Raw genomic sequence first — 72,089 nt, forward strand, 5'->3', positions numbered from 1 at the left:
CAACTTCCGTTTTTAAATTTACCTTTATTTAAGGTTTTAATTTGTTTGTAATTGTATCCATTTGTTTTTATGCCTGAGGAAAAGACCATCGGTCTAGAAACGCGTAGCAAATCTTGTATGGATTAAAGCTTTTAACTTTATTATACGGAAGTTGTCCCATACTTTCATTTATCTAACCTGGAGAGGTTTTTTATTCTAATACCCACCGGAATCTGCAGTATAAGTGCTGCACAGCCGTGGAGTCACTTCAATCAAGCAACGCTGAAATCAAGCAATGCTGAGATCCACCTGCCTGCATTACACCTGAGGCCACCCAGTGTGCTAACCACTGAGAGTGTTAGTCTGCCTGATAGCACCGGTCACAGAACGGTGCAGAGCTTTTCGGTAAGCCTTTCTGAATACTTTGTCTCTTTGAGCCTGTAACAACAGTATCACGCTATGTGGCGCCCTCTTTTTTCCTAATTTTCAGAAATCTTCACTCCAAGAACCAGAGGAGCTTAGCCGCTTACACCGCTTGGTTTCACAATTTTGCCAAAATTTGGCCGACTTCATAGGAGCCATTTAGCCCGACTTTACAGGAGCCATATGGTTTGTGGTCAATTTCGTTAAGTTCGTTAGTTTGATCCACTTAGCGCACCCCGCTCTCAGGTTCCCCTCGGGGTTCCTGGTTTGACAAAAAGAAAGCAGCTTGATCCTCCTTTTCCTACAGAGCACAACAATTATGGAACGACCTCCCGCACACTTTCAAACCTTCCCCAAGCCTAATATCCTTTAAGAGATCCCTATCTACATATCTCAAAACAAAATGCACCTGTCATGGTTGATTATATATTTTCTACCTGTTCTATGTTAAATTTTGCATATATTGTGTATTATTATTTTTTTTAGTATTTTATTGTACCCTATTGTATCAATGCAATGTTTTGTGGACCCAGGACATACTTGAAAACAAGAGAAATATCAATTTATCCTTCCTGATAAAATATTTTATAAATAAGGTGGATTATCAGTTTTGCATCAACAATCATGATAGGTACTGTAAATCATTATTTGCAATAGTAACCAAGTTGAATGAGTGCTAAAGCACCTTAAGGGAACACAACAGTGCAGGCTACTCCATAAAACAATATATTCATTTGAAAAAAAAAAAAGTTTTCTTTGCAAAATTATTCTTATATATGAAGGTTTATAATCTTGTACTTTAGAATTTGTGTTTAGTGTCCCTTTAACTTGGTATAAAAAATATCAACTCAAATTATGCTGAGCTGTCTTGGCTGCTGGCAGCCTAGCTTTCATCAATATAACAATGTATGAAATATTCTGGAACACATATGAGAATAGGTTTTACAGGCAGGACTATGGGTTACCAATATCAATAAAGTGAAACATTCAGCAGCATTCAGAATTGTCTCCTTTAAACCATAGCTATTAGTAATAAGTATGCCACAATAGGGGAGCAAAAAGAAAAGTATGCAAAATCTCTTACATTTATCTATATGCTTAATCTAATATAAATAAGTTGCATTCTAAATTCTTATTGTAATGTACAGTAAATTACAGAGTCACGTTTAACTGGTAGTGACTAACCTAATAAAACATGTATATACCTGGTGCTCCAGTATGATTATGAGAGAAGGGATTATGTCTATAGACTAAAACAATGGAAGTAAAGTCGTTGGCTCTTTTCGTGTGTCTCTCTTCCCATAGGAATATCGTCTAGTTCTTTATTAGCGTCACACCTAAGCTCTTACATGCTAGAAGATGTACCACCATTAGGATAGAATAAGGACATTTGAGTAGGGAAACAAAAAAGATGTTTGTTCTAAACAGGCAATCAGGATCACTGACAATGAAAATAATGAAATAGACACCAGCCCAAACTTGCTATAAGAATTTTAAAATTGTCTAGCAAATTTTAAAGGGATATGAAACCCACATTTTTTCTTTCATGACTCAGAGCACTAAATAAATTCTTAATGTAATGATACATTCAAAGCTGAGATCAGCCTGACAATAATATGCAGACATATTTGTTAAACTATATTAGTTGTTTACATATTAAATGGATATGAAACCCGAATATTTTCTTTCATGATTCAGATAGTGCATGCAATTTTAAGCAACTTTCTAATGTATTCCTATTATAAATTTGTATTCCTTCTCTTGGTATCTTTATTTGAAAATCAGGAATGTAAGCTTAGGAGCCGGCCATTTTTGGTTCAGAACCCTGGGTAATGCTTGCTGACTGCTGGTTAGATTTATCCAAGTGCTGGAACAAAAATGGGCCAATTCCTGAGCTTATATTCCTGCTTTTCAAATAAAGATACCAAGAGAATTTTTTTTAAAAAGGAGTAAATTTGAAAGTTTGTAAATTTGTAAATTTAGTTTTCTAAATCATGAAAGAAAAAATGTGGCTTTCATATCCCTTTACGCCAACACTCTTCGGTGCAACTATAAGTGGACAAAATAAAGTTTAAACATACAGTCTGTGCACCCCACTTTAAATGGGAGGACAGCGGTAGCCTCCCAACGTCCATGGTCTTGCCTATTAGTCATCCGATGCCAGTTTTCCTATGCTCCAGGTTAAAGGGACAGTCTAGTCAAAATTAAACTTTCATGATTCAGATAAGGCATGCAATTTTAAATAACTTTCCAATATACTTTTATAATTAAATTTGCTTTGTTCTCTTGGTATTCTTTGTTTAAAGCTAAACCTAGGTAGGCTTATATGCTAATTACTAAGCCCTTGAAAACCGCCTTTTATATCAGTGCATTTTGACAGTTTTTCACAGCTATATGGGCCATAAAGATAACATTGTGGTCACTCCCGTGGAGTTATTTATTAGTCAGCATTGATTGGCTAAAATGCAAGTCTCTCAAAAGAACTAAAATAAGGGGGCAGTCTGCAGAGGCTTAGATACAAGGTAATTACAAAGGTAAAAAGGTATATTAATATAACCGTGTTGTTTATGCAAAACTGGGGAATGGGTAATAAAGGTATTATCTATCTTTTTAAACAATAAATATTCTGGAGTAGACTGTCCCTTTAAACTATGGTAAGGTAAACAGGAATTAGTCAGCAAACAGTTGTAACTGAGGACTCCCTCCACAGCCCATATCCACCTTTTCATCCACGGGGGAGATCAAATTTGATTTGGATCACAGACAAAATATGCATAACAAATGTCCCACTGAACTCCAGGAATTAGCTGTATTAAATCTGATCTCTCCTGTATATTCTCCGCTCCCAGAACAAATAAGTCCATTATCTTCCGCTGTAGATTTTTTTGTGTTCTGAGACTGTATATGGTCTGTTCTCTCAGATGTAGGGCAATATCCGACAGAGCCTGTGAACTTTTCAGCAACACTAGATGACAATAGTGCAATGTGCAGAGAATCTTCTCTGGTTCTTTCCTCTCTGGTCCTCACTGGTCAGAAGGTAAGGTGGTTTCACAACTTTTTCCTCCACTACAATATGTGTACATTTAGCTTCAGATGAGATCTCAGTGTCAGCAGCCATCAGTCTAGATGTAGAGGGTTTGGTCACCATCTTCCCTTGTAGAGGGTTCTAAGACCACCCCAAAGCAAGTATCAAAGAGACAATGTAGCTGTATGAAATATTCTTCTAATAGTGTCTGCACTATCTCTCCAAATTCTTGGACACTGAGGGCCATTTCAATTATAGCTAATGTAGCAGCCTAGAGCTGACTGTTGCTTTGTGTAGAACCTTACACAAGTCCGTCACCAGAGCCCCCAACAGTCCATAACAGTTTACAAGAGGCAGAAGCAGCTCTCCAGAGCACAAATAATGTAAGTATTGTAGCTACAGGTGAACTTTTCAACTTTAACTCTGAAACATTTACATTCGGTTTAACGAAAATGAATGTAAATGTTTAATGAAAATTCAGTATTCGTTTAATTTTAAACTAAACGAATACCGAATAGTTCTGCCACCAAATATTTGGGAGAAACGAATTTCCCTGAATATTTCTTGATTTTACTATACTAGTTGATGCCAGTAGGTGGCAATGTTACTTAAGAAAACCAGCAGTATAACGTGAAGAAGATTTCTAAAGGAGGGAAAGCTTTTACAATATTTGGAAGGAGCCCTGCTGGTTTAATTCATAATTTTTTTTATTGGTGGCAACTGGCAGTGTTAAAATAATTTTTTTAAACGTTCCCATATTTTTTCGAAAGCGTGCTCACTATGTAACACATTGTGAGCATGCTGTATTATAAAGTTCTTTCATTTTAAAGGGACACTAAACCCAATTTTTTTCTTTCATGATTCAGATAGAGCATGCAATTTTAAGCAACTTTCTAATTTACTCCTATCAATTTTTCTTCGTTCTTTCCTTTAAGTATTTTGTGCGCACGCAACAGTCACTAAGTTGTGCGCACTAAATTCTTAGTTACACAGTTTAACTACTGCGTGCGCAACAATGTAACTATAAGAAACATGGCTGCATTCTTCTTCCTGGCGTTAAGCTCACGTGACCAACTGTGTCACGTGAATCTCTTGGTCATCTAATCACGTGCCAAACGCACACATGACCCAGCCACCAACGTCTATCTCAGAAAAAAGGAGGAGGCCATATCTTTACGCTAAACAGGTCACGTGAGCTTAATATCAGGAAGACTAATGCGGCAATGTTTCTTATAGCTACATTGTGCGCACAATTTAACTACTACGTGTGCACGATGTAACAAATTGTTTTGTGCGTACTCCTTAGTGTAACATGTAAATACGGAGCCCTGTAGTTTTCATTCATTTTTTTTTTTTTATTGGTGGCAGTAACACATTTTTTTTTTTTAAATGTTTCCACGTTTTTTTCTAAAGTGTGCTTATGTTTAGCCATGAATCAGCAAGTGCTACCCAGATGCTGAACCAAAAATGAACCGGCTCCTAAGCTTACATTACTGCTTTTCAACTAAAGATACCAAGAGAATGAAGAAAGATTGATAATAGGAGTACATTAGAAAGTTGCTTAAAATTGCATGCGCTATCTGAATCATGAAAGAAAAAAAAATTGTGTTTTACATCCCTTTAAGGGAAGAGATAAGGGCAGGCTTCCCTAGTCTCTCTCAACTACACATGTGCAAACAGAGTTTGTGCTGTATCTGAATATTATAACAAATTACACCCTAAAGTGTAAATATTGGCTCTAACCACAAACAATTAGTGCAAGTCAACTGTATTATTATATTATACTACATTCCCAATATACTATATCTGTGCAGATACAATGTATCTAAAAAATGATGCTTATATACACAAAATAAATGTGATACTAGCGTGTGTGAACTGCAAAATTATTCTCAGATCTGAAGGTTCAAAATCATGTAATTTACTATTTGTGTTTAGTGATCCTTTAAGTTGCAAGAGTATCACAATACCAGTGCCACCCTAGACAAAAGATATAGGCAGATCAGCCAATCGGTGGCAGAAGTGTTAAAAATAAAAAAGTCAAATGGATGGGTGGTCCAGAGTAGCTACATAATGACCTAGAAAAGCAATAAATATAAACATGTGATTGTCTACTAAGACAATTAACATACACTGTTGTTTATAATTATAATAAGTTATCAATTGTTTAAATCTAAAAAATATAGAATGGTTAAATACATAGTCAAAGTTGTGCTCTTGTGCCACTCCAGATGAAGATAAAGCTGGCGAGCTGTTAAACAATACAATGCTCTAACACAAAATATCAATTTAATTTCCCACCCTAGAATGAGATTGTCCCTTTAAATGTAATAGTCTTTGCTCTGACAGATGATTACTGATGTGGTCTATGTTAGACACAACTAAAATGTGTTAACAAAAAGCTACGGCGGGTGGAAATAATCTCCCATGCATTTTTATTTATAGTAAGAAAGAAAAACTAAATTTTATATAAATGTATATACGAGAACTGTGCAGTGTTTATACTGATATTAATTATAAACCAAATGCTGTATTCTTTCCCCCGTAGATTCTTGCTATACTAAAAAAAGTAAAATGTTCTAACTGTAATGAATATCTTCTTTGCACACACTCAATCACGGCGCTTCCCAAGAATTTATATGTAAATATAGTATGTAAATATATTTACCCTGTGTAGTGTTAGACACTTGATAACCAGAGACCTTTGTTACCAATTAAAGGGGAAAGGTAAAATCACAAGGATGAATTGAAAAACACAAAGTAAAACTGAAATAGATTTTATAAAAGTCTTTGTAGTGGATGACAACCCTAACTATTCATTATAATAGTACGCTCTGCGTTCGTGTGACGTAATTTCAAAGCGACCGCAATAGAGCTGCTACGCGCATGGCTGCAGGGAAATAACTCGTTGCTATGGAGACAGATAAACTGAGAGAAGCTCAAGCCACCTTGTTCTCAGGCAGGGTAAGTGTTTCTACGTCATTTGTCATATAAGCATAATATCAGTCCTCGTAGATATTATGTCGTGGAACATAATTAAGGTTTATTTGTAGGGATAAACAGAGGTTTTATATCTATATATCAATTTACTAATATCGTATGTATGCTGAAAAAGTTCAGTTATGTTGTACAAAGTGCAGGGAGAGTTTTTAATTACTATGACTTTAAAATGCTAATAAAGTTTCCTACACGTTTAAAAAGTAATTGGATATGCAGGTGTAGATAGGTAATCATTCAGAATTTTTCACTTGCATTGATGTATTTATATATAGATGGACATATACATGATATACACACACTTCAACTATTCACATTACTTTATATTAAAGGGACATTCCAGTCAAAATTTAAATGCACATAGATGAATTACATCTTTGAATAGAAACATATTTGCAATATACATGCATTGGCAAAAATGCTTCTAGTCAAAGTTATTACTGTTTAAATGTTAAATTTTTTATCTGCACGTGCATGTGAAGCATAGCTATATACTCTCGTTACACCAGGATTTTAAATACTGCAGCTGCTCAGATAATCAGTGGGGCTTGTATCATGTTAGCCATTAACAAATTGCATCATTAATAGATGATACAAGCACCGTAGGCACTCTCAGCAAGTGCTGTGTTTAAAATGCTGGTGAACGTTGCATACATAAATACACATTTGAAGCAGCTATAGCTTTTGTTAGAAGCATTTTTGCAAATACACGTATATTACAAAAAAGCTTCTATTCAAAAATTAAATGCATCCATGTTGATTTCAATTTTGGCTGGAATGTCCCTTTAAAGTTTTCCATAGAAGCATTTTTGAGGTAAAAAGGTGTGTTAGCAAAAATACTTCCAGTAAAAGCTTTTACTGTGCAGTGGCACTGAGAGCATATCTAGATATGTTCTATACACCAGCATTTTAAACAGTGTGTCTGGCTGTGGCTTGTGTCATTGCCTATGCTATGCTTGGAACTGCTGGTGTCCTGTCGGATTTTGCTACCCCATCAGAATTTGATACCTCTCAGTGCGCAAGCTCAGTATTACGTAATCGCACTCCACCTATGTTAAAAAGGAATGTGTGGAAAGAGATTATGTTTTTTGCTACTTCTCAGCGCGCATGCTCAGTATTACGTAATCGCACTGCACATATGTTAAAAAGGAATGTGTGAAATGTGATTATGTAATGAGTAGCATGCACACTGCAAGTTACGACAAGGAAATGGGAACTGTCCCATCAGTTATTCACTGAACGTTTCTGTTTGTGTTGTGGAAGAGAAACGTTACATGACACTTTTCAAATAGATTCACGCAGTTCAATCTACACTTGACATGGTAATGAGGAAAAACACAATTGTGACTGGCGCTTAAAAAATATATATATATACAGGACTTGCTTTCATCGTCGCCAATCTATCTATAGCATTGTCGCCAATCTATAGCAAGGGTCTGGACCCATTAAGTGACAGTCACAATTGTCTTTTTCCTCATCACTGTGACAAGTGTAGATTGAACTGCGCATGCACGCATGTCCGTGGCCGTATCAAAACCCGACAGAACAATTTCCTCGTTGGAATTTGCTACTTCTCAGTGTGCATGCTACTCATTACATAATCACATTCCTTTTTAACTTTTGTGGAGTGCGATTATGTAATACTGAGCTAGCAAATTCCAACAGGGTAGCGAAATCCGACAGCACTCCGGCTCACTGAGCAGACCTGCTGTTTAAAAATGCTGATGCATGGAACATATCTAGATATGCTTCACTTGCCGGTGCACAATATTATGTCACTTAAACACTGAAAGCTTTTACTAATACATGTGTATTAAAAATGCTTCTATCCCAGACTGAATTGTTTTAACTGGAATGCCCCTTTAATGCTTTTATTGTGCGAGGTTTCATGGAGGCAGTCATCAATTTATTAATATGCACACCACCTTCCTTCATATGTGTGTCATTCAATCTAATTCTATCCAGGTAAATGTTTAAAATAAGACTGAAACATTCATTGATAAGTTTCCAATAAATATTATATATGTGATAATTTGTAAACAAGATGCCGTAAAGTGTGCTTTCTTGTAAAAATGTTAACTTTTTTGGGGGGTTTGGGGTTGTAGTAGCAAAAAGATTTTTAATGTATGCAAAAAGATGCTACAATTATTGTATATTTTATATATAATTTATTTAGTAAATAGAAGAAGAAATAAAACAAACAATGTGAGCCAAAGGTTCTGGCAAAAAATAGATTCACAGAATGTAACTAATATTTTTATTTTAATTAAACCACTCTCACAGGACCTTTTCATTTAGTTTTATGAATACTATAGTAAAGCCATTGTCACTAAAGGTCTCCATGTATTAAACAGCATAAGCTACTTTTGAGCCCTTAAGGAGCAGGCTGCTGCCTGCAATGTAAGAAGCAGTGGTCATCCGACCGCTACTCCTTACCCTCTCCGCCACCTAAGGTGGCAGATTAAAATCAACCCAAACATGCTTGCTCTGGGTGATTGACAGGCTCTTCTCCCGGGAGAGAGAAGGGGATTGCATTACACTCTCAAGTGACATCTGAGCATTGGACAGACAAGAATGAAGAACAATAAAGAGGATATCCAAATATGCCAAAATGTGTTTAATGTAATGTATCAGAACATCACAGAGTATAAAAAAACACGACATTTTGGGGCTTACCCCTTAATCATGATTAACACATGATTAAGGGGTAAGCCCTGAAACATCGTGTTTTTTTATACTCTGTGATGTTCTGATACATTACATTAAACACATTTTGGCATATTTGGATATCATATTTATTGTTCTTCATTCAAGTTTTGTTGGGAGTTTTGGTAATGACTCCAGGAGGACTTACCAATTGGACTGTTGTGCTTGGTTCAATCTGTTGTTTATTCATTGGACAGACAAGGTCAGCTGCCTGTTCGATGCAAAGCCATGCAGACTGGTTATTAAATTGAGAACCTTGTCTGCACTGCCTTTAGTACATGGGGCCCATAATTTTAATAAGACGATTGAATAACCTCTTGAATATTTAAGTACAGAAGTAATGGAATGTGTTATTAATAAATGTTTTTTTTATTATTATATAGGTGTATTATATGTGCAATGTCTGGCTTGGTAGCATTTGATAGTGACTCCCAGCCTCGTCACCCTTGGTAAGTCAATTAAAAATGACAAATAAAGTAACAGAAGGGACAGCTGAATAAGGAGGGGATTTGTGTGTTTCAACTGTGAAAACTCATAAGGTTTCATAAAACCTCAGGGCACATGTATAATATATCATTTGTTTACCGGTCTTTGAAGGTATTAACCCTTTTTTACTAACTGTTAGTTCATTTTCTTATGAATACCTCGGTATATGATATTCTGGTATTCATAGTACTATGGATTCATAGGTATTTACAGACTTACTGCAAAGTCACAAATCCATCATTAAAAAGCCATCAAGAAATACATATCTAGTCGAACTAAATAACGATGAAAACAGAAATATATTTTATTTTAAATAAATGTTCACATGTCTTGTACTAGTTTGTGGTTTTATAGTTTTGTATTATCTTAATAGCTATAGTGTAAAACAGTGAGATATGTGTTTAGCCTGGAATTAATCACATTCTTATTAGTTAATTTAGAGTAAGTTGACTTGTATGTATTTGGAGTTAAAGACTGACTGTCAAATTAAAGGGACAGTCTACACGGGTATATTAATATACTTTTTTTACCTCTATGATTACCTTGTATCTAAACCTCTGCAGACTTCCCCCTTATCCCAGTTCTTTTGACAGACATGCATTTTAGCCATTCTGTGTTGACTCATATCTCTACTGGAGTGAGCACAATGTTATCTGTAGGGCACACATGAGCTAGCTCTGTCTAGCTGTGAGAAAACTGTCAAAATGCGATGAGATATGAGGTGGCCTTCAAGGGCTTAGACATTAGTATAGGAACCTACCTAGGTTTAGCCTTCAACAAAGAATACCAAGAGAACAAATCAAATTTGATGATAAAAGTAAATTGGAAGGTTGTTTAAAATTGCATGCCCTATCTGAATCATGAAAGTTTAATTTTGACTAGATTGTCCCTTTAATCAGACTATGGTTATTTAATAAGTAACAGTGTGAACATTTTTAAACTTTTGATAGCAAAGTCTGCTTCAGATAGAAAAGTAATGTATTACATTGTTTGATAAATGTGAATAATTATAATTGCGCTGTGTATTTGTTTTGTTTTTTCTAGGTACAAGGAGAGGTTATGTAAAAGATATCTCAAGGATTCCAACCCTAAAATAAACTTTTCTGGTGCCCTCAGTAGTCGACGTTGGACCTTCTTGCCTAAAGGAGTGGATGATTTCCGAGATGGTTATCCTTTGTCCTCCAATGCCACTTTCATTCCATCTAACAAAGGACCTTCTCCTGTGTTGAAGAATGTAACAGATGAAACCGAGAGAAAGCCAATAAAAAGATTCACCAGAGAGCAAGCTTGTTTCTCAAAGCTTCTCCCTTTACAGCAGGCACGCAGAGAATACATTGAAGAAATAGAATATGGTCTCACACAACATCCACTTGCTCTTTATCCACATCTAGAAGAAGGGGTTCCACCAGAAGTAAGAACTGAAAAATAATTTTATCTTTAGTATTTTGAAACTATGCTATGAAAAACATTATATATACATTGTCTGCACAAGCTAGTTTATGTATAAGGCTGGATGAATTAACAATAGAGAGATATTTATATTCCCTGTGAAATCCATATTATTTAGAAGAATAGTCTACACCTTAGGCATCTTAACGTTTTATCTTAGATTAACCTGCAAATAGTCTCCTGCACCCTTTCTATATCATGCAGCAGGAATGCTAAAAAAAAGTATATAAATTAATATTGTTTCTGGGCACTTTGAAATGGCGACTAAGCTCCGCCCACAGATGACATCACAATCTGGGCTGCATATGGCATCTAATTACAAAATACTCACTAGTTGGATTCAACAGACTGTTAATGCTATTCAGCAGAGTGCATAGATGTAGCCTTGATCGTGATGTCATCAGTGGATAGAGCTTGGCAGCCATTGCAAAGTGACCAGAATCAATATTCATTTTAACCCCTTATTGACCAAGGACGTGCTATGTATGTCCTCAAAAAAAGGCAGTTAAGGTCCAAGGACATACATAGCACGTCCTCAGTGAAACTGAGCGCTGGAAGCGATCGCGATCGCTTCCAGCTGCTCTCAGGGTATTGCAGCAATGCCTCGATATTGAGGCATCGTTTAATACCCTTTAGGCAACTTCCGATGCAGAGAGGGCCATTTTGTGGCCCTCTCTGCATCGGCCATCTATGGTGCCTATCATTGGTGGCGTGGGAGGGCTTGGAGGGAGGTGAGTAAGCGGGCCATTGCTGTAGGAGGGCGGGAGGAGATTTGTGAAGGAGGGCGGGAGCGGGTGGGACCGCTACCCCACGCTACATCCTGTCAGTGAGTGGGAAGGAGGGAGGTGGAGGAAGGAGGGAGAGGGGGGATCCTATGTGAGATCCGTTTCTGGAAAGCAGTCTGGGTGGGGGGCCACTACACTATGGAAAAAATGTTTTTTTTTTATTTAAAAAACAAAACAAAACGTTAATAATTTAGAGCAGTACCTAAGATGGCGGCCAATAGGTCACGGGGGAGGCTTATAGAGCTGTTTGGGGGGATCACGGAGGTTGGGGGGTAATGGGGGATCCTACACTTCAGAAAAAAATATAAACATGTTTAAAAAAAAAAAAAAACACCTTTATTTTTATACTGGGAGAATTTCTTCCAGTACTTAATATGGGGGTAACGTTTGGGGGGTGGGGGATGGAAGAGAGCTGTTTGAGAGGGGTCAGGGGGTGAGATGTGTCAGGTGGAGGCTGATCTCTACACTAAAGCTAAAATTAACCCTTCAAGCTACCTAATTAACCCCTTCACTGCTGGGCATAATACAAGTGTGGTGAGCAGCGACATTTAGCGGCCTTCTAATTACCAAAAAGCAATGCCAAAGCCATATATGTTTGCTATTTCTGAACAAAGAGGATCCCACAGAAGCATTTACAACCATTTGTTCCATAATTGCACAAGCCGTTTGTAAATAATTTCAGTGAGAAACCTAAAGTTAGTGAAAAAGTGAAGAATTTTTTTAATTTGATCGCATTTGGCGGTGAAATGGTTGCATGAAATATACCAAAATGGCCCTAGATCAATACTTTGGGTTGTCGACTAAAAAAATATATATACATGTAAAGGGTTATTTAGGGATTCCTGACAGATATCAGTGTTAAAATGTAACATTACGCAAATTTAAAAAAAAAAAAATGGTTTGGAAATAGCAAAGTGCTACTTGTACTTATTGCCCTATAATTTGCAACAAAAGCAAAGAAAACTCATGACAAAATTTAGAAACTTTTTAGCATGGGTGTTTTTTGGTGGTTGTAGATGTGTAAGAGATTTTGGGGGTCAAAGTTAGAAAAAGTTTTTTTTTTTAAATTTTTTCATCATATTTTATAAAAAAAATTATAGTAAATTATATGATATGATGAAAATTATGGTATCTTTGGAAAGTCCATTTAATGGCGAGAAAAACGCTATATAATATGTGTGGGTACAGTAAATGAGTAAGAGGAATATTACAGCTAAACACAAACAGAAATGTAAACATAGCTCTGGTCTTTAACGGTAAGAAAATTGAAAAATGGTCACTAAGGGGTTAAAATAACTTATTTTTAATGTTCCTGCTACATTATATAGAAAGGGTGCAGGAGGCTATTTGCAACTTAATCTAAGGTAATACTTTTAGATAACTAAGGTGTAGATTGTCCATTTTAAGATGTCTAAAGAACTATTGTACTTGATTTGATCATGTTTTTTAATCTGGAGAAGTCTGAAAATATATATTATCCATTTATATAACTGTAATGACACAAAACAAAGGAAGAGCCTCATAATGTTTTATATCCATCAAATTCACACAAGTAGGGAAAAAAGTCACTCACATTTTGAGCTGCACCAAAGATGAAGGCCGGGTCCTCTGAGTCAGTGTTTCTCAACCGCAGTCCTCAAGTATCCCCGACAGGCCAGGTTTTCATTGTAGCTGAACTTGCGCACATTAGAAATAATCAGCTGATGGGTGAGAGCAGGTTAGTAACCATGGTTACTGATAAGCTGATTATTGCACCTGTGCACTAGTTCAGCTACAATGAAAACCGGGCCTGTTGGGGGTACTTGAGGACCGCGGTTGAGAAACACCGCTCTGATTCACCCATTATGACACGACTCCAGCCACGGCATGCACAGGAATGCTGTAGGTTACAGATCACTGGCTCCCCAGAGAGAAGAGAAAAGCAGGAGACACCATTGCTGTCTGTAAGTGAGCGGTGAGCATAAACTGCTCGTTAGCACCGCACCCCAGTTAACGCAAAACTCGTAATCTAGGCGCATGTTTGGTGCTCCACCTTGTAATAACAGAGCCCTTATTCTTTGCAGATATTAATGGAAACTGCAGATAGCACACCACAAATAAAAAGCTATGTCAAAGTATTATTTTCCCCCTAGCAACTTTATATAGTGATTAAAGGGACACTGCTGTAAAATGTGTTTCTATTATTACCTTAGCGTGTTCCAGATGACTTGTTATACCTGCTGCATACTATTAATGGGAAATTGTTCCGTCACATTTATTTGTGTATAGCTGGTTTTGCACATTCAAGTGATTAAACAGGGTTAAGTGCCTCTTTAAATGGGCATAAGTGCAACAAAAAAAAATATACTCAAGTGTTAGAGCACTTAAAGGGATTTGAAACCCCTCAAATATTTTGTGATTCAGAAAGTGCATAAAATTTTAAAAAAAGTTTCCAATTTGCTTTGATTATCAAATCTGCTTTGTTCCCATGGTATTCTTTGTTGAGGAGATACATAGATAAATGTCTGGAGCACTACATGGTGGGAAATAGTGCTTCCATCTAGTGCTCTTGGCAAATGGATAACATTCTTGCAAAACAGCTGTCATATAGTGCTCCAGACACGTGATAATAGAAGTAAATTAGAAAGATTTTTAAAATGTTATGCTCTGTCTGAATCACAAAATAAAAATGTGGGGTGTAATATCCCTTTAATTATTGCACTATTGCTTGAATACTAGGAGTTGAATAATATCACTAAACTTTACGAGTTAAAGGTTAATAGTCCAGAGGAAAAAAGTTGCTAGTCCATTCAATGTTAAACATAGGAAAAAGTCAGATTTTGTAATTTCTTACTTGTTTAGAACTAGTGGATATTTCAAACCCTGCATGTAACAATAGGTTAACCCTGCAAAGGTGTCAGACACATAGTTAAAAGTTAGTTCCACAGAAGCACTGTACTTCTCTGACCTAGCTAAAAACATTTGGTGAGCCAATGAACGAAAAATATGTGCAAATCCACCAATCACCAGCTAGCACCCAGTAGTTCATTGCCACTCCTGAGTGTACCTAGGTATGCTTTTCAACAAAGGATACCAAGAGAAGTACATTTGATAGAAGTACATTTTTTTATTTTGTTTGTAATTGTTTTGAGTCCTGACACAAGAAATTGTATTTTTGTTTTTTTGTAATTGTAATTTTCTTCTTGAAAAATGTTTAATAAAAATCAAAATACTATAAAAAGAAGTAAATCGAAAATGATATGCTCTATCTGAACCATGAAAGTTTAACTTTAATATTCATGTTCCTTAAAGTGAATGTAAATTTTGATGCTTAAGTGCCCGGTTTTTAAAACTTTGATTAAAAACAGGGGTACTTTAATTCATCAAAATTTACATTTCACTCCTGTTGTGACAAAAAACTTACCTTTTAAACTTCACAGCAGCTCCTGCTTCCTCCGGTCTCACAAGCCATTTCTGATGTCAGAAATGATTGATAGGTCATCCTCCAATCACAGCTCCCCCCCCCCCCCCCCGGGGGATTCAGTGTCTGATTCACTGCTATGATTGGAGGAAGCCAGATACCTCATTTTAGACCCAGGAAGAGGCTTGAAATGGGTGGAGGAAGCTGGAGCTGCTGTGAACATTAAAAGGTAAGTTTATTTTCACAACAGGAGTGAAATGAAAATTTTGATGAATTAAAGTGCCCCTGTTTTTAATCAAAGTTTTAAAAACTGGGCACTTTAGCATCAAAATTTACATTCACTTTAAAGTTTATAATCTACATTTTATTCTATTATTTTTAAGCTCTTTGAAGAAATAGTGGATGTCCTAGATCCTGAGATGCGTTTGAGAAGTGCGTCTGGTTCATATATAGCTGTGAATGAAGAGGAGGAGGAGGAAGAGCTTGATACACCACAAAAGGAGCTATCAGATATCAAGAGTGTGAAGTCCAGGGATGCAAGCACTAGACAGTCAGCATTGTAAGTAATATGCACTTTATTTTTTGGGGGGTTGGGGAAGGTTGTTGGTTTCTAAACACTTTTCCCCTATGGTCATCATGTACCAGATGCAAAATGCAACTAAAGTTAAAAAATGGAATCTTCATAGTATAGGAAACAGTACCAAAGTATATTGTAATTAAAACAATGCATATTATTCTCAACATGAATTTCTGTTTTTAAAGAGATTTCTGCAGTTCAGTCATAGCTTTTTGACATATTTTTATGTAAATTGTATTACTGGTTTTTGATTTTGGAAAACAAAATGATGTTCCTATGCTAAATAAAATTCATTTTATAATTATGTGTGTTCGTCTGTCCCTCAGAAGGGCTGTAAGGAGTTTCCTTAATAGCTAATCTACTACATGGAATGAGTTGTGCACAAACATACACTTCCTGGGATTTAGTATTTATTTAACAACTTTTAACATTTTTTTTATGCTAAAATATTTTCATGTATCTTTTTAGTGAAATTATTTCAAATATAAAGTACATACCATCCGGTTAGGACATATGAAACAGTACAGACTGTCAGAATGGGGTCTAAAGTTTAACACAGCAAAGTGTAAAATAATGCATTTAGGGAAGAAAAATCCAAATGTTAATTACAGACTCAATGACACTTTACTGACTGTTACAGACGAGGAACAGGACTTGGGAATTATTATTTCAGATGATTTAAAACTTAGTAAACAATGTAGTAATGCAGCGAGTAAGGCTAGCAGAATGCTTGGATGTATTGGTAGAGGTATTTGCAGCAGAAATAGTAAGGTTCTTATGCCACTTTATAGATCATTAGTTAGGCCTCATCTTGAGTATTGTGTGCAGTTCTGGAGACCATATCTTCAGAAGGATATTAACAAACTTGAATCTGTGCAAAGGAGGGCTACCAAAATGGTACATGGTCTAAAAAATAAAACTTACCAGGATAGGCTCAATGACCTAAATATGTATAGCTTAGAGGAGAGAAGGGAAAGAGGTGATATGATAGCAACTTTCAAGTACATTAAAGGGTTTAGTAAAACTGAGGCTGTGGGTATTTTACATAAAATGGAAAATTCAAGAACAAGGGGTCATGAGCTCAAGCTAAAGGGTAGTAGATTCAGAAGTAATTTGAGGAAGCACTTCTTTACAGAAAGAGTGATTGATTTATGGAATAAACTTCCTCAAGAGGTAGTAGCAACAAACACTGTGGGGGACTTTAAAAATGCATGGGACAAGCATAGGGCTATCCTACGAACTAGATAAGTTTATACTGTTAGGTAAGGTCGGGCAGACTTGCTGGGCCTATGGCTCTTATCTGCCGTCAATATCTATGTTTCTATGTTTCTAGAATGTAAATAGTATTTTGACATTCAGCATCACCGTAACATAGTACACGTAGACCTCAATTTGCACGTTTTACAATAGCGCCTATTCCTAGTGATCATGTGTCCACTATTGAGGAAGTTGTTCCACAGGCTTCTTAGCTGAAAACTAAAGATTTGCAGAACAGTTTTTGCCACCTGCATTTACAGTACAGATTTGTAATACTGTGTACAGCACGTGGGAGTAGTTTGCCATTTGTTTGTTTTCTTAAAGGGCCATACTGTGACCCAGTGACGTGCGGTGAGGTCAGAGGCTGGTGAGGCACTGGCTATGATACGCCCGAGAAGCCCATATATGAACCCAATAGATGTAGCTTAAATTTACTATTAAATTAGCAGGATGTACAAGGGGAATTAGCATTATTGACAAAACAAGCATACAGGTAAGAAACTAATTAAATTCTAATTATATAGGCAAATGCATTTCTACTATTTATACTCATTGAAGACAAATGAAAAAACAGAGAGAAGTTCACCAACAGGTACCCTATCATTGGGCTAAGTATACATATAAGTATCATTGAGTCTGGGCACATTTATTTAAAATTAAAAATATACATTTAGAGCAGTTGTTCACCACCAAGTACCCTAACATTGGGCTAAGTATACATAATTATCAGTGAGTCTGGGCACAGTTATTTAAAATACAAAATATACATTCAGAGCAGTTGTTCACCATCAGGTACCCTAACATTGGGCTAAGTATACATAATTATCAGTGAGTCTGGGCACAGTTATTTAAAATACAAAATATACATTCAGAGCAGTTGTTCACCATCAGGTACCCTAACATTGGGCTAAGTATACATAATTATCAGTGAGTCTGGGGGACAGTTATTTAAAATAAAAAATATACATTTATATTTCTGCTCCGTTCTTGCTTATAGGAACATTCTTATCTTGAGGAACTATAAGTCTGTCCCCAGACTCACTGATAATTATGTATACTTAGCCCAATGTTCGGGTACCTGGTGGTGACTGCTGCTCTGAATATATCCACCTCATCTAGTCAGAAGCCAAATGGAGCTCCATTGTTCACTGTTTGAGGGAAAGCAGTGTGCTGGGCTTACACAGACATCATGTTGATGCTACATGCTCAAAAAAAATAGCGCTTTGCTAATATAGCCTACTCGACACCGTGACCCCTGACCACACCTGGGGTATTTCCAGAAAACTCAAAGTGGCAACGCTTGTGTACTAATTCTAGTACTGAAGGAGGCAGTAAAACCTAGAGACCAACTAGTAAACTGACTCACTGTGACCTGACACTGCTAGGCAAAGTAGTCAGCGCTCCTCTAGCACACTCAACAGGGTTGTAAGTTGCAGAGGAACATAGGACAATGCGTGTGATTCTCAAAATGTACTTCCTGCAGCCTGCCCGAAACATAAATGTTTTTTTTTTTTGTTTTTTTTTAATTTAGAGGTATGTCTCTTGTTATAGGCTCATTTCCCTAAAAAGAATTAAGAAATAGGAAAATTTAATAAATCATTTAATGTTTTTGGGAAATTTTTGAATTTAGAGGTATGTCTCTTGTCATGGGCTCATTCCCCTAAAAAGAATTAAGAAATAAGAAAATATGTTGATATGAGACATTTTCTCACTATTATTGCTAACCTAACTTTTCCTTTATGAGAGAGAAAATAGATTGCTATACATACACTTATTTTGATGGTTTTTTTTTTTTTTGGGGGGGGGGGGCTCTTGTCATAGGCTCATCTATTGCATATTTGATTTCATACTGTTTAAATTAAGGATTTTTATATTAGAGTGGTTTAAACAAATTCCCAATAGAAACCTGGCTCTGATTATATTTAACACTGAAGATAATAACTCATAGAGCAATGTATATGCTTCTTTCTACAAAAGTAATGATTTAATAATAGTGTATAATAGATTGTTTTCACAAAACATAGTCACACCTTAACCAACATGAATCAACCTGCAAATTTATATAACAACATTTTATGTATAAGAAAAGGAAAAAATAAATAAATGTTTCTTGTCATAGGCTCCTTTACAAAATGGCAAAGTACAGGTTAATGAAATTTTGTGATATCACTTTAAGAATTTTGGTATAAATGGAGCTCTGAACAGGTGCATCAATTAGCAGTGACCAAGTGCATGGAGCACGAAACGTTTGCTGTTTTTTGCACCTGTTCTACAACCTGTTTTTGCACTATTGTGCTTACCACTTTTTAATCTATCTTGTATGATTTTAACAAGTTTGGAATAAAATTGAACTTTTATATATCTGTGGGCTTGGAGCGCTTATTTTTCCCTACATTGGATGGACCGAAACATCAATGCATAAATGAAACATAAAGGCAGACTGCAGGAAGTACATTTTGAGAATCACACACATTGTCCAATGTGCCTCTGCAACTTACAGCCCTGTTGAGTGTGTTACAGGAGCGCTGACTACTTCGATAGTAGTGTCAGAGAAGGCATAGGAGGACTTCAATTTTGTGCTGACCGTGAACCACACAACTGCCCTAGCCCTACAAAGTAACTCATGCAGCTCTGCTATACCCATCTCTTTCGGAGCCGCCTTGTGCGCTCACTGACACCCAGATATCCCAGATCCTAGCTGTCAGACAGTCAACTAACTTAGGGGGCTGGAGTTTAATGCTGCTAATTCTAACATGCTGACAGTCAGTGCCACCCATGTGCCTGCTTGTCTGCCGGGTTATCTAAAAAAATTCACACAAGACGCAGCCCTGCTTAATGCTCAATCTATCATTTGGAATTAGAGGAGCAGATGAGAGTAGGTTACAAGTTCCAGTCCAGTGTAATAAATAGCATGCACAATCGGAAAAATATTTTACACTGGACTGGAACTTGTTACTTACTCTTACCTGCTCCTCTAATTCTAAATGATAGATTGAGCATTAAGCATTTTTTTCTCCCATTTTGCAGCTGGATGGAACTTGTAAAACCTACCCATCTGCTCCTCTATTCCAACTGATAGATTGCGCATTAAGTATTTTATTTTTGTTTAAAAAAAAAAAAACATACGTAATGCGCAATCAGTCGGAATAGAGGAGCAGATGAGTAGGTTAAAGTTTTACAACACAAGCTGAAGCTGCAAAGCACATAAGTGACTGTCAAATATTTTCTTCTATCAGTTACTTACCTCTATGTAGAACGTAACTGTAGGCAGTGTAGGATTAGGGCTCAAGTGTATCAGGCAGGGCAGGACAGCCAGGTAGCAGTCAGATGATGATTGCAAGATCCGAGCTCAGGAAGCAGATGTAGACACACTTCTCGCCAGGCAAATCCTCGCTGTTTCTTTCTGGTGCTCCCTTGCGCATACGCAGGGAGCCTTTCAGCGCCAGTCTTGTTCTCCTGGTGCTGTGCTGTCAATCACCAGGAGAACATGACCGTCTCTGATTGGCTCGAGGCAGCATGAGGGATGCCTCCTATTGGTCAGTATTTTGCTGCAGGTAGTTTTAAGGTTGTTTTACAACCAGTGGGTGGCGCTGCTGCTATCGAAGAAATGTATCCATGTTTCGCTATGGTGAGTTGCAGTCCTGTATGATGCCTCTCCATAGTGTTAAAAAAAGTTTTTGTTTTTTATTAAAATTTATTTAATTCAACTTTGGCCCCATATGACAGGGGAGGCCCTGCCTCCTATGACTGCACGTCCCTGCACTGACCTGTAAATAAATTGCTATAATGCATATAAAAGAGCTGTAACATATTAAAAAAATTATTTTTCTATGCTGGCTTTTTTGATATTGAAGCTAACAGGAAGTACATGTTAAAAACATGTTTTTTCTATGCAGCAAATAAATAAAATGACTGCTCACTAGCTGATAAAAAAACAGAACTCCCAACTCTCTTATTGATGCATTATTTTCAGGGCTTTAAATATAATATTATATAACACATTTAATATATATTAAGTTATAATATAATATTATATTTCTAATGCAAGTTAGAAATGTAATAACCTAACTCATCTACTTCCTATTGACTTACATTATATAACTGGTTTCATGTTACACCAATTTCTTTTTTCAACTGGACCTAATACAAGATAATTCACTCAAAGCTAAAGTCAACCATTTATTTGATGTATTCCTTTGTTTTAGGAGCGAAGAGTCCAAGCACAAAAATCCATACACATGGCTCTCTAAGAAGGAAGAGTCTGCCAGGGAAGCCAATAAATCCAAAAAGAAGAGTAACTCTACTCCTGTTGTAGATGAAAACGTTAAACAAGTGACTAAGGAGTTCTGTGGTTGGGTGGCTTCTTTGGTAAGTTTACATAAGACCATCAGCAATGTATATCAAGAATGTTTAATCTGTTTAGGCTCATGCACAAAGCTCTGAGACAGAGACGATTTAAGTGGTCTTACACTGTGAAAAGACCAGCTGCAAATATTTTTATTTCTCTTTTCTTTCCTGTGAAACTCTCCCTGCAGCCAAAGCATCAAATAATAAGCAGCTCAATATTTGTAATTCCCTATATGTTAAATGTTCATAGAAGTCCCGGTATACTTCTTGAAGACACCTTGCATTTACCTACTTTAACTTTTTTTTTAACACCAAGACCATCACCAGATGCAAACACTGGGTATCTGTCTTGGAGTTTGTCCAATGATAATAATCAGAATTATCCTGGAAGCAAACCTTAAAAGGACAGTATACACCATTGTTCATATAACTGCATGTAATAGACACTACTATAACAAGGAATATGCACAGATACTGATCTAACAATTCATTATATTATCCTTTTAAAAGCATACTTAGAAGCTCCCAGTTTAGCACTGTTGATGAGGTTAGGCTGGGACACCCAGTGAAAGGGGCTGAAAAAGCAGACCCTCTCATGCATAGGAAAAGACCTGTTACACAAACAGCAGCAAGCAGGAATCTGTAGACTTCAGTCTACATCTGATACATTGGGGCTTAGTTAGGGTCTGAAAATCTGCAACATGTTATAAAAAAAATAAGCAAAACTATACATTGTTACAAAAACATTGTGTACAATGTCCCTTTAATATTTAAGGTTCTTTTACTCAAAACTATAGGGATCCTACCAGATACAGCTTTTTACAGAAAAAACTATAACAAACTATATTTGTTTTTGGTTTATATTAAAGGGACAGACTACACCATAAATAGACTTACTTTATGTGAGTCCTTGCCCCCTGATTAGCCAGTAGTACAACTTTGCCCACCCTTTCATAATGGGAGCTCTAGCTGTGTTCACAATTAACCAATCACCTTCTAAATCATGCCTGTAGGTAAATAGCATACACCTGCTACTAATAAAAGTGATTCTGATTAAACCCAGATTATAGTTAGCTATTGCTGTAGGATTTGCTTGAATGTTTGAAGTTGCATCCTATCTGGAGAGCTATGGTCCACAAAGAGTTGCCAAAAAAACTGTAAGAGCTAATTGTTGAAAAGATATAAAAGACTATCGAAGGCACCATCAATAAGTGGAGAAAATGTGGCACCACTGAAACATTGCAAAGATCAGGATGACCCTCCAAATCTGATGAGAGAAAGAGGAGTGTGTGTGTGTATGTATATGTGTGTATATATATATATATATATATATATATATAAGAAAAAGATGGGTGTGCAACTGGCGCAACTAAAGAAACCTACACTTTAAAATTTGAAAAATAGTAATGTGAGAAAATTAATTAAATAAATTTAAATGCTGCCCCAATCTATCTACCCTGGAGAGAGAGTCCCTAAACCCTCTAACCAAGGTAAGTAAGAGAAAATGAAAAGGAAGAAACTGATAGAGAAAATAGGGCGCAAATAAATATAGAAAAGAATTATAAAAAAAGGAAATCAATATATTTAATTATAATAATAATATATTATCAGTGAACTAATAATGTATAAAATTCATATGTAAATAGAATTCATATGTAAATAGATAAAATAGTTCTGATAAAAAAATATATATATAAATCAATTGGTTGAGCGCTTGATGGGCTAGATGTACATTAAACACAAGAAAATGAATTGTCTAACATACAGTATAGTGTAAAAAACTCTTGTATAACACATATAAAAGTTAATCAAATATGCAATAAAAGATCATCTGAGTAGGTAAAAAATATATATATAAAATAGTATATAAGACTGCCTTCATGTAAGAGGCAGATTTCTCAAAGGGTGTCTACTTACACTCCTTTACCTCAATCAATATGAGGTAAGTGCCGCGCAGTGTCTGTAGAGAACTCCCTTGGATCACCAGCTGTTCACAGAAATAGGATATCCACTCACAGGACTTCGGTTGAAGTACTTGTCTTTGTCTTTGTGGGAGTAGTATAACCCCCTTCACCGGATGGCCACGAGCATGTAAAACAAATGAGAACAGTAATAGTGCAACCCCGTATTTAAATTGTGAAAATTGCTTTATTCCATACAGTGCACTCACATTTAAAACCCTCAAGTATGTATGAGGTATATTTTGACAGTATAAAAACAGAGACCAATTGTTCCTGCAAGCGATATTTAACAGATACTGTTCCCAAGTATTTAAGCTAAGTTTTAGAGTATTAAAGTCCAAAAAATGAAACCAATAAATAGCAGTCCTGGTGAGTCCTATTTCATATCAACCACTTATTCCTTACGCGTTTCAAAGGCATTAGTATTTGACAGCCTTCTTCGTCAGAGGATTTTACAGACAGCTGGTAAACGAGTTGTATTTCAAGCGGAGCGGCGGCACACTCCCCCCAAAAACAGAAGTCTCATTGGTACAAAAAGAAATCACATGACCGGCCATCCGCCTATGATAGTTTCGAGTCATGGATTGGCTGCTGCTCAAAGTTAGTTCAAAGTCTCTTATTTGATAACACGGCAATTGTGCAAATAAAAAGCAACACCATATGTATACCTTAAATACTGTTAATATCCTGAATTTTTTAGTGTGATACTTGCGGTACACTAAGATACGCTAGTCCATATATTTACAAGCGTGTCTCAATAATGGCAATTTATATATAGCTGATATTTAAAACAAACAATATATATACAGATAATAATACAATAAAATTATATTATGTTTAAATATACTTAATAGAAAAAACCAATATGCAAATAAGTGATAAAAAATATATACACGTAAATATGTATAAATGTTATTAAAAACCCATTTGATAAGAAAGTAGAAGAGAAGTTTGATAATATGAATTATAGCTTTAAAACAAATTTATGAATAGATAATAAGAACAGGGGATAGTACAACCTTAGTGTTTGTGACATAGGAGATATGTATTAACCGATATATATTAACAATTTATTCATATCAGATGTAGGATATTTATAAAGAGTGTATATGTATACATTTATCAATATTATTCTAACTACTAGAGCTCCTCGCGAAATAATATATAGAAGTAACTTGAGTTATTTTAATGTGTATTCAACAAGAATTGTTTTTAAGTTTAAAGATAGTAGCATACTTATCTAAAGTGAATTAGCTCAAATGATCTGTCTTTCTAAAGGAATTTTTAATTAGGTCAGAATCTAACTGGTTACATAAAACAGTAAAATTAAATATAAATCAGTATATTAGGATCTTAAAAAGTTAAAAAGTTAAAAAAAAAATTTTAAAAAATGGGCCTATTTAGAATTTAAATCTAAAATTGTCCCCAAAGCATATATATTCGTTGTTACAAAAGTTATAATTAAAAAATAAACCCATCCCAAAATGTCCCCAAAAAGAAAAGAGAGCATTGAGTAGTCTCATAACTTTATAGAAAAACGACATGGTATATTTTAAAAGGCTACTTATACAAAGAAACTTATTTTAAAATAACTTGATAGTAAGCCTATTTCGCGATTGGGACTATGTATACCTGGTTTTTACCCTATAGATGAGACTAAAAGCCTAATGGACCAAAAATCAAGGATAGTGGAATAGTTCTAGAAATAAGGGATAGAAGATTTCCTTTAAGTTAAAAATGCCGCCAAATCAATGTCTTTATTATGGCCTTGTGGGATTAGGGTTCCTAATGTGTAGATCCAATATGTCTCTCTTTTTCTGAGTTTTAGTTCTCTGTCACCTCCTCTCCTATGGTTTTGTACACACTCTATAATTGTCCCCCTTAGACATGAGGGATCTTTATTGTGTTTTTCCTTGTAATGTGCAGAGAGGTTGTGGGTTTTTTCTCCAGTTTCTATATTATTGATATGCTCTAGCAACCTTTTTTTAAAAGGCCTTGTGGTTCGTCCAATATACTGAAGGCCACACCCACATTGTAGGAGGTACACAACAAAATCTGTACGGCAGTTACATAAACTTTCAATCTTATATTTTTTATTCGTTGTTGTTGAAGTAATTTCTTTCGTTGATTTATTCTTATAAAAATGATGTGTGCAGGCTACACAATTTTTACGATTACATTTAAAAAACCCTATTGTGGTCTTATTAAGCCAATTAGTGTCTTTTGTGTCAACATTTTTCAATTCACTGGGTGCCAAAATGTTTTTGAAATTTCTATTTTTTCTGAAAATTATTTTTGGGTCTTTAGTTGTTACTTCATTCAGGAGGGTGTCCTTCTTGAGGATATGCCAGTGTTTTGTTAGAATATATATATATATTTCTCTCTCTCATTCTCCATATGATATAAACAAAACATGACACCTTTATTATTAGAAAAATTTACATTTTCTCGTTTTCATTGTAACAGGGAGGGGAGCAGTACAGTATTCAGGAAGAGACTATATTCAGTCTTTTTAACAGTGGACATGATACTAAGCCTACCCTCAGCGTCCCCATCCATGTGGTGGAATTGAATAACGTGCCTGCCGAGCTACGGATGTTGGTTGGAGCCTCCCCTCAACAAACATCTTGGAGCAGTTATCATGTCATGGATCACAAGACCCAATCCAAGGCAAGTGTCCTTTTTATTTTTAACTGCTACCTTTTTTATATGTAATTACATGTTTAATAAAAATTTATTTTTCTTGCACTTTTTGCAAACATGGAAACTGACTTGTTAATTTATCCATTTTGTTAAGGAGCCTGCTTACTGTCCTAGCTGGGTGAAAACTACCTATGGAGCTTGGTACCTTGATCCAAAAACCTGGATGAAAAGGAGAAGTAATGAACAACTTAAAGATCCAAAATTCAATGAGAATGATAATGGAAAGGATTCAAATAGATTAAACACAAAGGTAAGTTGTTAACACTTTGTTTTACAATTGCTAATGCAGAGCTCTGTATTAGTTAGTATGAGAGTTCTGTCTTACTGATCCTCCTGCGCAGCTTTAATTTCTTGTGAAATCAGGGACATATAAACTTTGGCCAGCCAGGCTTAAACATCTCTCCTAACACCTCGCTTAGGAAGACCAGGCACACCTATGGATCTGCATAAATAAAAAGAGAGAAGCGCTCAACCTGAAAACTAACAATAGCATAATAGCTTGTTCCATGGCTAGTTACCACCCAAGAAGAAGCCTCATTTTGCTCAACATGTGCCTTTCACAGAGAAGAACTTTCCTGAAGCATATCAGTCTGATCCTGACTTCACAGTACAATCCAGCCCCGAAATACCAGGCAATCCCTCTCTGAACGAGAGAAATGGCAAAACCCCAGACGTACATTTCGGCCTATTATGGGCCTCGTCAGTGAGGTGCAGCCATATCCCTCTAGACACACTGAGCAGTGTTTCCACGTCTGGATTCCCGCATCACACTTAGGGAGCCTTCCCTAAGTGTCATAATTTGCATAAATAAAAAGAAAGAAGCGCTCAACCTGGAAACGAACAATAGCTTGTTCCATGGCTAGTTACCACCCAAGAAGCAGCCTCTTTTTGCTCAACATGTGCCTTTTACAGAGAAGAACTTTCGGCCAAACGTACATCTGGTGTTTTGCTGTTTCTCTCGTTCAGAGAGGGATTGCATGGTATTTCGGGCTGGACTGTACTGTGAAGTCAGGATCAGACTGATATGCTTCAAGAAAGCTGTTCTCTGTGAAAAGCACATGTTGAGCAAAAAGAGGCTGATTCTTGGGTGTTAACTAGCCATAGAACAAGCTATTATGCTAATTATGACACTTAGGGAAGTCTCCCTAAGTGTGGTGCGGGAATCCAGACGTGGACCCGTTGCTCAGTGTGCCTAGAGGGATATGGCTGCACCTCGCTGACGAGGCCCACAATAGGCTGAAACGTACGTCTGGGGTTTTGCTGTTTCTCTTGTTCAGAGAGGGATTGCCTGGTATTTTGGGGCTGGACTGTACTTTGAAGTCAGGATCAGACTGATATGCTTCAGGAAAGTTCTTCTCTGTGAAAAGCACATGTTGCGCAAAAAGAGGCTGCTTCTTGGGTGGTAACTAGCCATAGAACAAGCTATTATGCCATTTTTCTTTTCCAGGTTGAGCGCTTTTCTCTTTTTATTTATGCAAATTATGACACTTAGGGAAGTCTCCCTAAGTGTGATGCGGGAATCAAGATGTGGACCCATTGCTCAGTCTGCCTAGAGGGATATGGCTGCACCTCACTGACCAGGCCCACAATAGGCCGAAACGTACGTCTGGGGTTTTGCTATTTCTCTTGTTCAGAGAGGGAAAGACTGGTATTTCGGGGCTGGACTGTACTGTGAAGTCAGGATCAGATTGATATGCTTCAGGAAAGTTCTTCTCTTTGAAAAGCGCATGTTGAGCAAAAAGAGGCTGCTTCTTGGGTGGTAACTAGCCATAGAACAAGCTATTATGCTATTGTTCGTTCCCAGGTTGAACGCTTCTCTCTTTTTATTTACACCTATGGATAAAAGAGTGCATCACAGTTCTTGGAGGGAGTTGACAAGGGCCAACACAGTCCCATTGGAGCCATTTGACAAGGTAAAAGAGTGCATCACAGTCCTTGGAGGGAGTTGACAAGGGCCAACACAGCCCCATTGGAGCCGTTTGACAAGGTAAAAGAGTGCATCACAGTCCTTGGAGAGAGTTGACAAGGGCCAACAAAGGCCAGCACAGCCCCATTGGAGCCATTTGACAAGGTAAAAGTGTGCATCACAGTCCTTGGAGGGAGTTGACAAGGGCCAACAAAGGCCAGCACAACCCCATTGGAACAACAAAAAGGAGAGGGGGCGCCCTAAAAATAACGAATGGTAATAACTAGAGTCCAGGAGACAAGGAAAAAATGGAAATGATATACACCTATATATCCTTAATATCTTGTAAAGCACCACTGAGAGAAGATGAGGTTTAGGTACAGTGTGAGATATAGAGAGTATATAATGGTTATTAATTAATAATAGGGCAGTAACAAATATAAATGTCTGCAAACAAGTATATAATACAATACACAAAAAATGATAATTGTTCTGTATAACTAAGGATCTACAGATTTAGATCATTGGAATGACCCCTGTAGAATGAGGAATTGTGATAGTAATCAAAGTGGCATAAAAATTGCAAAAAAATAATAAATAAAACAGATTAAAATTAGTATGATATGTGAACTAATAAAGAAAGTCTCTGGTTGGGAATAGAATGCAGCTATCTGTGGAGATCCAGGCCGGGATCCAGGAAACAGCAATCTACAAAGACAAGAGGAGACAGATGCGCCACATGGCCCAATATCGTTTGATCCAAAACAGAATGATTGGCATGCAAGAAATAAACTCACATTTGAGAAAGCACCTCACTCAGTGCTGTAGAGACAGTCTGGGATCTATTACAGTCACCCAGAAGACCAACCTCCAGCATAAGAAGAGATGTCTATATTAAAACAATAAGAGAGACACAGGTGCCTATATGGCCTAGTATTGTTAAGGCAATGGTGAGATAAGACCAAATAATGAGAATGGTACTCACAATATAGATAGCATCTCCATTGATGCTATAGGAGCAGGATGGGGTCAATAAAGTCACCCAACAGACTTGGTCTTAAGGCACTCAGGATACAGCAGTGGTCCAGAGATCAAAAAGCAGTCAGGAAATAAAAAAAATCCATGATCGGTTTATTTTATTTCTATAAGCTCACCTGATTAGTAGATAGACAAATGGTATCCACAGCACCAATTAGGTAAAAGAAAATACCTTTATTTTCACATTACATGCGACGTTTCGCATGTAATGTGAAAATAAAGGTATTTTCTTTTACCTAATTGGTGCTGTGGATACCATTTGTCTATGTTGCTGTAAGGGTGGCAGTAACCCTTTCTCCACGGGCATCATACAGAACTAAAACCTGCTTTAAGGAACCAACAGGTGCTGTACTCATTTACTACTTTTCTGATTAGTAGATAGATTGCGGCCGCTTATAGTATAATCATCCACTTCTAACATTTATACTTACAATTAGGTTCGGATCATACCACTTATATAGTTTTCTCAGTATTTCACATAGGGTGTAATTAATATCTTACATATCGCTTGTATCAGTTAGAGTTATTTCTAGCACAATTGCAAACATATCCTATTTTATTAATATTATTATTCTTACATATATACACAGATGCAAATATAACAATCATTATTATTATTATATATATACACAGATCTATATAAGATCGTTTATAAGTTATTGGAACAACATCTGCTATTAAAACCCATTTAGGCAAATCTTTTGAACTCTCTCTGTTGGTGTTATCATAGGTCATTCTATGTTTATTTCAGCTAGTATGGAATAATTTGATTGGACAATTTAGTCTCCATCCGTATGCATAACATTTAGTATCAGTTACTTGTTTCTATGCCTTTATTAATAAGGATTTTTATTAATGTGCCTGTTTTTGTCCGATATACGGTAAATATATCCCTATTTTGAGAGGTTATTTTACACACTCCCTCTCAAGACATAACAAATGACTATCCAATTACTTTGTGACTATAATTGCACCAATGAATAAACATTTAGAATTTTCATTTATTGCCCATCACGTACACTCGTTCTGTCATGTAGATACTTTTTATCAAACAGATTAGAGTTGTATTGCAATGATGTACTTTGTCTGCTATTTTGGTGATGACTAGATATTATCGATTAGGACTATAATTACATACGATCTGTTATTGTTGTTGTTCTAACCACACACCCCCCTTACAAGCCACACATGTATTTTCACATCACTACGTATTGCATTTTTGACCAATCACAGGATAGATTTACATCTGACTGACAAGCTGTGGTCTGACAGGCGCAATAGGGTTTGTTAGACGCCGGTTATGATGTAGTCTATTTGAGCCACTTGAAACAAGTTTCACATTGTGATTTCTAAACATATCCCTGCTTTAATATAATTTAAGGAATCATCATGAATTATTAGATCTGCAGAATGCTCACAAGCTACACATGTATTTTTACATCACTACATATCGCATTCTGACCAATCACAGGATAGACTCATATCTGACTGACAAACGGTGGTCTGACATGCGCAATAGGATTTGTTGGACGCCAATTACGATGTTGCCATTTTTAACCACATGAAAAAAGTTTCACATTGTTACTTCCAAACATACCTCTGCTATAATACAGTCTGAGAAATATCACGAACTATCAGATCTGCAGAATGCTATTAGGTATGTTTTGTTATATGATAAATGTAAACGTTATACTGTGTGCTGTGTTTTAAAATAATGTTTACATGAATGGTGATTTTTTTTTTCTTCTTTCTTTCTGTTTATGTTATGAAAGCTATGCTGATCAATCACACTGACAATCTTGTGTAGAGATATATATGTATGTTCTCAATGAATACTTTGTTTTATGTTGATATTAGATCCTCTTTGTAACTAGCATTTGGATTGGTTACTAGGGTACCACCAATTAGTATAGCCCCTCCCCTGTCCATGTGATAGTTATTATTTTTTAATTGGATTTATGGTATATATAGCAAGTGTTCTGTTAATGTTTTATGAAGCCTGATGAAACAGCCATTGACTGGACTGTACTGTGAAGTCAGGATCAGACTGATATGCTTCAAGAAAGCTCTTCTCTGTGAAAAGCACATGTTGAGCAAAAAGAGGCTGCTTCTAGGGTGGTAACTAGCCATAGAACAAGGTATTATGCTAATGTTCGTTCCGAGGTTGAGCGCTTCACTCTTTTTATTTATGCAAATTATGACACTTAGGGAAGTCTCCCTAAGTGTGGTGCGGGAATCCAGACGTGGACCCGTTGCTCAGTGTGCCTAGAGGGATATGGCTGCACCTCACTGATCAGGCCCACAATATGCCGAAACGTACATCTGGGGTTTTGCTGTTTCTCTCGTTCAGAGAGGGATTGCCTGGTATTTCGGGGCTGGACTGTGTACTGTCAGGTCAGGATCAGACTGATATGGTTCAGGAAAGTTCTTCTCTGTGAAAAGCATATGTTGAGCAAAAAGAGGCTGCTTCTTGGGTGGTAACTAGCCATAGAAAAAGCTATTATTTTATTGTTCGTTCCCAGGTTGAGCGCTTCTCTCTTTTTATTTATGCAAATTATGACACTTAGGGAAGTCTTCCTAAGTCCTAACTGTGATGCGGGAATCCAGACGTGGACCCGTGGCTCAGTGTGCCTAGAGGGATATGGCTGCACCTCGCTGACGAGGCCTACAATAGGCTGAAACGTACGTCTGGGGTTTTGCTGTTTCTCTTGTTCAGAGAGGGATTGCCTGGTATTTCAGGGCTGGACTGTACTTTGAAGTCAGGATCAGACTGATATGCTTCAGGAAAGTTCTTCTCTGTGAAAAGCACATGTTGCTCAAAAAACAAAATTTATGCTTACCTGATAAATTTCTTTCTTTTGCGATGTACCGAGTCCACGGATTCATCCTAACTTGTGGGATATTGTCCTGTCAGGAAGGACAATATCCCACAAGTTAGGATGAATCCGTGCACTCGGTACATCATGCAAAAGAAAGAGGCTGCTTCTTGGGTGGTAACTAGTCATAGAACAAGCTATTATGCTATTTTTCTTTTCCAGGTTGAGCGCTTTTCTCTTTTTATTTATGCAAATTCTGACACTTGGGGAAGTCTCCCTAAGTGTGATGCGGGAATCCAGATGTGGACCCATTGCTCAGTCTGCCTAGAGGGATATGGCTGCACCTCACTGACCAGGCCCACAATAGGCCGAAACGTACGTCTGGGGTTTTGCTATTTCTCTTGTTCAGAGAGGGAAAGACTGGTATTTCGGGGCTGGACTGTACTGTGAATTCAGGATCAGACTGATATGCTTCAGGAAAGCTCTTCTCTGTGAAAGGCACATGTTGAGCAAAAAGAGGCTGCTTCTTGGGTGGTATCTAGCCATAGAACAAGCTATTATGCTATTTTTCGTTTCCAGGTTGAGCGCTTCTCTCTTTTTATTTATGCTTCTCTCTTTTTATTTATACTTCTCTCTTTTTATTTATGCAACTTATGACACTTAGGGAAGTCTCCCTAAGTGTGATGCGGGAATACAGACGTGGACCCATTGCTCAGTGTTCCTAGAGGGATATGGCTGCACCTCACTGATGAGGCCCACAATAGGCCGAAACGTACGTCTGGGGTTTTGCTGTTTCTCTCGTTCAGAGAGGGATTGCCTGGTATTTCAGGGCTGGACTGTACTGGACTGTACTGTGAAGTCAGGATCAGACTGATATGCTTCAGGAAGTTCTTATCTGTGAAAAGCACATGTTGAGCAAAAAGAGGCTGCTTCTTGGGTGGTAACTAGCCATAGAACAAGCTATTATGCTATTGTTCGTTCCCAGGTTGAACGCTTCTCTCTTTTTATTTACACCTATGGATATCCCTGTGTGCTGAGCCACACCCCCTAATTGCCCCAATCACACCAGTGTCACACAGACAAGCCCATAGGCTTCCCTGTCTGTGCTTCCCAGTGTTATACTTTTAAACTGGAACTTTGGAAATCATGTTATTGCAATTATATGTAACCTAGTGGCTGTTTTGCATGAACATTGTCTTCACACTATGGGCCAGATTACAAGTTGAGCGGTATTTAACTCCTCTAGGAGTAAACCTTTTTGCTCATGTGTTAACCAGACGCACATAAAAGCCAAACTTAGAATATTGGGCACGTGTTAACGTATTCCCCCATTGAAGTTAATGGGGCAAAAAAATGTTGGAATTTCCAGTGATTTCCAGGGACAGTCCCTGGATTTTGTTGTATGTCCCTGGATTTTTTTGTCCCTGGAAATGCTACCTCTTTTGCCTAACATTTGGTGTTTGTATATATACACACACTTATACATATATACAGATAGATAGATAGATAGATAGATAGATAGATAGATAGATAGATGTAGTGTATTGTTTAAATATAATTACTTCCTAATGGAATATTGTTATTTTCATTGAATGGGTTTACAAATTATTTGTCTGCCTAATTTTGATGCTGTGTTGTAAAAATAACCATATGCCCAGAATGTGTTCCAGAGACTGGGTAGGTGTAAGAGCTTGCTGCTGTAATCTGTATAATAAACTATGGATAAGTCTAAATTATACTATTACTATCAAATGGGTGTGTTTTGATCGCAGAACTGAGTGGGCGGAGCAGTTGAACAGTAGGTCGTCAATACTCCAGTAACCCGCTTGCTTGCTCTGCTGCAAAGTTTCCCTGGATTTTTGAAAAAAATGTTGGCAACTATGCAATTGCGCTCAAGCTATCGTGTTTACTTTCAACTTGTAATACGAGCGAAAAAACCTGATGCATGCAAAGACCTACAATAAAACCCCTTTTCACTTGTGTGTAACTGTTAGCACTCCACTCATAATCTGGCCATTTGTGTGTGAATTAAATACAAAATAATTAGGATTTATTAATACATACACAGTTTAATTTAAAAAAAAATGAAAATAAAATAACACTCCAAATAAAAAACAAAACACTTTTTTTTCTACTCCTTAAAGGGACACTGAACTCAAATTTTTTCTTTCGTGATTCAGACAGAGCATGACATTTTAAGCATCTTTCTAATTTACTCCTATTATCAAATTTTTTCATTCTCTTGGTATATTTATTTGAAATGCAAAAATGTAAGTTTTGATGCCGGACCATGGGCTGTTCTTGCTGATTGGTGGTTAAATTCATCCACCAATAAAAAAGTGCTGTCCAGAGTTCTGAACACAAAAAAAAAGCTTAGATGCCTTCTTATTTAAATAAAGATAGCAAAAGAACGAAGAAAATTTGATAATAGGAGTAAATTAGAAAGTTGCTTAAAAGTGCATGCTCTATCTGAATCATGAAAGAAAACATTTGGGTTCAGTGTCCCTTTAAGTATTAATCCATTTTTCCAAGAGCACTACCTTGTTGATTAACATGGAAGTCAAGTTTTATAAGACTATTTTCTACCATTAAGGCTTTCTACATCTCCCCTTCCAAAATATTGTAATAAAAAATATGAATAAAGGGTAAAAAGTAGCAAAAGTGAACTAAACATTTTAAATGTGGCAGCCCTGTCTGTGATATTATTAGATGCACAAATTAGCATTTATCATAAAATATTCTTCAGTCTTGACATAGGATTTCTAAAGGAGGGAAATATAGAAGCAGAGACAAAGAGAAGCAAGGAAGGGTATGACGGGAAAGGGCTGTGGGGAAAAAAGGACATGTAGGTAAATCATTTAGGGCTGTTAGGTCAACAATTATTCATTTGATAATCCTTTTATCCATGCAGGTGTAGAATACAGAATTGGCTCATTGTATTCCTTGTAGATAAACTACTGCTGTAGGGAAAGGTTTGATATGGTGTTAAAAATAATAATAATAAACTATAAACATTAAACTGGTGCCAAAAAAAACAAGTTTTATGTCTATTTTGTTATTTTTTTAATATATGTCAAAATAAAAAATACCACTAGAGGGCAATGTTGCAATATGCTATTTCAATTTAACCTAAGTAATTTAAAGGGACAGTCTTTTTTCTTTAGAGTTTGTGGGTTGAAACTATAAATAAAGTAATACACTGACACATATAATACGTTTTGGTCCTTTTTTAAACATGCTGCAGGGAGGGATATGAATAGTGCAGTCCAGAAACACAATACATGTTCCTCCCTGCACACCCTGCAGCATGTATAACTCATAAGTGTCCAGGAAAACATGGCTGAGGTGGCAACCCAATCTACAGCAATGGTCTCAAAGTCCAGACCCTGGGGCCATATGCGGCCCCCAATATAGTATTCCTCCTCGAACTTGCTCCTGTTTGTGTAAAGAGTCTTTTCATATGCAGAGGAAGGGGGGGGGGGGGGGCGTCTGCTATTTGCCACTTGCAGTGGGCTTTCCAGCTACCTTTTCAATTGAGCTAAGCTGGCAGCTTCTAAGTAAGTTTTTAAATAGTTTTATACTGGATTTTTATATCAGTATCTGTGCATCTTATTCTTTATAATAGTGTCTATTACATGCAGTTATATGAAAATGGGTGTATACTGTCCCTTTAAAGGGACACTCAAGTCAAATTAAACTTTCATGATTCAGATAGAGCATGCCATTTTAAACAACTTTCCAATTTACTTCCATTAACTAAATGTGCACAGTCTTTTTATATTTAAACTTCTTGAGTCACCAGCTCCTACTGAGCATGTGCAAGAATAAGTGTGTATGCATTTGTGAATGGCTGATGGCTGTCACATGGTACGTGTATGCATTTGTGATTGGCTGATGGCTGTCACATGGTACAGGGGGAGTGGAAAAAGACATAACTTTTAAAATTGTCAGAAAAAAAATCTACTACTCATTTGAAGTTCAGACTAAGTGCTATTGCATTGTCTTGTTATCTTGCATATGTTGATTATGCAAATCTACTGTGTTGACTGGTCCTTTAAGTTTGACTTTACGCTCCCTCTCAACTGGTGCCATGAGAACACGTTGTAACAGCATATCACTGCCCTCTTTTTGAACCTCTGTTTCAGGTTGAAGAGATTTTAAACACTTTAGTCAATACACTTCATTGAATGTCACATGAACTGGGAAAAATGTATCTTAAATGATTCCTTATAGTGTTCTATTTTTGTTAAACTTTTACAATTGATATTATTGCCAGGGTGAACGCCTATGTTGTTATCTTTATTTTATCATTATTGTAGGATGAAGAGCTATTGCACCTTCATGGAACTATAGCCTTTAAGGAGTTTATTGAAAAAAATAGATGCCGAAAACCTGAGGTAATGTACTGAGCAAAAAAAATAATCGTTTGCAAATTAATCTAATGTGTCATTGGGAAAAAACAACAAAAAAACATGTTAAATGGACCTGAAACATTTTTCATGATTCAGATTGAGCATACAATTTTAAACACCTTTCTAATTTACTTCTATTATGAAATTGTCTTCATTCTTTTTGGTATCTTTTGTTGAAAAGCAAGGACATAAGCTCAGGAGCGTGCACGTGTCTGGAGCACTATATGGCAGCAGTTTTGCAAGAATGTTATTCATATCCAAGAGCACTATTTCCTGTCATGTAGTTCTCCAGAGACCTACCTAGGTATCTCTTGAGCAAAGAATACCATTGGGAACAAAGCAAAATTGATCATAGAAGTAGATTGGAAACTTTTTTTTTAATTGTATGTCCCGTCTAAATGGCAAAAGAATATTATTGGGTTTCATGTCCCTTTAACAATGTGTTTTTTTTGTGAGTCATGGAGCAAAACTGCTTAGACATGTCTGTGATGCTACACTTGCTACAGCCAATCACAGGCTGTAGTTCCAAACCATTATTTGATATGGCATCATGCGCCTCAGTGTCTGCTGCCTTGGGGAGCACTTGCCCAGTTTCTCTTTCACTTCTAAAGGCCAGAAGTGTTTTGGTTCACTCTGCCTAGACTCTAGGGAATAATGACTTTGCACTATGTCCTATGTAGAACCTGAAGGGGTGAGCAGCTAGACTAGAGGTTGCAGAAATAGTCTGTTTCATTTAAAATATGTTCACATCAAATGTATAAAGGAACAGGGGTTATGAGATGAAAAAAAGGCAACACTTATATATATATTTACATTCTATGTGTTATGTGCTTAGACTGTGGCACTTAGTCATGGATCAACATCAGCTGACTACATATTCTTTTCATTTAAAATATACCTAACTGAAACATGCATATTGTTCCTTAATTCACAATCTTATATCATTTTTTGTTTTGTACTATTGCTTGTCTATAATTCTCTGTTTAACACCTGAAATGGGGTTAAAAACACAGTCAGCCCTTGACCACCAATGCACTACTGGAACAGAACCAAAGATGGTCACTGCGCAGCATTTAATGTGTTACTATACTATCGCTTTCATCCAATAAAATTGTATATTTCCATGCTGCAAGTTTGCTTTTGGATCTGATTTACTGAAAGGGACATTAAACACTGAATTTTATGCACTTCCCTCTAATTATGGTTGCAGCCTTCTTGGAACCTAGGTTATACTGCAGGTATCTGAAGGAGAGTTACTGCACATGTGCAAACACATCAGCCCTGGATACAGTGAAAGTCAGATTTCAACATGGCGGCACCCTTGACTAGAGGATGGCAAGGAATAACCTCAATAATACGCTTATAAATTGTATTTAGTGTTTAAAGGGACATGAAACCCCAGATCTTTCTTTCATGATTCAAAAAGATTATACATTTTTAAATAACTTTCCAATTAACTTATGTTGTCAAGTTTGCTTCATTCTCTTGGTACCTTTTATTGAACAAGCAGCAATGCACTCCTGGGAGCTAGCTGAACACATGTGTAAGCCTATGAAAATGGGCATACATGTTCAGCCACCAATTAGCAGCTAGCTCCAAGCTCCTGGGCCTATCTAGATATGCTTTTCAAGGATACCAAGAGAATGAATCAAATTAGAGAATAGAAGTAAATTGGAAAGTTGTTTAAAATGGTATGCTGTATCTGAATCATGAAAGAAAAATGTTGGGTTTCATGTCCCTTTAATGTCCTTTGAACTAACAAGGCTAACTTGAGTCAAGATACATTTATATAGAATTATTTTCTTTGGTTATTTTGCATTATATTTTACGCATTTTGTATTTTGTTTTAGTTTCTCTCCAAGCTGTTTGCAAAAAATGACACTTGTGATACAGAAAAAGAAGTGGCAAGAGAATCTAGGACATTTTCACCTAGCACCTGGATCCGTTCCAACTCTGCCTCCACCCATGAAGACAGTATTATAAATTAAGCGTCTGTCTGCTTTCATGTTGTCACAATATTCACTTTGAATAAATATTAACCAAGTGCAGAGTTAATGTGTACTGCTCATGTAGGAAAAATGCAGTGTAAGTTAATGAAGACACAAACACTGATATCCACCTGGTATATTATCCTAGAACAGAAAAATAGCCTTTGCTAATGTTAATTTTTAATCATAATAAAATATTCTGCATTTTTATGTGCGGCTTATTCTTAGTTTATAAGATCTGTCAAGTTTTTTTGTGTAAACCAAGGTTTATCTAGTCTAAGTAAATATATGTTTCTTGTGATTACAATTATTTCTAACATTTCTTCACCTGAAGCAGTGAAAGGAACAAAATCTAGTGTAGGACACCGTATGTAAACCAATATGGTATTGAATGGTTCCTGATTTAGAATATTATTTTTTAAATCCTTGCAGAGACCTTAATAGTTCTTAAAGAGACATGGAAGTCAAAATTAAAATCATGGTTCAGATAGTGCATACAATAAAAAATCATAAATTCCAACTAACTTTCATTATCAAATGTATCTCTTTCTCTTGGTGTACTTTGTTGAAATCTAGTTTCTTTCCATGATTGCATACGGAGGTAGCTTCAGGCCTAGATTACAATTTTAGTGTAAATATGGTGGCACTGTGGTGCGCTAATATCGCTAGAGCGCAATCCATAAGAGCACAATTCCAGTTTCCCCATATTACAAGTTAAATGTAATGTGTGTATATATATATATATATATATATACACACACATGTGTGTGTTTCTGAAATAAATGTTTTAGCAGTGATTTAACGGGATATGGTATATAAGGTGTTGGACTGGTAAGGGCGAAAAAGGTGTGTATGTGTATATATACTTGTATGCATACACATACATAAACAGGGTTCTCAACAGAAAGTTTTCACATCCAGGTTGTATTATAAAGTAGCCGGGTGCGGACAGTATAAAACTTTCTAATATTATAACATTTTCTGCTAAGTTACACAATAATTGCATATTTTACCATAAATGTATTTAATGATAATTTGTGCAATACAAATTGAAACATTTTAATATTAGCTTAATATTGGTTAACATTTTATGCTGTTGGTCAGTAAAATCAGCCAGGTAGCACAGCTGTTAAAAAGGTCGTGGGCAGAACACTGCATATTATTAATATTATCATTCCGTAGCTCTGGGTACAGAGATAAGGGTATACAATGACAAGAATTTGTGATAAAATACAAAACATAAACTAAACAAATCTAGTACAGGAGGAAGAGAGCCTTGCTACAGGTTGAGGGTGTAGAGACATAAGGTTTGGGGTAGCTTGTCACATGGATTGCAGTTGCAGCAGTGAGTCAGGCAGTTCAATAATTATTTTGGTTAGGATGAGAGATAGAGGAGAGGTGTAATCCTCTCTAAATAGGGGTGTTTTCATACCTATGGGGACACACATACATACATACATACATACATACACACATATATCTATGTATATATACACCTTTGAGCCTTTCCCAGTTCAACACCTTGTCATATATAGTGTTGCCACCTCAGCCATAATTTTCTGGAGAGTTATGAGATACACATGCTGCAGGGTGTGCAGAGAGGAACATGTATTGTGCCTCTAGACAGCAATATTCATGTTCCTCCAAACCTATATAATATATTTACATGTATATATGTGTGTGTGAAAAACTTTACCATAACATATAATACGTGTTTCTTCTACAATATATGACGAGTCCATAGATTTCATCCTTACTTGTGGGCTTTATCCTCCTGCTAACAGGAAGTGGCAAAGAGCACCACAGCAGAGCTGTATATATAGCTCCTCCCTTCCCTCCACCCCCAGTCATTCTCTTTGCCTGTGTTAGTAATAGGAAGAGGTAAAGTGAGATGTTAGTTTTAGATTCTTCAATCAAATTTTTTTTTATTTTAAAATGGTACCGGTGTGTACTATTTTCCTCAGGGAGAAATCGTCAGTCTGGATTCCCAAGAGATCTTTTTTCTGCCCTGAGGTTGATGATCTTAGCAGACGTTACTAAGATCCATTCTGGTTCCCACAGAGTTTCTGAAGGTAGTGCAAGAAAAATCTTCAGTGTGGAGAAGGGTGTCATGCTACAAGCATCATTGAGGTATGTTCAGTCTTTTATTTCTGAGGAGACTTGTTATATCAGAACTGGCTGTGACATTATTCCCTGCAAGGGAAGGGGTAAGCAGTAGACCTATATGGATTATGGTGTTACTGAAATTACTGTTTTATACATATTGATTACTATGGTTAGGTAACTCAATAGGGGCTTGACACTGGGAGAGGCAGCTGTGGCACTTTTATATTTAATATTTGGAAATGTATCTCCTCCTATAAATCTGGACCAAGAGACCAGAAACTCTCTTCTTTGGTGGTTGTCGCCGGATCATCTGTCCCAAGGGACGTGTTTCCGTAGACCCTCATGGGTGATAGTGACAACGGACGCCAGTCTACTAGGCTGGGGGGCAGTCTGGAATTCCCTGAAGGCTCAGGGTGTATGGACTCAGGTGGAGTCTCTACTTCCAATCAATATTCTGGAATTGAGAGCAATATTCAATGCGCTTCAGGCGTGGCCTCAGTTGGCTTCGGCCAAATTCATCAGATTCCAGTCGGACAACATCACGACTGTGGCTTACATCAATCATCAGGGAGGAACGAGGAGTTCCTTAGCGATGACAGAAGTATCCAAGATAATTCGATGGGCGGAGGCCCACTCTTCTTATCTGTCATCAATCTACATCCCAGGTGTGGACAACTGGGAAGCAGACTTTTTAAGCCGACAGGCTTTTCATCCGTGAGAGTGGGAACTCCATCCGGAGGTATTTGCCTCACTGATTCTCCAATGGGCAGACCGGAATTGGATCTGATGGCGTCTCAACAGAATGCCAAGCTCCCAAGATACGGATCCAGGTCGAGGGATCCTCAAGCCGAACTGATAGATGCCTTGGCAGTGCCTTGGTCGTTCAACCTAGCTTATGTGTTTCCACCCTTTCCTCTCCTTCTCCGGGTGATTGCTCGGATCAAACAGGAGAGAGCTTCAGTAATTTTAATCACGCCTGCGTGGCCACGCAGGACCTGGTATGCAGATCTAGTGGACATGTCCTCTCTGCCTCCGTGGAAAATTCCAGTGAGACAGGACCTTCACATTCTAGGTCCTTTCCAACATCCAAATCTAGTTTCTCTGCAGCTGACTGCTTGGAGATTGAACGCTTGATTTTATCTAAGCGGGGTTTCTCTGGTTCGGTCATCGATACTTTGATTCAGGCATGTAAGCCTGTCACCAGAAAGATCTCTATCATAAGACATGGCATAAATATCTTTTTTGGTGTGAATCCAAGGGCTACTCATGGAGTAAAGTTAGGATTCCCAGGATTCTGTCTTTTCTCCAAGAAGGATTGGAGAAAGGTTTATCAGCGAGTTCCTTAAAGGGACAAATTTCTGCTTTGTCAATTTTGCTACACAAACGTTTGGCAGATGTTCCAGACGTTCAGTCTTTTTGTCAGGCTCTAACCAGAATTAAGCCTGTATTTAGACCAATTGCTCCACCCTGGAGTTTGAATTTAGTTCTTAATGTTCTTCAAGGGGTTCCGTTTGACCCATGCATTCCATAGATGTTAAGTTGTTATCTTGGAAAGTTTTGTTTTTGGTTGCTATTTCTTCTGCTCGTAGAGTTTCTGAGCTTTCAGCATTACAATGTGATTCGCCTTATCTTATCTTCCATTCTGATAAGGTGGTTTTACGTACCAAACCTGGTTTCCTTCCTAAGGTTGTTTCTAACAAGAATATTAATCAGGAAATCGTTGTTCCTTCATTATGTCCTAACCCTTCTTCTAAGAAGGAGCGTATGTTGCATAACCTGGACGTGGTCCGTGCCCTGAAGTTTTATTTGCAGGCGACTAAGGATTTCCGTCAATCATCTTCATTATTCATTGTTTTTTCTGGAAAGCGTAGGGGTCAGAAAGCTACGGTTACCTCCCTTTCTTTTTGGCTGAAGAGTTTCAACCGTCTGGCATATGAGACTGCTGGACAGCAGCCTCCTGAAAGAATTACGGCTAATTCTACTAGGGCTGTGGCTTCCTCATGGGCATTTAAAAACGATGCTTCTGTTGAACAGATTTGCAAGGCTGCGACTTGGCTGCGACTCCTGAGCTCACAAAGAATTACGCCTTAACAAAGGATAAGCAAAATTGATAATAAAAGTAAACTAAAAAGTTGTTTACAAACTCATGCTTTATCCAATCCGTTTAAAGGGACAGTCAACACCAGAATTTTTGTTGTTTAAAAAGATATATAATCCTTTTATTACCCATTCCCAAGTTTTGCATAACAAACACAGTTATAATAATACATGTTTTACCTCTGTGGTTACCTTGTATCTAAGCCTCAGCAGACTGCCCCCTTATTTCAGTTCTTTTGACAAACCTGCATTTTAGCAGTGGTCACTTCTCAGTAAATTCACGTGAGTGAGCACAATGTTATCTATGTGAAACCCATGAACTAATGCCCTCTAGTGGTGAAAAACTGTCAAAATGCTTTCAGAGGTCTAAGAAATTAGCATATGAACCTCCTAGGTTTAGCTTTCAACTAAGAATACAAAGAGAACAAAGCAAAATAGGTGATAAAAGTAAATTGGAAAGTTGTTTTAAATTATATGCCCTATTTGAATCATGAAAGTGTTTTTGGGACTTGACTGTCCTTCTTAAGTTTAATTTTGACTTTACGGTCCCTTTAAATTATAGATGTAATTGTAAAGTTTGTACTCTCTATCTGATTCATGTGATCTTAATTTTGGTTCTTTATGTCCCTTTAATATTCTTTGATATTAAAGTGGTATTTTGATGTGTATACAGCAGCTGACCTATGAAAAGAATCTGAGTGCACTGTTTTATTATCAGTTTACCATTAAATAAATAATGTTGCCTTTTTTTGTCCTGTCTATTCCGCTGCCTCAGGCTGTTCTTCATATTGCAGGCACTCAGAGTTCAAATGAAAGGACAATGTACTTTAGTGTACTCCGGCATAATTGGAGCCATTGTTACCAATGTTAACCAAATCTGCATATTTTATTCGAGCTGCACTTTATCTATATCCATTACACTTGATATATCTAACCCTGTGTTATATCAATTTACAACAGAAACAATAAAGTTGTTCATGTAATGCAGGTGTAAAGATGAAATAAATTACTGTCAGTGCACGAGATTCACTGATCACTTCTCTAGTCACTACCTATGTTATTTTGTGAATGATATACAAATGTTGAAATCTGTCTTTCACTTTATTCCAGTGCTGAAGTGTTTGCACATGTGCAGCTAATTGGTATGCGCAAAATCCTTTATTTGGATATTTGTTTGTCAAACAATTTCCAAATATGGCCACAGGGAGCAGTATTCGGCTATTTTCAGAGCTGGATACAAGGCCGGATTGGCCTACCAGGATACCAGGAGAAATCCCGGTGAGCTGCAGCAGCTGAGGCTGCCCAGCTATAATTTAAGGGGTTGGTGCTGCTGTATCACCTCTCTTGCTTTATCTTCTTAGCTATAAGTATTAAAGGTACATAAAACCCAAAATATTTATTTTGTGATTCAGATAGAGAATACAATTTTAAACAGGATTCCAATTGACTTCTATTATCTAATTTGCTTCATTATTTCGATATCCTTTGTTGAAGAAATAACAATGCACATGGGGGAGCCAATCACACAAGGCATCTATGTGCAGCCACCAATCAGCAGCTACTGAGCCTATTTACAGTAAATATGCTTTTCAACAAAGGATATTGAGAAAATGAAACAAGATAATAGAAGTAAATTGGAATGTTGTTTAAAATTACACGCTCATTCTAAATCATGAAATAAATCATTTGGTTTGCATGTCCCTTTAAGGTCACAAAGCATTTCCTTGTAAGTTTGTTTTCCTAAACTATGTATCATTTAGTAGCCCTCCTTTGAATAGTTTATAGTGTCTACTCAAGTCTATGTGAGACAAAGTGGTACACGGTTTTGAGTGCCTTCTCCAGATCACACAATGGATAATCATTAGCACACAGTAAAAAAGATTAATGGATGCAATTGGGCTGTAGGTACCTATGTAACAAAAATCATGTATTTTTTTGTAAGGCAATTTAATATAATTGAGTTCTGGGGAAAAAAATATTGGAGGAAGGACTATCTGAGTAATCTACTTTGCATTCTACGGATTCGCCGGAAAATAGGACTGGTCTTCAGTTTTTCTAGGGCTGCTTTTTATTCCCAGTCTGGTCCTGGCTGAATATAATAGTGTTAAAGTGCAAAACACAAAGATCTGTGCAAATCTAGATCTTTGTGTGTTGTACTTTAACACTAATATCAATAGCCAAATGCTGCTACCCGCGGCCATATTTGGAATTTAACAAACTTTCGGCTAGATTTGGAGTTTTGTCGGTAACGACCCGAAAAACTAACGCCCGCGTTTTACTGGCCGCACCATAAAAATAACTCTGGTATCGAGAGTCCACATAAAGGCTGCGTTAGGCTCCAAAAAAGGAGCGTAGAGCATTTTTAACGCAGCTTCAACTCTCGATACCAGAGTTGCTTACGGACGCGGCCAGCCTCAAAAACGTGCTCGTGCACGATTCTCCCATAGGAAACAATGGGGCTGTTTGAGCTGAAAAAAAACCTAACACCTGCAAAAAAGCCGCGTTCAGCTCCTAACGCAGCCCCATTGTTTGTTATGCGGTAACCCTTCCGACGTCTGCACTTAACACTCTAACATGTACCCCGAGTCTAAACACCCCTAACCTTACACTTATTAACCCCTATTCTTCCGCCCCCGCTATTGCTGACCCCTGCATATTATTATTAACCCCTAATCTGCCGCTCCGTAAACCGCCGCTACTTACATTATCCCTATGTACCCCTAATCTGCTGCCCTAACATCGCCGACCCCTATATTATATTTATTAACCCCTAATCTGCCCCCCACAACGTCGCCTCCACCTGCCTACACTTATTAACCCCTAATCTGCCGAGCGGACCTGAGCGCTACTATAATAAAGTTATTAACCCCTAATCCGCCTCACTAACCCTATAATAAATAGTATTAACCCCTAATCTGCCCTCCCTAACATCGCCGACACCTAACTTCAATTATTAAACCCTAATCTGCCTAATAGCTCACCGCTATTCTAATAAATGTATTAACCCCTAAAGCTAAGTCTAACCCTAACACTAACACCCCCCTAACTTAAATATAATTTAAATCTAACGAAATTAATTAACTCTTATTAAATAAATTATTCCTATTTAAAGATAAATACTTACCTGTAAAATAAATCCTAATATAGCTACAATATAAATTATAATGATATTATAGCTATTTTAGGATTTATATTTATTTTACAGGTAAATTTGTATTTATTTTAACCAGGTACAATAGCTATTAAATAGTTAAGAACTATTTAATAGCTAAACTAGTTAAAATAATTACAAATTTACCTGTAAAAGAAATCCTAACCTAAGTTACAAATAAACCTAACGCTATACTATCAATAAATTAATTAAATAAACTACCTACAATTACCTACAATTAACCTAACACTACACTATCAATAAATTAATTAAATACAATTGCTACAAATAAATACAATTAAATAAACTAGCTAAAGTACAAAAAATAAAAAAGAACTAAGTTACAAAAAATAAAAAAATATTTACAAACATAATAAAAATATTACAACAATTTTAAACTAATTACACCTACTCTAAGCCCCCTAATAAAATAACAAAGCCCCCAAAATAAAAAAATGCCCTACCCTATTCTAAATTACTACAGTTCAAAGCTCTTTTACCTTACCAGCCCTGAACAGGGCCCTTTGCGGGGCATGCCCCAAGAAATACAGCTCTTTTGCCTGTAAAAAAAAAACATACAATACCCAAGCCCCCCAACATTACAACCCACCACCCACATACCCCTAATCTAACCCAAACCCCCCTTAAATAAACCTAACACTAAGCCCCTGAAGATCATCCTACCTTGTCTTCACCATACCAGGTTCACCGATCGGTCCAGAAGAGCTCCTCCGATGTCCTGATCCAAGCCCAAGCGGGGGGCTGAAGAGGTCCATGATCCGGCTGAAGTCTTCATCCAAGCGGGGCAGAAGAGTTCTTCCATCCGATTGAAGTCTTCATCCAAGCGGCATCCATCCGGAGCGAAGCGGCAGCATCCTGAAGACCTCCACCGCGGAACATCCATCCTGGCCGACGACTGAACGACGAATGACGGTTCCTTTAAATGACATCATCCAAAATGGCGTCCCTCGAATTCCGATTGGCTGATAGGATTCTATCAGCCAATCGGAATTAAGGTAGGAATATTCTGATTGGCTGATGGAATCAGCCAATCAGAATCAAGTTCAATCCGATTGGCTGATCCAATCAGCCAATCAGATTGAGCTTGCATTCTATTGGATGTTCCGATCAGCCAATAGAATGCGAGCTCAATCTGATTGGCTGATTGGATCAGCCAATCGGATTGAACTTGATTCTGATTGGCTGATTCCATCAGCCAATCAGAATATTCCTACCTTAATTCCGATTGGCTGATAGAATCCTATCAGCCAATCGGAATTCGAGGGACGCCATCTTGGATGACGTAATTTAAAGGAACCGTCATTCGTCGTTCAGTCGTCGGCCAGGATGGATGTTCCGCGGTGGAGGTCTTCAGGATGCTGCCGCTTCGCTCCAGATGGATGCCGCTTGGATGAAGACTTCAATCGGATGGAAGAACTCTTCTGCCCCGCTTGGATGAAGACTTCAGCCGGATCATGGACCTCTTCAGCCCCCCGCTTGGGCTTGGATCAGGACATCGGAGGAGCTCTTCTGGGCCGATCGGTGAACCTGGTATGGTGAAGACAAGGTAGGATGATCTTCAGGGGCTTAGTGTTAGGTTTATTTAAGGGGGGTTTGGGTTAGATTAGGGGTATTTGGGTGGTGGGTTGTAATGTTGGGGGGCTTGGGTATTGTATGTTTTTTTTTACAGGCAAAAGAGCTGTATTTCTTGGGGCATGCCCCGCAAAGGGCCCTGTTCAGGGCTGGTAAGGTAAAAGAGCTTTGAACTGTAGTAATTTAGAATAGGGTAGGGCATTTTTTTATTTTGGGGGGCTTTGTTATTTTATTAGGGGGCTTAGAGTAGGTGTAATTAGTTTAAAATTGTTGTAATATTTTTATTATGTTTGTAAATATTTTTTTATTTTTTGTAACTTAGTTCTTTTTTATTTTTTGTACTTTAGCTAGTTTATTTAATTGTATTTATTTGTAGCAATTGTATTTAATTAATTTATTGATAGTGTAGTGTTAGGTTAATTGTAGGTAATTGTAGGTAGTTTATTTAATTAATTTATTGATAGTATAGCGTTAGGTTTATTTGTAACTTAGGTTAGGATTTCTTTTACAGGTAAATTTGTAATTATTTTAACTAGTTTAGCTATTAAATAGTTCTTAACTATTTAATAGCTATTGTACCTGGTTAAAATAAATACAAAGTTACCTGTAAAATAAATATAAATCCTAAAATAGCTATAATATAAATATAATTTATATTGTAGCTATATTAGGATTTATTTTACAGGTAAGTATTTAGCTTTAAATAGGAATAATTTATTTAATAAGAGTTAATTAATTTCGTTAGATGTAAATTATATTTAACTTAGGGGGGTGTTAGTGTTAGGGTTAGACTTAGCTTTAGGGGTTAATACATTTATTAGAATAGCGGTGAGCTCCGGTCGGCAGATTAGGGGTTAATAATTGAAGTTAGGTGTCGGCGATGTTAAGGAGGGCAGATTAGGGGTTAATACTATTTATTATAGGGTTAGTGAGGCGGATTAGGGGTTAATAACTTTATTATAGTAGCGCTCAGGTCCGCTCGGCAGATTAGGGGTTAATAAGTGTAGGCAGGTGGAGGCGACGTTGTGGGGGGCAGATTAGGGGTTAATAAATATAATATAGGGGTCGGCGGTGTTAGGGGCAGCAGATTAGGGGTACATAGGGATAATGTAGCTGGCGGCGGCGTGCGGACGGCAGATTAGGGGTTAATAAGTGTAGGTAGCTGGCGGCGACGTTGTGGGGGGCAGATTAGGGGTTAATAAATATAATACAGGGGTCGGCGGTGTTAGGGGCAGCAGATTAGGGGTACATAAGGATAACGTAGGTGGCGGTCGGCAGATTAGGGGTTAAAAAAATGTAATCGAGTGGCGGCGATGTGGGGGGACCTCGGTTTAGGGGTACATAGGTAGTTTATGGGTGTTAGTGTACTTTAGAGTACAGTAGTTAAGAGCTTTATGAACCGGCGTTAGCCCAGAAAGCTCTTAACTACTGACTTTTTTCCTGCGGCTGGAGTTTTGTCGTTAGATGTCTAACGCTCACTTCAGAAACGACTCTAAATACCGGAGTTAGGAAGATCCCATTGAAAAGATAGGATACGCAATTGACGTAAGGGGATCTGCGGTATGGAAAAGTCGCTGCTGAAAAGTGAGCGTTAGACCCTATTTTGAGTGACTCTAAATACCGGCGGTAGCCTAAAACCAGTGTTAGGAGCCTCTAACGCTGGTTTTCACGGCTACCGCCAAACTCCAAATCTAGGTCTTTGAAAATACCTAGCAGCAACTCTCTTTTAGATACCTGCAGTATAACCTAGGTTTCATTATGGCAGCACCCATGAGTAGAGGCAGGTGCATGACATGTCTTTGTAATCCCTTTAAAGTGATAGTAAATTTTACATGTCTTAAAATCAGGTCCGGAATCTAAGCAATATTTTAGATGGACTTTAATTGATCATTCTAATAAAGATGCGCTGTAACTTACTTTTTAATCTAGCCGTACATCTAATACCCCGTGCTCTGACCGCCCACTTTAAAACTCTTTTTTTTAGTGAGATAACAGATTGAACAGCACTTTTTTTGTACCTAGAGCACCGATTAGAGAACAGTTGAAACCGTTAGCTCACCAAAAAAAATGATTTTGAAGTGGGCGGCCGGAGCGTGGGGGATTAGAATGGCACGGCTAGATTAAAAAGTAAGTTACAGCGCAATGTTCATTAGAAGTGATCAATTAAAGTCCCTGTAAATTATTGCTTAGATTCTGGACCTGATTTTAAAACATGTAAAGTTCACCATCACTTTAAAGGGACATTAAACACCAAATAAATGCTAGATAAAATGATGCATTCAAAGAAAAGATTAGTCTGAAAATAACATGTAGATGTATTTTTTTAAGTTTCATAAACTGTTTAAATAATGACAAAATAAGTGTAAAGTTTTAGTGTCTATAAAAACAATGGGAGCTGCCATGTTGTAACTTAGGTTACCTTCTCTGCTGTGGCCAATTAGAGACAGTTATAAATAGGTCACTAGAGTGTGCAGCCAATGGCTGTGTGGAATATAACTGTGTTATGTACTTCCATTTCTAACAGGAACTGAAAAGCTCACAATTTCAGAATGGAATTACTGGAAAATGGGGAAAAATAAATAATTAAAGTATATTGCAGACTTTTTTTTATATATATACGATTTATCATTTTATATTACCATCTCAAAGTGTTAAATGTCCCTTTAAGTACAGAATACATTGTTATAACATACAGGTTAAATTCCATATTATGATACAGGTTAAAGGACCAATAAAGTTATGTATTAACTGTAAAACATTACTTTAATATACCCAGGAAGACTGCCCTACATTGAATCACTTAAAATAGGCATATTTTGCTCATGCATATATATTTTAATTTTTTTTTTTTAATTGAGGTAAAGAAACATATAATTGCAGGCATATTATACAATTGGGTGTTTGCAATCGTACAAAGTTACAGAGAATAGTAAACAATCATAACACAACTTACAATTATATGAGTGCAATTATCACCTTGTCCAGGTGCAACAATAGACTGGACTAACAGAATAAACAGCGAAATACCTGTAACTCCCTAAGTGTAAAAAAAGGTGACTTAAAGGGACAGTCAGCTCCAGAATTGTTATTGTTAAAAAAAAATAGATAGTCCCTTTATTACCCATTCCCCAGTTTTGCATAACCAACATGGTTATATTAATATATTTTTTTTTATAGGCGGCCCCCTCCATATCTGCTGCCCTAGGCCGGTGCCTTGTTTGCCTAGGCCAAGATACGCCCCTGGATTACCTTGTATCTAAGCCTCTGCAGACTGCCCCCTTATTTCAGTTCTTTTGACAGACTTGCATTTTAGCCAATCAGTGCTGACTCCTAAGTAACTCCATGGGCGTGAGCGAAATGTTATCTATATGACACACATGAACTAACACCCTCTAGCTGTGAAAAACTCTTAATATGCATTGAGATTAGAGGCGGCCTTCAAGTGCTTAGAAATTAGCATATGAGACTACCTAGGTTTAGCTTTCAACTAAGAATACCAAGAGGACAAAGCAAATTTGATGTTAAAAGTAAATTGGAAAGTTGCTTAAAATAACATGCCCTATCTAAATCAGTTTAATTTTGACTAGACTGTCCCTTTAAGAACCATAGAACATTAATAAGAGAGTGATAATTTCCACAAAAGATTGATAGTTGCCGCTCGTGGACCAATAAAGTAGTTAGGAGCACCGAGTGAGTGGGGTTTTAATATCAGCATTTATTGTTTAATACAAAGTAAAAATAAAGGGTACAGTAACCTAGGTAAAACCTCTATAACGGGAGGCAAATGAAACAATGGCTGACATGTTTCGGCTCTTAGCCGTACTCGTAGCCCACTGTGTGTAAGCTGTTTTTGTTTATATTGCTGGAGTATAGTCATGAACTTTGAATATTAGTTTTTTCATGTAACACAGCACTCACTTATGCATAACCTCGTCAATCTTTCATGAGGGAAGCTGTTTGGGACAAGTGAACACAGAGTTTTTAGGAATGATGCAGAATTCATGCAGCGATTGATGACAAAGATGTCCATTATATAAATATATTGTATATCATACATTTGAATATCCAAGAGGTGATTACCCCAAGGTGGACATTGCACTTTGCAGGCCTGAACCAGGATCATATTTTGAACGTTCCAGTGTGTGAGTCCTTCCTTTCCCCCCTTCCTGTTTTGATAACACTCTTGGACCACCTGCTTAGCTTTTAAAAAACAAAGAGGGGAAATAAAAGGGAGAAAACAAAACAAAAAAAGCTGGTATAGTAGAAAACTAGTTTATATGCTGAGCACAATAAACAATGTGAGAATATTATGTGTATAACTCACAGGCTTACAATAAAAATATAGGTTCTAAGAAGACCGGCCTCTTGCCAAACATGCATAATACCAGAGTAAATATATAAAAAGAGAACCGGAGCTGGTAATTGTTATTCTAACCTATATAGCAACTCATGTGAAAAACCCTTGGTTGACCACCGCTGAGGATATATATAATTTGACTTATAAAAAGGAATGATGGGATGGGATATATACTGTATATCAAACAGAAAGGTTAGTGCTATGAGTAATGAGATCTTGCAACTTTAGACCCCAGATTCAAATATTGATTCACAGTTCAATCACTGCTGAAATGAATGTGATGCTCATCCCCCTGGGTTATAATGAAGCATATTTAAGGTGGTCACTGATACAACACTAATATACATATTAAAGGGACACTCAAGTCAAAATTAAACTTTCATGATTCAGATAGAGCAGCAATTTCAAACAACTTTCCAATTGACTTCCATTAACAAAATGTGCGCAGTCTTTTTATATTTACACTGTTTTGAGTCACCAGCTCCTACTGAGCATGTGCAAGAATTCACAGAATATTTGTATACGTATTTGTGATTGGCTGGTGGCTGTCACATGATTTAGGAGAAGTGGAAAAGTACATAACTTTTAAAATTGTCAGAAAAAAATCAAATCTACTAATTTGAAGTTCAGACTTAATGCTATTGTATTGTCTACTGTATTTACTTTAATAGAATGGAAAAGGGAACACATAAGTGAAGAAACCATAATGTGGCCCCAAGCAATAAATTATCTTTGGCTACTAACCATGAGGTCAACTATACAAAGTCCCCAAGAGCAATAAACAGGCTCCATAGAAATAAGGTAACTAGAGTATAGCAAATAAGATGACCCATATATCAATAAACTCACAATAAGAGAAGCAGTGGCATTCTGAATAAATTAAAACCAATCAATATTGAGACTGCACAATGCTTAAAAACAGACTAGTAGAAAAAACTTTTAAATGAACATTTTGGCATCAAACTTATGCTAATTAAGTAACCACACGGAATCCATGGCTCTGTAAGTTCTCCAGTCTCCAGCTGCATAGCCTTCGTGAGGAAAACAAGAGACCTTGGGGCATATTGATGAAAGTGTGAGAGGACATGATACAATGTAGCGTATCATGTCCGCTGCACATCAATAAATGCGGACAGCATACGCTGTTGGCATTTATAATTGCACCAGCAGTTCTTGTGAACTGCTTGTGCAATGCCACCCCCTGCAGATTCGCCGCTAACAGGGGGTGTCAATCACCTCAGAGTAGGTGAAGTTGTGAAGCAGCGGTCTTTAGATAATTTGGCCCCATAGAAGCTGCCATATGGAAGATAGCGAATAATAACGTGGACCTAGGTAGAGATGCGAAAGCGTAATTTTACTCCAGTAGCACCAAAGCTGGGATAATCAAAAACAAAAGATTGCAATGGCACTACACAAATAATGTGAGATAGCCCTATATAATTTGAATTGTAATATAAATTCAGGCAAGAGCGCTCGTGCATATAGAGAATTTGCAGAATTAAGTCAGGACAGTCTGACTAAAAAGTATGCACATGTATAGCACTTCACAACATTTTACAAGGGGTGAAAGACCTTGCCTATAATTAAAATGTAGCTTTTATTGCATAGAGTAAAACAGATTTGTGAAATAAAAAAATACAAGAGAGATTCTGAGATGCGATATCAGAATACGGTTTCTGCACTATTGTTGATCTCATGATAACTATAACAGAATATCTTAAAGTGTATTTAATTGATATACGAGAACTGATACATCTATTGTAAAATAACAGTAAGCACTGGACCCATTAAAGTTAAAGGGGACGATTTACTATGCCCCGAATGGGGCCAACTCGCCCTGTTTCCGCGGGAGCCTTCAGGCTCGTCGGAAACAGACGTTAAGAAACAGCAGCCTTAAGACCACTGCTCCTTAACTGGTTTTAGAAAATATTTCTTAATCATAACTAGCATCAATTCTCCTTGCTTTGGTTTAAAAAGGTGCGAAAGCCGTAACCTACACGGTGAAACATGTTAAGGGAGGGTTGTTACATGTACAACACACTTTAAAGGGACATGAAACTCAAAAAAAAATTTCTTTCGTGAATCAGAAAGAGCAAGCTATTTTAAACAACTTTCCAATTTACTTCTATTATTTAATTTGCTTCCTTCTCTTGTTATCCTTTGCTGAAAGGTTTATCTAGGAAAGCTCAGGAGCAGAAAAGAATCTAGGTTCTAGTTGCTGATTGGTGGCTGCATATAAATTCAGATTGTCATTGGCTCACCCATGTGTTCATTTATAAACCAGTAGTGCATTGCTGTTCCTTCAACAAATGATACCAAGAGAATGAAGCAAATTTGATAATAGAAGTAAACTGGAACATTGTTTAAAATTGTATGTACCACCTAAATCATGAACAAAAATGTTTGAGTTTCATGTCCCTTTAACTTTTTAAACGAAAGCAAGGAGATTTGATGCTAGTTTTAAGAAATATTTTCTAAAACGAGCACTCTGTTGATCTGTATGCGAATTTATCGGACCATACAGCAAAACGTATTTATTTAAGTTACAGTGTATTTAACTGTGGAACAATCTGCTGTATAGGGCAAACCTATGTAAAGGGTTACGCTACACCCTCATTTACTCTAACGTGCAAATAAGTGGAAGCAGCTTTAATTGTATAATCGTAAAGAATATTTAAACACCAAGCAAATTGAACAACCACTAGAGCCGTGACTGCTTATGCGCAGGCATTCATAATACGAGACAATATTGATAGAGATGTACAAGAGTAACCCTGGTGTAATAAAAGGTTGATTTATTTATGTATCAGTTTACAACTCTCTGTGAGTTCAAACAGCGTTGTACACCAACTAACTGTTATATACCCTCAATCCTTTTGTTGTAATTTATTGTGCAACAATTTTACAATAAGTATTTGGGATGGTTTGTAATTTAGATAATCGAGTGGCAAAAGTTTTAGGTGTATAACCGACAACAATATTTAAATAGAAATCAAACCGTAAAAACTACTAGAACAGTGAGCGCTTATTTGTAGGCATTCACATTACTTTGATTTGTAGGCATTCACATATTAATTTGAATAATACCAAATTGTTTTGTTGCAATTTATTTTGTAACTATTGTATAAGAGTGTTACATAATTACATCTATCTGTTAATCCCCTTTTCTTAGTGAGATCTACTTCACGGACACAAATATTGGTTGACATTGTACCCTATTGGTAAAACGGATAATTTAAGCATTTTTTTTTATTTATTAGTTACTTGTGCTTACATGAAGTTGTCAAACACCCTTTATACCTTGATACTTTAACTTTAATGTGTCCAGTGCTGACTGTTATTTTACAATAGATGTATCAGTTCTCATATACCAATTAAATACACTTTAAGATATTCTGTTATAGTTATCATCAGATCAACAATAGTGCAGAAACCGTATTCTGATATCGCATCTCAGAATCTCTCTTGTATTTTTTTATTTCACACACCTGTTTGAATCTATGCAATAAAAGTTACATTATAGGCAAGGTCTTTCACCCCTTGTAAAATGTTGTACACAACATAAGGGGACACAGAAGTGCTATACATGTGCATACTTTTTAATCAGACTGTCCTGACTCAATTCTGTAAATTCTCTAGGGATAATGTCCCACAGAGCAGCAAAGGCTTTCAATATTAAGTGCTTTAAATAAACAGTAAACCATCTCTTTATCCTTCTCAGTCTGTGGCATCTCTAAAACAAAGGGACATGAAAACCAATTTTTTTTCTTTCTGGATTCATATTGAACATTCAGTTTTAAACAACTCAGCATAAACCACTTTCACTAAAATAATCAATGATCTGTTATCAGCTAAAGAAAAGGGACACTACTCCTTACTAATTCTTCTAGACCTATTTGCTGCTTTTGACACATTTGACCATCCTCTCCTCTTAAAAATCCTACACTCATTTGGCATCTGAGACAAAGCCCTCTCCTGGTTTGCTTCATATCTCTCAAACCGCTCGTTTTCAGTTTCCTTTAACCCTTTGAGTGCTAACGACAGCTCTGAGCCATCGCAAATTTTCCCAGTCAGGTGCTGACGACGGCTCAGAGCCATTGCTAGCACTCACCCAACTTGAGGACAATCTGGGGACTCCTACCTACGCCCACCCCGACGATCTGACCTGAATAGTGAGAGGCATCGCCGGGGCTTCACGTTTCCCACGGTGATGTCACGCGCAATGAAGTGATGACGTCACTGCACAACTTTATTTAAAATTAACAATAGACAATATAGGGAAATGGGGGCATGCTTCTCAGAAGTCTGTATCTCAGACATCTAAGCAGCTACAGACCCCCCAAGACCCACCGTTGTAAAGATAATCGCCTAACCTTTCCAACTAATAAGGATCTGCAAAAAAAATAAAATATATTTTTAAAAAGTAAAAAAAAAAAAAAAAGCTCAAATCCATCTTAGCACCAAGGTGGAAAATTGCTGAGCACTCAAAGGGTTAACAACATATCCTCTGATCCTTTGCCCTTCTCATTTTGAGTACCACAAGGCTCTGTCCAAAACTGAGATGCTTCTTATCCCCCCCCCCCTTCAAGACATTTCTCTGAGATTTGGAGACTCTATTCGCAAAATACCTCACCCCTGGTCTGCTGTCTTGGGGTCACACGACTTAGAACTCACATTCGCCCACATATAAAAGTACTTAGCAAATCCTGCCGTGCACACCAACGTAACATTTCCAGAATTTGTCCTATACCTCTTCAAAAAAAACGATAAAAATACTAATTCATTCCCTCATTTTGTGACGCCTTGACTGTTATAATTTACTTCTACAAGGCCTTAGCAAACACCGCCTCTCCTCCCTCCAATCTATTATGAATGCTTCAACTAGACTCATCCACCTAAGTCGCCGATCTACATTAGCTGGCTCTTTCTCTTTTTAATTTGTTTCATAAATGATTAGTGACTATCAGCACATTGTTACATATTTACTATCAGCCTGAGTAATAGTGTGAACCAATCTTTATACTTTTTTAACTTTCCAATTTACTTCTGTTATCGAGTCTGTTTAATTACCTTGATATCCTTTGCTGAAGGAGCAGCAATGCACTGCTGAGAGCTAGCTGAACACATCTAGACAGCCAATCACAAAAGTCAAATGTGTGCAGGCTCCAATCACCAGCTAGCTCCCACTAGTGTACCATATGTACATAATGTTTTTCGCCAATGGATACCAAAAGAACAAAATACATTTGAAAATAGAAGTGAATTTGAAAGTGTCTTAAAATAACATGCTCTATCTGAAACAACACGTTTAATTTTGACTTTCCTATCGCTTTAAGTGCAACTTTTCCACTGTCTCCAAAGGAGCATACATTAATAGATGTTAGGAAAGTCGGTGCCTGCAGTGGTGTAGATTCAATTTGCACCAAGAAGTCCTCAATTGAGACTACCAGAGTAATAGAGTAATAATGTTCAAGAGCAGCACGATTTACAGTGTCAGTGTCTTTAAAAGGATGTATGCACTATCGCCCATTCTTGCAGTAATCACTACAGGGGCTGGACGCTCACCTAGCAAGTCGTGGCAATGATGCGGCTCAGGGTGAAGTCAGAGCTGGGGCCCCAAAGCTCTGGTAACCCCCCCCCCGTGCCATATTAACGTGGCCCACCACAGTGTCATCATCAGGAACTACAATATCTCAAGGGTGAAACGACTCTGTCAGCACTTCCATAAAAGCAGTGTGGTATGCTATCAATAAATTCCTGTTGTCAGTCAAAATTAAAACCTCTATGTTTCAATTGGGTTGTAGTAAGTAGCAAGCAGTAGAAAGCATATAGAAAGTGTCATGAGATGCAGGACACAGCATAGAAGGTACAACACTATTTTATTGCAGAGCATGGTTGTATATACCTGGTACATTACATCTCACTCAGAGCTGCGACATAGACAATAACGGACCTAAACCACGCCCCCATCCGGTGACGTCACTTCCCACTCTCATCACATCTTCCCCCTTTTCAAAGGACAAAGCATACATTTTTTTTTTCATTTGGATTCATCAAATAACAAGGTATACAAGAAGCATACAACAACAGCTTTGTATAGTATATAACAAATAACAAGTTAAAGAGAACATCTGTATAAACAACATGAATTACATCCTGACTTGAACATCGGGGTAGATTACCCTAGTCCACAGTGACCATGAGATTATTCTGCCCATACTACCGGTGACTGCTCTAAATAGTGCTAATCCCGGTATCGGGCCGGAAGTCTCACCACTCTTCCACTTGATGTAATTCTTCATGAACTATCCTCTGATACAGAAGAAGGTGATTGAGAGTCTGCTGGAGGCAAAGACGTATCCCCACTGTGATCTTGCTGAGGGGAAAGCACCCCTCTTAAACAGGGGATCCCACCGGTGGTGGTACTGAGGCATCTAATTCCAAACTCTCAGGTATAGGCTGAAGATGTTTTCGATTTTGACGTGTGACTGTCCCTCCATCAAGAAGGACTACATAAGACCTTGGTTCTGGAGAGCGTCCAATTACCGTAGGAGGCGTCTTCCATTTCTTCTCATCATCCAGTTTAACTCTGACACTTTGCCCCACATTCAGCTCCGGCAAGGGCCTCACAGACGCCTAGATTTAGAGTTCTGCTGAACGGAACAGCCGTTGGCTGAACGTTGGCTGAACGGAACAGCCAATAGAATGCGAGCTCAATCTGATTGGCTGATTGGATCAGCCAACTGGATTGAACTTGAATCTGATTGGCTGATTCAATCAGCCAATCAGATTTTTCCTACCTTAATTCCGATTGGCTGATAGAATCCTATCAGCCAATCGGAATTCGATGGACGCCATCTTGGATGACGTCACTTAAATGAACCTTCATTTGTCGGGAGTCGCCGGAAGAAGAGGATGGATCCACATCGGCTGCTTCAAGATGGTCCCGCTCCGCACAGGATAGAAGACGCCGCCTAGATGAACATGTCTACCGGTCCGGATGTCCTCTTCTTGCCGGATAGGATGAAGACTTCGGACCCTCTTCTGGACCTCTTCTTGCCAGATAGGATGAAGACTTCGGACCCTCTTCTGGGCGGATCGGTGATACCCGGCGTGGTGAAGACAAGGTAGGGAGATCTTCAGGGGCTTAGTGTTAGGTTTTTTAAGGGGGGGTTTAGGTTAGATTAGGGGTATGTGGGTGGTGGGTTGTAATGTTGGGGGGGGTATTGTATGTTTATTTAAATGCAAAAGAGCTGTTTTCTTTGGGGCATGCCCCGCAAAACGCCCTTTTAAGGGCTGGTAAGGTAAAAGAGCTGTTAACTTTTTATTTTAGAATAGGGTGGGGCATTTTTTTATTTTGGGGGCTTTGTTATTTTTTTTAGGGGGCTTAGAGTAGGTGTAATTAGTTTAAAATTCTTGTAATCTTTTTTTATTTTTTGTAATTTAGTGTTTTTTTTTTGTAATTTAGTTTAGTTGATTTAATTGTAGATAATTGTAGATAGTTTAGTTAATTAATTTATTGATAGTGTAGTGTTAGGTTTAATTGTAACTTAGGTTAGGATTTATTTTACAGGTAATTTTGTAATTATTTTAACTAGGTAGCTATTAAATAGTTATTAACTATTTAATAGCTATTGTACCTAGTTAAAATAAATACAAAGTTGCCTGTAAAATAAATATAAATCCTAAAATAGCTACAATATAATTATTAGTTATATTGTAGCTATATTAGGGTTTATTTTACAGGTAAGTATTTAGCTTTAAATGGGATTAATTTATTTAATAAGAGTTAATTTATTTTGTTAGATAAAAATTAGATTTAACTTAGGGGGTGTTAGTGTTAGGGTTAGACTTAGCTTTAGGGGTTAATACATTTATTAGTGTAGCGGCGAGCTCCGGTCGGCAGATTAGGGGTTAATACTTGAAGTTAGGTGTCATCGATGTTAGGGAGGGCAGATTAGAAGTTAATACTATTTATTATAGGTTTTTTGAGGCAGGAGTGAGGCGGTTTAGGGGTTAATACATTTATTATAATGGTGGCGAGGTCCGGTCGGCAGATTAGGGGTTAAGAAGTGTAGGTAGGTAGCGGCGACGTTGGGGGGGGGGCAGATTAGGGGGTAATAAATATAATATAGGGGTCGGCGATGTTAGGGGCAGCAGATTAGGGGTACATAGGGATAATGTAGGTTGCGGCGGTGTACGGAGCGGCAGATTAGGGGTTAATAATAATATGCAGGGGTCAGCAATAGCGGGGTTGGCAGATTAGGGGTTAATAAGTGTAAGGTTAGGGGTGTTAGGTGCAGACTTAGGAAGTGTTTCCCCATAGGAAACAATGGGGCTGCGTTAGGAGCTGAACGCTGCTTTTTTGCAGGTGTTAGGTTTTTTTTCAGCTCAAACTGCCCCATTGTTTACTATGGGGGAATCGTGCATGAGCACGTTTTTGAAGCTGGCCGCGTCCGTAAGCAACGCTGGTATTTAGAGTTGCAGTGGCGGTAAATTATGCTCTACGCTCCCTTTTTGGAGCCTAATGCAGCCCTTCAGAGAACTCTAAATACCAGCGTTGTTTTAAAGGTGCGGGGGGAAAAAGACACGCTTAGCTAATGCACTTCTTCTAACGCAAAACTCTAAATCTAGGTGAGAGTGTTTCCTGTTGTAGAAGAATCGATAACTCCTTTTTGCCTCTTCATCCCTCCTAAGAACCTCGTCCTGAGGAATAGAGCTAGTAGACTGGAAGACACCCACAGAGGGTAAGGTGGTGCGAATCTGAAATCCTAGCATCAGCTGTGCCGGGCTAAAACCCGTGGCTTGAATGGGAGTCACCCTATATGACAAGAGGGCCAGGTACGGCTCAGATTGCTTCAAAATTAAGTTTGAACTGCCCTTTCAGCCATTCCATTGGCCTGCGGGTAATGTGGACTCGACTTGGAATGAACACAATCATATTCTCTGCTGAAAGAACTGAACTCTGTGGAAGCGAACTGCATTCCGTTATCACTTATCAACTCCATTGGTATGCCCCAAACAAGCTCTTGAGACGAGTGATAACGGCTTGACTTGTGATTTCATTCAAGGGTGCAATCTCCAAATACCTGGAATAATAGTCGATCACGACTAGGCACTTTTTCCCGTGTAGTTCGCACAAATCAGCAGCTATTTTCTGCCACTGGCCTGCAGGCAGCGGAGTAGAAATTAAGGGCTCCCTTTTCTGAGTAGGCCGGCGTTCCTGGCAAAAGGCACATTTTGACACATGGCTTGCAATGTCGAAACTGATCCCAGGCCACCATACTGCCGTAGCTGCCCTTTCTCTGCACTTTGTAATGCCCAAGTGGCCATCATGAATCCTGCATGCTAACAGGAATAACAATGTGGTCCTGGAGCAGCACCAACCCATCCAGCTCCGTGAGCTGTGACCTTTCTGACTGGTAAGAACTTAGAGACATCCAGGCTGCCCGGGTCTCGGCCCAACCTTCTTTTATGTACTTAATAACTTCTTGAAGGTCTGTATCTAAATATGTCTCCTTTCTTATTTGTTCTAGCCTTCCTGAAGAAATGGATTTGGAGGCCAGAACTGAATTTACATATACCCTAACATCTGATTCCGTTGAAGATTCTTCAGCAGCAGTCAGCGGGAGCCCGGAAAGTGTATCTGCCACAACCAGTTGTTTCCCCGGCACATGCACTGCCTGAACGTTGAACCTGAGTAGCCTCATTAGAAGTCTCTGGCATCTTAGGGGTGTTTTGTCAATATCATAGGAGTTGATTAGAGGGACTAACGGTTTATGGTCAGTCTCCAGACTAAATTTCTCTAAGCCCACTAGGTAACGCTGAAAGCGCTCACAGGCCCAAACTACAGCCAAACACTCTTTCTCAATTTGGGCGTATTTCGACTCAGCAGCCGTCAGTGTACGGGAACAGTAGGGGTTGGGCTGTAGTTTGTTCTCATTTAACTGCAGGAGGGCGGCCCCTAACCCATAACTGCTCGCATCAGCACTAACCACAGTCTTTTTGGAAGGGTCGTAGAACCCCAACACTGGGGCAGACCCCAGCAGGGACTTGACCTGCACAAAGGATTCTTCCTGTAAAGGTCCCCAGACCCAGGCAACATCTTTCTTTAGCAACTCTGTGATAGGGTGTAGTATTGTGGATAAATCTGGAAGGAACCTGCCCACATAATTTACAAGGCCCAATATTTTTCTCAGCTCATGTACATCAGAAGGACTTTTCATCTGTTCAATAGCATGGATTCAATCGCTGATCATGTTCTTTCACTGTAGACCCATACACCAAGATGTCGTCCATGACGACTGCCGTGCCCTTGTGGTCTCTTAGGAGAGAACTCATTTCTCTTTGAAAGATTTCAGGAGCAGAGGATATCCCGAAGGGGAGTCTGCAGAAGCAAAACCAACCTACTGGTGTAATGAAGGTAGTCAGTTTGTGGCACTTTGGATCTAGGGGCATCTGCCAGAAGCCGCTGGAAGCATCCAGTGTAGAGAAGAACTTCGCCCCAGCCAATTTTGGAGCTATGTCTTCCAGTGTCGGCAGCACATATCTCTCTCTCTTTACCACCTCATTCAGCCTTTTCAAGTCTACGCAGATGCGTACATGTTTTTCTTCGCAACAGGCACAATGGGGGCACACCAGTCAGTTGCTTCAATAACCTCTTCAATAACTCCCATATTCTTCATACGCAGAAGTTCCTTCTCCACTTGAGGCATGAGCGGGAACGGAATTCTACGTGGAGTGGTAATGCTGTATGGGACTGCGTCACTTTTAAGTGATATTCCGACTGGGTTGCAATTTAGTAGGCCCAATTCACCAAACATATCTTCTGAAATCTCATTCACTCTGGCGACTACTCTCAAACCACAGGCTGCTTTTCTGCTCAAGAGGTTGTTAACACACTGACCTCTAATCACATGCACCTACATGGTGAATTTCCTCTGCTTGTACTCGCAGCTGGCAAGAAATTTCCCTGCACAATCAATACGGCCACCAGGACTATGGACTTTTGTTGTAACTTTCGCCAGCTGAGGCTGTTGAGGCAGTTTTATGAATGCTGCAAGGGACATAACAGTGATGTCTGCTCCTGTGTCAATCTTAAAGGCAACTTTGACTCCCATTACAGTAAGATTAACCCTCCAATCTTCATCTGAACCAGGCCGTTCAAAAACAGACCCTACAAAGGACACTTCTTGACCCTCCTGGTCGCTATCCACCTGCATCCTCCTGGTCGCTATTCTGTCTCTGATTTACTCCTCTTTAGCAACACCAAACTCACAGAATTCAGCTAGTTCATACAGGCTGCGCACAAATGACTACACAGATTCTCCTACACGCTGAGCACGTTTGTGAAAACAAGCCCTCTCATGAATCACATTTCTTTTGGGCACAAAGTGGGCACTGAGTTTATTCATAACTATGTCAAAGTCAAATTCTTCCCCTTCTTGGAAAGCAAAAGCATTGAACACTGGCTCCACATCTTTCCCCATAGAGTATAAAAGAATTAATTTGTACTTCACCACTCTCCTTGTCTAGCTTGGAAGCAATCCTGAAGTGCTGATGCCATGTGGGCTAAGCTGCAAGCTGAGAGAAATCTAAAGGCTCAGGTCAGGTAAACTTCGACATTGTCATCAATCTGGAAACAGAAGCGCAGGCAAGAACTTCTGACACCATGTCATGAGATGAAGGACACAACATAGAAGGTACAACACTATTTTATTGCAGAGCATGGAAGTATACACCTGGTACATTACATCTCACTCAGTAACTGCGACATAGACAATAACAAACTTAAACCACGCCCCCATCCGGGGACGTCACTTCCCACTCATCACAGAAAACACAGTCTAGGCACTGCAATATTGCAGAGACTGAAGGTACTCTGTCGAGCGGGTAAGGAGAGGCCGCTGCTGTTCTGTTGAAACATCAAACCCGTGGGAATGTGGAACCCCGTCACTTCCGGAGACATGGTTCCTCTCAATCCGACGGGTTGTGCATGCGCAAATCCCGCAGCTCAAACCTACTAGGAATTCCTGGAATGCCTAGCACAAATACTGTGCATGCGCACATTGCCGTCAGATTTTGCAACTAGGTCGTCTGTCGGAATGTGGAACCGCTGAGTGCACATGTTAAAGCTAACAGCTGATCTGACCTTCCATCACTGTTCTCTATAGGATGCAGCCACTACAGGAAAAGGCTTGCAGATTTAATTGAAGGTGAGACTAACCACAACCAGAGGTTATTTATCTTTGTTATATAAGTTACTGAGGTCCTGCCAATCGTATTCTCATATAGCATCCACGTCCAAGTGGGAGGGAGATTTATATTTACTTAGAGGAGATCAGGAATATTTTTACACATTCCTCATCTTTAATTAATATAATCAAATTATTCTCTAGGTTGTATTTGCCAAAATATTTCCAATTTTTCCTGGAGAGGTTTTATTGAAGTGGGAACTTTGTCCCACATCTGATGGACATGCCCTTGCATCCTACCTTATTAGACACTGAAGTTCTACCATATAAATACAAAAACAGGTTAATATTACATGTAAATTGAGAACTCGGTTTTATATCTTACTGAATAGCGCCACATTACCTATATCCAGGTGAAAGAAACAAACATCCATGGCTTCTCTTTTGGGATGATGGCCCTGGGTTTCTTCTATCATCTCACTAGAAAGGTATTCATATATGATCTAAGCCCAAATTCACATGCATGATTTTTTTAAATTCTAGTGGGAGGAATACCTTATTACTACTAAATTACCTGCTTCGGGACTGTAAGCATTTTCTAAATGCCTTTGTTGGCATTCCTTAGGATAGGTTAGGAATGTTGACTACTATGGGGCCGAATTATCAAGCTCTGAATGGAGCTTGGTGTGCTCGCCGGAAACAGAAGTTATGAAGCTGTGGTCTAAAGACCGCTGCTCCATAACTTGTCCGTCTGCTCTGAGGCGGCAGACAGAAATCAACCCGATCAAATACGATCGGGTTGATTGACATCCCCTGCTAGCGGTCAATTGGCCGCAAATATGCAGGGGGCGGTATTGCACAAGCAGTTCACCAGAACTACTGGTGCAATGATAAATGCAGACAGTGTATGCTGTCTGCATTTATCGATGTGCAGTGTACATGATATGCTACATCATGTCCGCTCGCTTTTTGATAAATATGCCCCTATGTATCATATCCCTAGATAAAGCTTATGTCAATATTACTTTGATTTGGGAAAGTTTCTGTTTATTATTAGTCCTTGACGTTATTCCTTGTGCACAAACCTGAATCTGAATGTTTGTATTTTGAACTTTAATTCTTGGTTTTATCTGCTTTTGATTTGTTTGTCTTTTATTTATATTTATTACAGACACAAAATAATGTATACAATGAGCAAGCATCTGCATACAAAGTGAAAGAATATTATTCAGTGAAATGTACAATATGCTGTTGTCATATGAACAATAAACATGAAACAAGATTGCCAAGTCCATCAACCTTAATGTCCACGTTTTTGTTACTCCCAGATGATGATGCACTGATTTTTTATTTATATAATTGTCTTTCATTCCTGTTGGAAAACAATAATTGTCTTTGTTTTTATATCATAAAGTGAATATTTAATACAAATAATAAAATATTAAATAAATAAATAAATGGGCAATGTTGTTCATAAGGAACCTCCAATATGTCTGGAGGTAAGAGTACCTTCCTTCCCAAAGCTCAAGAATCCTGTAGAGTTTCTACCTACAATCACAGGCAGAGGTCACAGTACAGAGGATCCAGAGTTACTCCTTTCACCCCCAGGCATGGAAACGCCAGTTTTGGGGCCTAGGCCATGGGCAAATATCTGCAACTCAACAGGCCAAACCACAACAATGGTACAATTGTCCAGATGTCTCCTGTGGGCATCAGACAGCATAAGTTCAGGGACAGCTTGGTCATCCTTTTTTAAGATGTCTGGGTTTTAGATGTCTCAACAACTGGATATCTCCTCAAGTTTAAGAATGTGTCTCTTTATCCTCACATTATTATGTCCCACCTCACCACTCCCAGACTGTCGTGTTTTTTTTTTTAGTTTATCAACAAACTGCTGAAAGACAGAGCTATTCAATTGTCTAGATATATCAATGTTTTTATTTACCTTTTTGACACTAATGGAGGCTAGTATTAGAACTCTCAGCAGGCCTAACAATTATCTGCTTACTATAACATTCAAGATGCATTCTATCCTAGAAAATGATCAGTTTAATCCCTCCACATAAATTCCATCTATTTGTCAACCTCAGAAATTCCTACTTCAATATACAGGAGAAAGTAGAAGAAGCAGATCAACACATCCAGTTTACAATGCTGTCTTTTAGAGTCTCACCTGCCCTGATCTTTTTTTACACAGAAAAATGTTGATTGCTCTGGTTTTAGATGTTTTTTTAACCCCTTTATGACCACAATGTACACTGTATGTCACTGGTCGTTAAGGGTTTTTTCAGGACATAATAGCACAAGTCTAGCAAGAACATGCTATTAAAGCCCTCCCTCCAGCAGGCTATGTGGAATAGAGCAGTCTCAACGCTGGTGGCAAGACTGCGCTATAAAACAATCAAGTCCCAAAAAAAGACCAGTGACATACAGGGTACGTCGCTGGTCCTTAAGGGGTTAAACGGCATATTCATCTTATATTACCTAAACAATGTTATCCACATTGCCAACTCTTTGGAACAGGCCTGTCAACACAAATATAAGGTTTTTCATTTGATACATCTGCACAGGTGGCTACTGACCTCTAAAAAGAGCCATCCATAGGGGCCAAATTACTATTGTGCGAGCAGACATGATCCGATATTGCGGATCATGTACGATGCACATCGATAAATGCCGACAGCATACGCTCTCGGCATTTATCATTGCACCAGCAGTTCTTGTGAACTGTTGGTGCAATACCATCCCCTGCAGATTTGCAGCCAATCGGCCGCTAGCAGGGGGTGTCAATCAACCCGATTGTATTGGGTCAGGTTAATTTTCGGCGATGGCTGTCCGCTACCTCAGACCAGGTGGACAGGTTATGGAGCAGCGGTCTTTAGACCGCTGCTTCATAACCTGTCCGCCTGCTCTAGGGAGGCGGACAGACATCGCGGGAAATCAACCGGATCGTATACGATCGGGTTGATTGACACCCCCTGCTAGCGCTCTCCACATTCAGCGATGTCTGTTGGACATGATCCGCTGATCGGATCATGTCAGACAGAGGGTTGATAAATCGGCCCCATAGACTATATATATATATATATATATATATATATATATATACTGTGTAATACACAGCCTGTGCATATATTTATATATATATATATATATATATATATATATATATATATATATCATGGACATATATGAGTAAGAGAGAAGCAAAACAGATATTTTGCTTCAAAAATACAGGGAATTCAGAATTCTTTTGTGAACGGATACACAGCTCTCCATAGTAAACAAAGTATCAATTTGTTGGTACAGAAAATTTGCTACATAGACACACTTCATCCCCTGTAAAATGAACAAGACAATTATAGACTAGTGCGTAGGCCAATACAGCCTAGACCAAGACAAAGTGTCTAGTGGAAAGATAATAAAATATTCACATGTGTTACACAGAAAAAACCTGACCGGTCAGGAAAGCAAAGTACCTTCAAATAAGTATCCACAGTTTAATGAAGCTTATAGAGATGTGTGTAGGAAAACCATACGCAACTGCTCACAGAACCCCCACAGACATGAGTGGAGGATAAGACCTAGGCAGATGACCAAGGGGATCTAGGTTTCCAAAATTACACCCTATATGCAATGCAGTAGGGAATACAGTGTTAACAGATTATATATATTATATTATATATATTGTATGAAGGGGCTCATGCCCTGTATATATCCCCACAGAATTGAGTGGCACAAAGAATTGAGTAGCCCCATTTTTTTTGCCCTAGAAACCATTGGGCCAGTCTGAAAACATGTGGATTGTATGAAGGGACTCAAGCCCTGTATATCTCCACACAGAAATGAGTGGCCCAAAGTATTATGACCCTTTCATAATACCAGTTGAATGTAAAATATATGAAGTGGCAAGGTTGGCACCAGTTTATTTGCCATAAATGTATGTATATCCTATGAAGGGACTCAGGACCTGTATATATCCACATAGAACTGTGGCCCAAATGATTTGAACCATTTTAAAATACTACTTATTCAAAAAAGGGCAAATATATGAAGTGGCAAGGTTGGCACCATTTTATTTGCCATAGAAACCGTTGGGCCAGGCTGAGAACATGTCTGTCCTATGAAGGGGCTCAAGCTCTGTATATATCCACACATAAATCAGTGGCCCAAAGGATTTTAACCCTTTCAAAATACCAGTTACTTATTCAGAAAAGTTAAAATATATGCAGTGGTGAGTTTGGCACCAGTTTGTTGGCCATAAAAAGGCATTGGGCCAGTCTGAAAACATGTGGATTGTATGACGGGGTTCACACCCTGTTTATATCCACACAGAAATTAGTGGCCCAAAGTATTTTAACCCTTTCAAAATACCAGTTACTTATTCAGAAAAGGTCAAATATATGAAGTGGCAAGATTGGCACCGGTTTGTTTGCCCTAGAAACCGTTGGGCCAGTCTGAAAACATGTGACTTGTATGAAGGGGCTCAAACCCTGTATATATCTACACAGAATTTAGTGGCCCAAAGGATTTCAACCCTTTTAAAATACCAGTTACTTATTCAGAAAAGGTAAACTATATGAAGTAGCAAGGTTGGCACCAGTTTGTCTGCTATCAAAAGGATTTGGGTCAGTCTGAAAATATGTGGATTGTATGAAGGGGCTCACGCCCTGTGTATATCCACATAAAATTGAGTGACACAAAGGATTTTAACCCTTTCAAAATACCGGTTACTTATTCAGAAAAGTTAAAATATATGCAGTGGTGAGTTTGGCACCAGTTTGTTTGCCATAAAAAGGCATTGGGCCAGTCTGAAAACATGTGGATTGTATGATGGGGTTCACACCCTGTTTATATCCACACAGAAAAGAGTGGCCCAAAGTATCTTAACCCTTTCAAAATACCAGTTACTTATTCAGAAAAGGTCAAATATATGAAGTGGCAAGGTTGGCACCGGTTTGTTTGCTATAGAAACCATTGGGCCAGTCGGAAAACATGTAAATTGTATGAAGGGGCTCACACCCTGTATATATCCACACAGAATTAAGTGGCCCAAAGGATTTTAACCCTTTCAAAATACCAGTTACTTATTTAGAAAATGTAAAATATAAAAAGTGGCAAGGTTGGCACCAGTTTATTTGCCATAAATAGCATTGGGCCAGACTGAGAACATGTCTATCCTATGAAGGGACTCAGGACCTGTATATATCCACACAGAAATGAGTGGCCCAAAGGATTTTAACCCTTTCAAAATACCAGTTACTTAATAAGAAAGGTAAAATATATGAAGTGGCAAGGTTTGCCCCAGTTTGTTTGCTATAGAAACTGTTTGGCCAGTCTAAAAACATGTGGATTGTATGAAGGGGCTCACGCCCTGTATATATCCACACAGAATTGAGTGTCCCAAAGGATTTTAACTCTTTTAAAATACTACTTATTCAAAAAAAGGGTAACATAATAAGGGGCAAGATTGGCACCAGTTTATTTGCTATAGAAAACGTTGGGCTAGCAATAGAACATGTCTGTCCTGTGAAGGGGCTCAAGCTCTGTATATAACCACACAGAAATGAGTGGCCCAAAGGATTTTTACCCTTTTAAAATACCAGTTACTTATTCAGAAAATGTAAAATATATGAAGTGGCAAGGTTAGCACAGTTTTTTTTGCCCTAGAAACCATTGGGCCAGTCTGAAAACATGTGGATTATATGAAGGGGCTCAAGCCCTGTATATATCCACAGAGAAATGCATGGCCCAAAGGATTATGACCCTTTCAAAATACCAGTTACTTATTCAGAAAATGTAAAATGTATGAAGTGGCAAGGTTGGCACCAGTTTATTTGCCATAAATAGCGTTGGGCAATGCTGAGAACATGTATATCCTATGAAGGGATTCAGGATCTGTATATATCCACACAGAAATGAGTGGCCCAAAGGATTTTAACCCTTATAAATACAGGTATAAAATTATCCAGTTATGGCTGTTGAGATTCCGAAGCTGTATTGGTTTACAAAGATGCATATACAGTATATTTTTTAGAACACCCCACTGTCATAAATTCAAGCAGTAAAAACAAAACCATACAGATTACATGATGCTTCCCCCCCCCCCCCCTATAATGCTATATTTCAGGGTTATTAAAGCATATTGCAACCCATGTAAAAATGTTACATAAAATTGTTGCCTTTGCAAAGAAGAAGAAAAAACAATTAAAACAAAAAGTCAAAAAGAAAGTCTGAAGACAAAAAGTCTGAAGACAATATAGCTGGATTACTCATTAAAAATATATTTAAAAAAAAAATCAATTTTCACATACGTTCTTCTCTGTGGCAACAGTTAAAATACAAAATAATAATAATAATAAATAATAACATCTAATTAACCCCTTTGAGCCAGTAATAAAGTGTTAACATCGGAACTACTTTCCGTCGTCAACACTTGCTGAAAAATAAGATCATGTGATTTCAATGCCGGGATTGGATCGTTCTAGGCACACCCCCAGTACAATGTTGATTTTGTCTCACCTGACTGTATTAAATAAATTTAGAGGTTTTTCCTTAAAAACAAACAAAAAAATGTATATAAAAACAAAGCTGCCCTAATTTAATTTGAGAACAAATCCTGCAATAAACTTGAAATATTTTTTGAGGAATCTTGTCTTTCTGAAAAACACAAAACTCAAAAGTTGTTATTTACTTGATACATTTTGTAATAAGTTGATTAGTGACTCTGACTCTCTTACACTTTTTTTTATATCGCCCTTTAATTTGGACATTTTTGCTATAATTAAACTTAGTTAATTTTTCAGTTGAAAATTTTCTTGTCTGTGCATTTCATTCTGGGCCTTAAAGGGACAGTCTGCTCCAGAATTGTTATGGTTTAATAAAATAGATAATCCCTTTATTTTTCATAACCAACACAGTTATATTAATATACTTTTTACCTCTGTGATAACCTTGTATCTAAGCCTCTGCAGACTGCCCCCTTATTTCAATTCGTTTGACAGACTTGCATTTTAGCCAATCATTGCTGACTCCTCGGTAACACCACGGGAGTGAGCACAATGTTATCTATATGGCACACATAAACTAGTGCTGTCTAGCTGTAAAAAAAACCTGTCAAAATGCCCTGAGATAAGAGACGGCCTTCAAGGTATTAGATATTTTAGCATATGAGCCTTCCTAGGTTTAGCTTTCAACAAAGAATACAAAGAGAACAAAGCAAATGTGATGATGGAAATTTGTTTAAAATCCCATGCCCTATCTGAATCATGAAAGTTTAATTTTGACTAGACTGCCCCTTTAAGCAAAGAATTTGAATTTCTATTTGTGGGATTGTTTCTGTTTACATTAACTTTTCCTTTTGATTCCTAGTTTCTACAATGAATTTGATTTGTGCCCCATTGTCAATGTCTCCAGGACCAGGTTTTGTTTTCTGATCTATTATGTGAATTGTTAGTGGTCAATAGGTAAAAAAAGGTTTCTGGTTATGCCCCTCACGTTACTACAACAAAAGCATTGTCCTGCCTCTCCCTTACCTGTGGGCATTTGATTTTTAAATAAGGGTTTGCTGTTTAAATTTACAATGATGTGGGGACAATTCAAGTCTCAGCAGGAAGAGTTAATTTATAATAGAAAAACAGTCTATCAGCACAAGCTTGAACAGATTCCCCCCTTTGCTGAACACAAATACCAAATTCAAAATGGTGGTCAATTCCATCATGTCCAAGAGCGTTTAAGATTTCCTGTATAAGTTGCTCTTTGGTTCTGAGAAACAAAACAACAGCAGGTAGACAAGATTTTAAATTATTATCTACACTGGACAAAATAATTTCACATGTATTGTGTTCAGTTCAATTTGGGTGCATTTTATCAAATTAAACAAATCTGAATCTTAATATCTACTGGATTACTTTCACACTTGGTCAACCGCTTGAACCTCTGTTTTAGTTAATGGCCGAGATACCCTGGTTTCAGATACAGTTAAACCTTGGGCATCTGTCCTTTGCTCAGTAGAAATGGGAGCTATTTTCACAGACATACTATAATTAATGCCAGAGCTTTAGAAAACATCACATTCCATACAATTGTTGTCGTAGTTAGGTACATTAAAGGGACATTAAACCCACATTTTTTTTTCTTTCATGATTCAGATAGAGAATGCCATTTAAAACAACTTTCTAATTTACTTCTGTTATCTAATTTGCTTTATTCTCTTGATATTCCTTCCTGAAAAGCATATCTAGATAGGCTCAGTAGCTTCTGATTGGTGGCTGCACATATTTGCCTCATGTGGTTGGCTCACCCATGTGCATTGCAATTTCTTTAACAAAGGATAT

The 72,089-nt window shown here is 37.8% G+C and overlaps 1 protein-coding gene across 1 annotated transcript; it reads left to right on the forward strand.

Moving 5' to 3' along the window:
• The first annotated feature begins 6,359 nt into the window (after positions 1-6,359).
• FAM47E (family with sequence similarity 47 member E) lies at positions 6,360-38,465 on the forward strand. Its single transcript, XM_053700782.1, has 9 exons — positions 6,360-6,391; positions 9,514-9,579; positions 10,661-11,027; positions 15,634-15,809; positions 21,290-21,452; positions 25,859-26,068; positions 26,190-26,345; positions 36,175-36,252; positions 38,118-38,465. Exons 2-9 carry the CDS (start codon positions 9,530-9,532, stop codon positions 38,253-38,255), a joined length of 1,338 nt encoding a protein of 445 aa, XP_053556757.1. The 5' UTR covers positions 6,360-6,391; positions 9,514-9,529; the 3' UTR covers positions 38,256-38,465.
• Positions 38,466-72,089: the final 33,624 nt, after the last annotated feature.

Source organism: Bombina bombina, chromosome 2 (assembly GCF_027579735.1).
Source record: "Bombina bombina isolate aBomBom1 chromosome 2, aBomBom1.pri, whole genome shotgun sequence".
Lineage (NCBI taxonomy): Eukaryota > Metazoa > Chordata > Amphibia > Anura > Bombinatoridae > Bombina > Bombina bombina.

Bases quoted from the DNA above. Each gene is read 5' to 3' on its own strand.
- FAM47E (XM_053700782.1), top strand. From the start codon at position 9,530: ATGTCTGGCTTGGTAGCATTTGATAGTGACTCCCAGCCTCGTCACCCT. The intron at 11,028-15,633 runs GTAAGAACTGAA...ATTATTTTTAAG, and splicing joins AAGAAGGGGTTCCACCAGAA to CTCTTTGAAGAAATAGTGGA. The intron at 21,453-25,858 runs GTAAGTTTACAT...TCATTGTAACAG, and splicing joins GTGGTTGGGTGGCTTCTTTG to GGAGGGGAGCAGTACAGTAT.